Source organism: Amblyomma americanum, chromosome 1 (assembly GCF_052857255.1).
Source record: "Amblyomma americanum isolate KBUSLIRL-KWMA chromosome 1, ASM5285725v1, whole genome shotgun sequence".
Taxonomy (NCBI): Eukaryota; Metazoa; Arthropoda; class Arachnida; order Ixodida; family Ixodidae; genus Amblyomma; species Amblyomma americanum.
Genome location: NC_135497.1, coordinates 101,790,940 through 101,863,028, shown reverse-complemented (window position 1 = coordinate 101,863,028; position 72,089 = coordinate 101,790,940). Strand labels below are relative to the sequence as shown.

Here is a 72,089-nt window from a genome sequence, read left to right as displayed (position 1 = left end):
CAGACCCTACCCACAAGCCTGCCAAAAGAAGCTTCTCTCTCCGGTGCTTGTAAGGCAGTTCATTCACCATTACCAGCAGTGGCCACATACTCAGATTTGAACTCTCAAAGAGAGGCACACCATCAGTGTTGAAGGTGAGTGTGACATCATCGGCAGACAAAGGCAATTTATTATAATGAATGCTTTGTGTAATGTCTGCCACTTCGTATTGAACCGAGGTTCCCTCTCTTTTAGCCACTGTAGACTCTAGCACCTCTCGGAGCTGGCTTTTGAGGTCTATGACAAGAAAAAAGGAAGAAGATTTGATAAGACTCTCATGTGTGTGCTCTAAATTACATTTAGGACATGAAATATCTTCTCCTTCTATCGCCTCACCTATGTACTCAGTGCAAGCAGTACAGTAAAAGTGTTTTTTGTATTGCTTTTCACAGGCAATAAAATGCCTAAATAAGGCATATTTCGATCCTGGGTATGTCACCCCTGAGGGCAAGTGGGCACCAATAAGTCTTACTAGGCTCTCTGTCGCCTCCTTGGAGCAGCCATGTCGCAAACTGTGAGCCATCACCATGAGCAAGCTTTCTGCTTGCGTTATATTTGCTCCTGGAAACAGCAAGTCATCCTAAAAAAAGAAAAAAAAACAGTAACCAACATTTGAAGTGCAATGCGAGCGTGTTCTGAGCAAACGAGCAAGGTTTCATGAAAAACGCTGTGCGTGGAAGATGCTCTTATAACTGTACATTACTGCATTACCAATCGTCTTCATGACATTACAATGCATCTCGTTGCTAGACTGTATGCGTCTTAGCGAACAAAAGATAAAATTGCACTCAGAATGACTAGAAATTAAATGACATCACTTTCAAGCATTTCAACTACTAGTTTGCATAAAAAAAAGTGGTACACATTTGTGGCAATGACTATGTGAAGAGACCTCAAGTGTGCTCGTCAAGTGTGCTGTGCGGCCATACCGCAGTCCTCTCGACATAAAAAACACCTGCATTAGGACTGCAAATTATGTCAGAAAGTATTGTAAGGCAGTTTACTGATGGAAGAGGCTCAAAAGCTTTTGAATTTTTTCTCCGTCTTAATGGGATATGATGAACGGTGCACCTGCACTTGTAAATGCAGATAACGAAGGGTGCCTATTAGTGACAGATAGAAACATGCTAAGTGATGTTTTGTTGTTTGGTAGCTTTCAGCATGCAAAAATGTACTATCGAGACGCAACTTTATGTGCAACAAGCAATCTAGTCACACAGGAGCCTCTTATGACTGCCACATCATTTAAATACTGCATATAAGAGCATGTAAGCCAGACTTCAACATCTAGAAGTGCGGCCTCAAGCAACCGGACAATAATAATTTTTCCATTTCTGTTGTCACTCGCTGGTCCTGCAGACTTTTCTTCCCGACAGTACATAGGTGCACAGTTGTCCATTTGCTGACACTTGAAGCAAGTGCAACACATGTTAAGCTCTCTTACAAAGGGATAAGAACTCTGTGGGCTCTTCATCTCTTAAACAAGGAACAGCATTTAAATTGAAAAATACTATATTCTCCTGTCAACATTGCATGGCGGCTCTTAAAAAGAAGCAGCACTTAAACTGAAAATAACCTAACTATAAGGTTCTGCTATAAGCTCCTGTCAAACAACATATAATCCATTATCCCTTTTCATACTGCAGTACAGTACGGCTTACTGATAAATGATCTGGTCTATAGTCTATGGGGGTATAACATCCCAAAATGACTCTGGCTATGAGGGACGCCATAGTGAAGGGCTCCGGAAATTTCGACCACCTGCGGTTCTTTAACGTGCACTTGCATCGCGCAGTACACGGGCCTCTAGAACTTCGCCTCCATCGAAATTCGACCGCCGCGGCAGGGATCTAACTCGCGTATTTCGGGTTAGGAGCCGAGCGTCACAACCATTGAGCCACCACGGCGGCTAAAGAATACACACGACTGCGTGGCCTCCACGCTTCGTGAAACTCTACAACCGACTGACGGCGAAAGCAGCACCAGGCGCATGCCCGGAAAAAGCAACCAAGCGTACTAACGGCGCATGCTTCTTATCATGAAGTCTTTTCTCGCCAGCTTTCGCGGCAGCGCTTCGCGAAACTCGGAGGCCACACGATCGCGTGTTCCCTTAATTCAGCAGTTCACCGCACATGCAGAAACAAATGGCAAGGGCTGTTACCAATTCACCAGTCCGCTCATCCGGTGAGGCCTCGTGACTTTCGGGTTCATGCGGTTCAGGCTCGCTTTCTTCGGACGAGACGTCGTCAACTTCGTCCGATGAGACATCTTCGGGAAAAGCGCCTTCAGAAGATTCACAAGAACGTGAGCGGCTGTGCGCAGTCTCCCCAGCACAGGCACCAGAGCTGGAATCTGTAACGCCGGCTGTGTTCTGTTCTTCATTACTTGCATAGGAGCTTTCATCACCCGATTCATCCGAGTCACTATCAGCTCGAGAAGCTGATGGCGCGCCAAGTAACTCCCGCTGCTTGAACCTACACTTTGAACGATGCGGAACCTCGGCCGACGAGTCCCATAAGTATTTACTGTACTGCCTTTTCGGAGGCATGGTGGCAGCAGGCACAGTACCAGGTTAACTGGAGATTATATGGGACAGGAAGCTATATATATCTTCCGTGTTATGGTCACCCGTGCTTTCCAAGAAACTTTCAAAGGATCGTCGGTCGCTTCTACCAGTAACAAAGGAAGGGCGCTCGCATGGGCGCTCGGATGTTGTTGTCATCGTCTGCTATTTATGACGGCGCTACTGGCATTCGCGTATGCAATTTTCGAACGCGGTGTTAAGTGCATGTGCTAGGATAAATGATTACTCTCCTCTCACTGCCTACCGGTGAATTTTTCCTGTCTTATTATTTTGAAATCGAGTAATGAAGCGTGCTTGAAGTAAAGTAATGGCAAATGCAATCTTGCCCAACAGGTTGACTGTAGCGCCACACCAACCGTAGGTGCCCTTCCCTAGCGGCAAAAGGCATGAGTGCAGCCAAATACCGCACCTGTAATTCCAACCATCCAAGCCAAGCCACCAAGCCCTGTTTGCGGTCCAGTCGGTTCAGCAGGTGCTACAGGAAGGCCTCGTGTTTCTACCCACTCCGTGACAATGAGCCACATTTTGATAAAATGGGTGGAGGAAGCTAAGTGGGATGTTTATCCTGTTAAATCCCTCGCGGACCCTGCCATCGGCATCCGACTTTTAACCGAAGAAGGCGCCATAAAACAATTGAAAGGCTCAGTTGTGAGCGTTTTTTGGAAGGAGGGCGAGCAGCCGGCGAAAGCTGAATTGCTGTACCTAGGTGAGTACTTGTATTTCTTTTGCGTGTTTAGTCAAGTTTACGCCTTTTCAGGTAGTGGAGTTCATTTGCATTGTTTCTGACAGGTAAACAAGCCTCACTAGAAAAAAAAAGGGCGAAACTTGCCGCGGAAGCGCCAGAATGCGTGGACAGGCGGAGGGAGGACAGCCAACCGTCAGCCGGGATGTCCACGTGCAATGTGCGTATCAATGATGCTGTTACGTGTGTTCTTTGCACTGTCGTTCATTTCAAAGCGATTTCAGTTCAAGGGGGGCCGTTTGAATATTTGTGCGTGCGCGGTGGCGAACGCAATATCAAGGATAACTGTGGGCATTTCACCACAGATGCTGTTATTGTAACATGCTTTTAATGCGGGGCAATTTACTGTATCAGGTTTACTAATAACTTTGTTCCTGTGCCTCTTGACGAGCAAGGGAACAAAAATTTGTTCCACGTGCATTCGCAACCTGCACGCAGAAGTTGCATATGTAAACGCTTTACTGCCTAGGCCATCGCTTATTTTCTCTGTGTGGTATTTAAATAGTGTCTTATAAATTTTTGCCGCAAAAGACGGAAAGGCGGGAAACCAAATACTTTAGAGGACATCCAGGCCTGGGCTGTTTGTACACGCCTGAGAAAAAGTAGAGACCACAAGAACGGTCACACAACTGCATGCAAGGGCTATAAAGTAACGAACTGCTCAGGACTTTGTTAAGGTCTGTTGCCAATTATTGCATTGGTGCAGATGGTAGTTCGTTGCATGTGCTTAGCAGCCCAAACCTAGCTGATGCATAGGTGCCCCTGCGCTTGCTGCTACGACGATGAGTTGCTAATCATTTGTAATAGCATGATCTACAATGCTGCATATTGCTGCTGATGGTAGGGGTTTTTGTGTGTGGGGGTGTGCATTGATCAAATTATCATCAGACTAACTATGCTACGTCCACTGCAAAACAAAGGCCTCTCCTGCTTCGCTTAAACTGACCCTGTCGGGTTCCAGGCATAGTTAACAATGTCTCCTTAGAATCTTTCAAACATCTCCTCATAATGTCTGGGTATAGCTGTGTAAACCTGCGCAGTCATGAAATTTATGAGCATGAGCACTGAAGTGCGTGCCGAGCAGCCTCGAACTCTACTTGTGGTGATGCACGGCGATTGCTTTAAAAAACAGTAGAAAGGGAGGTGTGTTTCTCCGTTTGCCAGAAGCAGGCAAGGCAGCAGAACCCTTTTTGCCACATTGTGAAAAGTAGCCACCGCGCATTGCCACAACTAGAGTTTGTAGCTATCTGCCATAGGTTTCTGTGTTCACGACCATAAGTTCATTGCCTGCACTGCTGTCGGCACACTTAACACGAATGCTTGACAGCATGGCTTGGACTGACGCCAGTTCCATTGAGCGTTGGCCACTGTTGCTGAGATAATATCTCAGTATGTTTACGGCAGCTAACCACAGCTGGAGTGCAGCTCGATTTGACTGGTCGACTTGTCTTACTCCTGTGTCTGACCGGCGGGGGAAGAGCACCCACTTGACAGGCTTGTTTTGCCACTTTTTGGTCGTGGCTGCAGTCTCATGTGCACCCGGAAAATGTTGCGGTTTGCTTATCTCAGCAAAGCAACATGGTGTGCGATGTCTTGCATGCCTTTCGAGCTTGGCCTCAAAGTGTGCATCGAAGGGTTCTTTGCAGGGCGGCTTCCTGCATAGTCCATGCTGCTCTGGAGATCTAGTGTCGGGGCATAAGAACTGCACGTACATGTCTTGAGCTAGACTCGTTGATGCGATTCAAACTAAGCTTTTAATAAAGTGGAGTTTTAGGCCAGTTGGTGATTCATGATATCCAGGTTGCCTTAGCATGAGACAAACGAGGACAAGAGAGGGACACAGGACGAGCGCTCATCCTGTGTCCCTTTCAACACAGACTGCTGTACAGGGCAACACTCATCAATGACGTCTCGTCTGGAGTCTCCAAATCTGCAGTGTCGTTTCCGCGATGTTCTAGGTTATCCGCAGTTTCCTTTTCGCACTCAGCACGGTTCCTTAATATTTGGGTACCATTCTTTCCATTCAGCATGTAGAAAGTGCAAAATATGATGGACCTCAACCCTAGCATTACCACTTGTATAAGTATCATATTATTGAACAAAAACCGGCAATGGACTAAAAGCTCCACTACGGTACCTGTTTCTTCCTTTCTTCTTTTAGTCCCTCCTTTATCCCTTCCCTTATGGCAGGGTTCAGGTGTCCTGTTCAGGTGTCTGCTGATATGTGAGACAGACACTGGGCCATTTCCTTTCCCCAAGAAATCAATTTTCAATTTTCTGTAAAGGGTGTGATTCCCCTAGCCTAGCAAACATTGTGCAAAGCCTGCCATTTTCTAGCCTGCAATACAGCAGGAAAATAAATAATTTCAGGGCATATGGCAATAAAATTTGTAGGGTTTTCAAGGGACTGCAATAAATTAATTGAGATTACATAAAGCAGACGAGAGATAGGCATTTCATCACTCGTCACCCCAATGCAAGAATTTTTAAGCTAGCATCAATAACACCGAAGATATAGACGATTTAAAATTACGCTCCTCCTCTCCCCCCTCAACTCGTACACGCGGGGCACCAGACAAAAATAAAGAAAACAGCTCTGGGACTGGGCCCCGCCCATGAATACGTCATCCGCTGACGTTCCTTTTGCAACTTCCGGTTGTCGCTCCTAGCACCCCAGCAGCAGCGTCGGCGGCGTGATTGCGGCGCGCGTCGGGTTTCTTTGCTTGTCGTCTGTTGTAGTTAGCAGTAATAGACCAGAACCTCAAGGTGCGACTGCTCGCTCTTACGGCCGCGATGGGCATCGAGCCCTATGCGTTCACGCCATACCGACTGAACGCCAGTGACGACAGTAGCGACTCGACGAGCCACTGCGAGTGGCTCCGGAACTCCATACAGAAGGAGGCGGCAGAGGAAAATTGAAACCATATGCGCGAAGGCAATGCCCTGGCTCGCGCTTGCCCGAGAGAGTCGTGCGGTGGCACGAGGAGACGATTTTCACGGCTACCGGAAGTGTGCCTGTGACTTCGTGGCTGCCGTGGCTCCAGCGAATGAGAGCGTGTGGTGGCCTGGCGACGTCATGGGTACAGTGACGTCTTTTTTCACGATATAAGTTTAAAAATCGGTCACTACGAGGACACCAATCAGCCCGCAAATTTAAAAAAACACGGTTTTTAAAAATTCATAATAAATTGCCGGTTCAGTTTCGAAGACTCGTACTTGGTGTGAATGCTTCTTAGCATCATTTCTAAGCATTGAAAACATTTACAAGTGACTTATTATTCATTGCATAGTCCCATAGTCTCTTTAACGCAGTAAAACTGAGTAGAGGTCATGATTTTGCTTTGCTGGGCCGTCGACACATCTGGGGACAATATTACACTCCTGTTAAGCTTGTCTGATCTGTTTGCACTGCAACAGCCGCCGCGGTGGCTTAGTGGTTATGGCGCTCGGCTGCCGGCCTGAAAGACACGGGTTCGATCTCGACCGCGGCGGTCAAATTTCGGTTTAGACAAAATGCTAGAGGCCCGTGTACTGTGCGATGTCAGTGCACGTTAAAGAACCCCAGGTGGTCGAAATTTCCGGAGCCCTTCACTACGGCGTCTCTCATAGCCTGAGTTGCTTTGGGACGTTAAACCCCTATAAGCCTATTTGCACTGCAGATGTGCAATTCACGGCATAACTGTGTTCTGCAGTTTAACACGAGGTGTGTTTGGCTGCGGTGATAGCCTAGTGCTCTCGCGCAGTGGCCTGCAAATCTGATCAGTTCACCTCGCCGCGGGTTCGACTCCCAGTGGTGGATGTTATCTTGATTTCTTTTTAACTTACCTGATGTATCATCGCTATTGCTAGGAAACTGCACAAGATCCAATGATCACAAAATTCCTGGTTGATGTTAGTGAGCAAAACTGCTTTTGCACTAAAAGCTTATGGGTCGTATGTGTACTCGCAGGTGGTATCGAAAATCACAGATAGCAAGTGAAATGGGTGATGTCATCAAGCGTCCTTATAGTACAGCAAGTCGAGCACTGCCACTTCAGACAAGCGTATACATGTCGCTCCTCTATACAAACCTACCACTGGCCGACCTCCATGTGGCGTCATTCATGACCTGACAGTCGTACCAAAATTGTGACGCGTCGCAGCGCTGACATCAGTCCAAGCCAGCCCAAGCCATGCTGCCGAGCGTTCATGTTAAGCATGCTGATGGCGGTACAACCTTCTCGTTAAGCTCAATTACAATAGTTGCCAACATCTCATTAAGGCTGCAGAATTCCTTTTTGTTTCCAGGGATGTCACATCTAGCTCTCTCCTTGACATTAATCAGCAACATAGTACGGTGTCACCCGTTAACATTTTATATGCTTCATCTGCCCTCCTAACATCACTAAACCCTAGACATCCAATACCTGGAAATTTTTCTAACACTGCCAGGCTAGCCTCACTCTTAAGGTTTTTGCGTTACATGTTGCCAGGTTTAGTTTCCAATGGCAGCCTGTCTGGATCGAGCGATTGTTAGGACTCTCCACTGCATTGTTGTTTAGAGTGTCGCCTTGGTTAGTTGCTCTGCGGCTGCTGGGGATTGAGAGCTAGAGGTTGATTGACTGCAATTAGCCATGGATTAACCATAATGGCATAAAGATCGGTTGATGCCAATGAAAGAAGGTCCTCCTTTGGGGCATTTTGCCACTTCTTTCTTGAGCTGTATCTGACTGTAGTAGGTGCATAGTTTATAGCCAGAAACTCAACTGTGAGAGCTTTAAAAATTTCAAAACCGCCTTCACTGCTTTCCTCTTATATTAATGTTAGGTGCAGTGCACTACAAACCTTGCTTATGGGGGTGGAGGACAAGGGCCCAAGTGGTTGGGAGGGTGCACTCACACTCAAACCGTTGGCAGTCGCTAAGTAGGTGCCCGATCCGCTCATCAAACCCGTAGTTCTCACGTGCAGGAGAGTCTGCCATTGTGATGAGGTCCGAATAGGCATTTGTAAATGCCACTCTGAGCCACTGGTGACAAACAGCGTAGAATCGCAGTGGGAGAGGTCATACGGTATATCTAGTCTTTAGGGTTAGAAGCCGAGCACCATAACTACCGAGCCACCCTGGCAGAGTAGATGGCAGTTGTATTGTATAATGGCATAAAACCACTAGCAGGTTTTCGCTTCATCCTTAAACTCCCATTTGATGGAAAAATAAGGGCTGGGTACGCAGTACCTCCAAAGTAAACCAAATCAATTTGTTCTTTTTTAGTTTCACATTACATATGACTGAATTGCTTAATAATCAACAAGAAAACTGTCACTAAGCATGGACTCGCAAGTTATTTGCTGCCATTCTATTAACTGGTAATGGGTGCTGCCAGGGGTCACAACCTCTAAGAGTGCCAGTCAAATGGCTGAAATAGTCCTTACATTTTGGTTGGTATATTTGCCCTTTGTTTTGGTGGAGTCAAGGGGTGGTTCCATATGTGTGCACAAACATGGCTGAACTTTAGGATTCCCACTGCCAAAGCATGCCTTTGTCTACAAATTGCACAGTGTGTGCTCCTCTTTTCTTCTCAAACCAAATCAGGGGCAAACCTGAAGCGCTAATTACTTGTGGGTGTTCATATTATGAACTAACGGATGGTGCATTATGTTAATCCATTGGTGTCTTGGTTGAAGTTAGTGTTTTTCATTTAATGCATGTGGTACTTGATGAGAATATGCAACAGCAGTAAAGTGGCTTCTAAACTATAAAGGTAGTTTTTTTGCACATGGTGCTTGTTTATTTGTGACAAGTGCACACGTAAGCAGATTGTTCATATTCGCCTGTGTCCTTGATAGTGGTTTTTTTTTTGTGGATTCAGTTTTTCTACCTCAGTAATGAAATGCAATCTGAAATACTCATACTTTTCAGTGCTGGATGTTTCATTATGTTAGAAATGTGTAGCCCTTGCTAGTAGCGCATATCATGTGGACATTAGAACAGCTGAAGTGCATGCTATTCAGTTTTAAGTGGTCATGCAGTAAACTACTGCAATCATTACAAAAACCAAACCTTTTTTTTTAATACTGAAGACATCTGGCATGTATACTACAGCCAGAAGTGGTTGAAACTGCACAAGGATATGCTTCAATTTTTAAAATATTTTACATTTCAATAATTGTCATGCCACTTCTTCAGGAACACCCATGCTGTAGATCAGCTGCACAGCAGCTTAAGGAGCAGCAGGAGGAGATTTCCTGCCTGAGAAATGAAAATGAAAGCTTGAAGAGGCAGCTGGAAGCAGCCGAGAAAATAGCTGGTGAGAATTCTGGGATGGCTTCACATTCCTTGCACTTGAAATTTTAGTTTTGGCATGAAACCTGTTCTTGCAATAAATCATTAAGTGCGTGCATTTTGTACTTGGAGGCATTGCGTCATACATGTCTGAATACTTAGCATAACTGTGTGCAGTCTGCTGGTTCTTGATCACCACTTCACAGATACAACTGTTCTATGCCCGAAGCATACATTTGTACTGTGTTCGTGCTCAGCGGGTGTAATGTTTCCTCTTCTACAGCACTGTTTATTCTTTGCCTTTAACTGTCAACACTTTCAGATCAAGATGGTCTCTTTATAAGCACGCACCGTTGGGCATTGTTAGTATTGCCATATCTATTGCTTAACGAAAATATTTGCCTGCCTGAGTTTTCAAACTTATGTCTGTGCTGACATTGTTTACTGATTTCATTTTCCTCTTGCTTCTTTTTCTGCTTCACCATTGCCCCGACACTCCTTTCTCACAGTGCAGCACAGCAAAATGGTTTGTTCTGATTAACCTTCCATGTCTTTCCTTTTCCTTCTCCTTGCTGGTAAGCACAAGTCATAACAATCTCTTTCTTGGTGTTCATTTCAGATATGAGTGTTTTAATCAGGCTGGTTAACAATGCAATATTCATTTTTAATGTAAGACGTCTGTGTTTGTTTTTAAGCAGAGCGACATCTCGGACATATCTTGCAATTTGAGATTTTATTTATGCGCAATATACTCTAGGGCATCTCATGGACTCAAGCAAGGCCCATCATATGAACTGTGTGAAAATGTTTGCAAAAAGTTCTTCAGTTGATAGCTTGTGGATAGGCTTTGCACTTGGAGATGTTTCTTCATTTTTAAAAAATGTGTTTGTCAGCCAGTTGTATAGATGACAGATAGTGTTCAACCTAACACCCAGTTTCTGGAGAATCTTTGAGAGAGCCTTGATACAGTACACTCCACTGAAATGGCTCATCATTTTGTACATGAACTAGGTTGAATTCCAGCTTTATTCTAAGTAGCTATAAACCTTTGGTTCCACACATTGGCGAGCAATATTCACTACTAATGATAATAAACTTTCCTAGAATCTATGCGGCTGCTACAGCTTAGATGCTAGGCCCCTTGCGCTTTTTGGAGGAAACGAAACCTTGTGGCAGTATTTTTATTCATGTAAATTTAAAATATAGGCCAGCGATAGGAATGCCTCTTGAATATTTGTGTATTTTGGAAAGGAAAATGTACAAACCCTGCTCTGCGAAACAGGCATTGGCTACCCTTAACATGCCCAGAAACCGGTGTTTTTGTTTTAAAGGGCCCCTGATATCATTTTGATGGGCTCATTCTAGTGGACCAGATTTGTAGAGGTGGTCTTTGTGGGCATTCGAGTCATATTTGGAAGCTCTGCATGGACCCTATCATTTGGAAATAATTTTTTAAAAATCTGCTCGCAGTAGCTTGCAACCGGTTACGGAGACACGCCTCACCGCCTCTGCCCACTGATGTCATTGGGGTGGGGGACGCACGATGAGGTGTGTCTCCTTAATCGATTGCGAGGTACTGCGAGCAGAGATTTAAAAATTATTTCAAATTATAGTGTTCATGCACAGCTTTCAAATATGAATTGAATGCTTATAAAGACCACCTCTGCAGATATGTTGCACTAGAATAAGCTCATCGAATTCATTTCAGGGCCCTTTTAACTGATTCCATACTTTTTTATAATGGTAGATGTTTATAGGTGTGTTTTGTTTACAACTGGAAAATAGACTACTTACTTGCGGGTTGCTGCCTGGGCTTTGAGTGGTGTGCTCACATTCTTCCTGTTTTAATAGAATGCTAACAATTTTCTTTCCCTGTCCATTGCAGTGCCAGCCAAAATGGTGAAACGGCTGGAGAGGATGCTGGAGTCCAAAAAGGAGCCAGATCAGCCTGTTGTGCCATGTGCAAAGGTTTGTGAGCTAAAATATGATCGTTGCACATACTCTTGAATATACAAGTGAGGTACTCTTCTGCGTTTGAAATTTTCTCTGGCATTCGATAGAGAAGTTATCACGGCTTCTTGAATTCATGCATGAGCCCATTAGAGGCATGTCCTAAAATGTATATCTGCATGTCTGCAGACCGTCGCCCCACCGGACAGTGAAAGGGAGAATCGCCAGAAAGAGGGCACTGCGGGTGATCGGCAGCACATGCATGTTTTTCGCTTAGCCAGCCACGTGCAATCATCCTTGTTGCTTCCTCAAGGCATGGAGACGAAATGCTAAATCAGACACGCATTGGTGCCTTAGTATACCAACTGAGCCGTCTACAACCATAAATTCCTCAAATCTTTTCCGCGAAGTGCTGAGCACGAACAGGTTATGAAACACGTATCGAAGAAATGACCAAATTAAGTTATGACTGGCTGTGCACTAATCAGTTGCAGTGTGATCAGTCCTAAAAAAATTGGCAATTGAAAAGGTTATTGTAGAGGCATGCATGTAAATAGATGCTCAGGAAACCCCAAAAAGCCCTCCATCATACCTCGGTGTACCATAGATCCAATTTGAGGACCCCTGAAGTAGATGGTCATACAGTGCAATATGCTCAGGTAACGTGAAAGAGCCCATGCTTTCCTTGCAGGCACTTCATCTAGTCGCTAGGCTATTACAGCACTACAATTCGCATTGAACCCATTAATGCAGGATCTCTTTCGAAAAATTTTTGCAGTTGCAGTACAGTTAAGTAATTTCCTCGCATTAAACAACTGCTGACATCCCAACTGCACAGAGGATAACGGGCAATCTAGCATTTCCATTGAAACAGCTGAATTCGCTTGCTTGCCTTTATCTTTGATTGCTGTGCTGTTTGCAGGTTGACATTGGGAATGGCGTACTGGTTGACCGCACCATTCTGCAAATGTTGGAGCGGCAGTGTCAAAGCAGCCCTGGGAAATTCGCCAGGGCGCTCCTTCGGAATGTGTTCACGGAGGAGGAGTTGAGGGGAAAGTCCCTCTATGGGATGAAGAATAACGTGCAAAAGGGCCTTCCTGTGAAGGAGGCCCTAGACCCTGTTCGGCTGTCTGCTGTGATAGGTGAGTGTTCCATCTCTTCTCTGCTTGCTTGCTTAAAAATTAAGGGCCAAACTATAGCAAAGCATTGAAGGAAAAGTATAGGCCATGTAGTTAAGTTCGAGTTTTAAGTTATGAGAGAGACCCGGCTGCTTGCAAGACTTTAGAGCAGTCCCTTCCAACACTCCACTGCCTCGCTGCTCAGAAATTTGGTGCACTTCTTTTATGGGCTGTACTGTCATGGCTTCAGCCTAGAAGGCTAATTTTTCTAGCGCCAGATTAACATAACATTCCACAGCACAACAGCACTTGCAAGTGTGTGTGTATTGGTTGCGCCCATGGCGACAGCACTGCTTTTGTGCCATATTATGGTACTTGGCACCCCCCTTTTCTATGTCTACATAAACTTTTCCATAGGTGAAGACTACAAGGTCCACAGACCGCAAACTGCCTTGTGCTAACATTTCTCATGGTTGTTTATTATATTACTCCTACCAGAAATGTGTGCTGGCAGATATCTTAGCCCACATGGTATGCTGAAAACACCAAACCTGGCATGTGCAGTCATGTGCGAAGGTGGAGGGACCACATGAGTGGGGATGTTTGCGTGGCTGGCAGAAGTGTGTGGGCAAATAGGCTGACATATTTTATCAGTCACCCAATGCATACCTTAAAAACAGACGCTGCACCATGAGAAAGTGCTGGCACGTGCCGCATTTGCTCGCGTATAACCTGCACCGAAATTTAAAAAAAACGCCTTTAATAAGTGAGGGTGCGAGTTACCTGCTAATTTTTTCTTTTGGGGGGTCAGCTTCACAGCAGTGCGCGATGGCGGCCTTCCACGTGTAGTCTGCCATTCTCATTGTCGTCAACGCTTGTCAAGTCGACGAGGGGCCAGCGAAACGTGTAGCGGAATCCACATTCATAGTCTGTTTATTCTTCCCCCGCCATTGGCCACGTTTTCTTCAGACAGTGTTGTTGAGCCTAGTGTCGGGCACTCTTTCATGTACTGCACCCCAGTTTGCACTATTTCCCTGCTTTGTTTTGGCGTCATGAGTGCGACTCGGTGGCAGTGTTTCGCAGCGAAAGAGAAGTTAAGCGGAAAATTTCTCTTGCTGCCGACGATATGTGCCAAAGTTGTGCTTTCACTGTCTACGCTAGACAGCAAGGTCACGGCGTTTAGCTTAATACTTCCCGCGCTTCCTTCATGGACCTGGCGGGGCCATGTTATCCACAACCCAAGTGTGCACTACACCGCTTGTCAAACACACTCAAAGACAAGGCACTTTTCGTTCAAAGCAATCACAAAATGGCGAATGGATGTAACTTCATGAAGACGGAGCGTCACTCTGTCGACACGGTCGGAGAAATCCAAGTGACGAAACGGCGAATGACTGTATGAGACCCGCTGTGGTGGCTCAGTGGTTAGGGAGCTCGGCTACTAATCCGGATTCCCCGGGTTCGTACCCGACCGCAGCGGCCGCATTTCAATGGAGGCGAAATGCACAGGCGCCCCTGAGTTGTGCGATGTCAGTGCACGTTTAAAGATCCCCAGGTAGTCGAAATTACTCCGGAGCCCTCCACTATGGCACCTCATTGTTCTCTTAGTCCCTTCTTTATCCCTTCTCTTAATGCACGGTTCAGGTGTCCACCGAGGTGTGAGACAGATATTGCGCCACTTCCTTCCCCCAACAACCAGTTTTTAATTTTCAACGTATGAGACAAGCGATAACTGCCCCCGAGAATTTTGGCAACAAAAGCAAGTTGACGGCGATGACTATCCGACTGCCACCTCGAAGTGTCAGAGATCGCAGGGACCTCTACTGGCAAAAATGAGGTACCAAAAGTATTTCAAGCCAATCCAACTGCAGAGTAAATCCACCTCAATCCAAGATGGCGCCTTTTGCGCCAGCAAAAAGCCAATAAGATGGCCGATTTTGGCCCGCAGGCGACTGAAATTAGTCTGAAAAATCAAACTTTCGAACTTTGAAAGTCCAAAATATCCGTCGTGAATACGTATGCGCTTCTATGGGGTAACTGACAGTGCCTCATCGAACTCCGAATTACTCGTCGGTTACTGCACTTTATTACTTGCTAAGGAGGCACAAGATAAACTGTGCGTTCATGAAATTTAGCGTTCTGTAAGCTCGGTCCTCATGACTCATTTCTGGTGCAAATAGCTGAAGCAAGCATGGGCACATTCAGTTGGGTGAGGTATGCGAGATCTGCCTTACCACTATGAAGGTTACCATAGGCCATAACAGGCTACTGTATGAATAATAGGACTCTTTAGCAGACTGTTTTGTTTGAAGCAGAGTAAAAAATCTGTGCTGACATGCTTTCTTTGTGGAGTGCCATGGAAATCAGAGCTATAAAATTGAATGTTCTATACACAACTGTAATTAATGCACAAGTAGCATGGCAGTGGTTCTTTAGGAAGGTAGTTTTATCTGCTTGTGCAGTTTAATTGCTTTTGCTGCTTTTGTGTACTTAGCATTTATCTTAGTATAACCCAGCCTGCCCAACATTGTAGTTTATTTTTTTGCAGTTACTGTTTCTCAGTGGTTGTGGATGTCGAATTTTCTTTTACTTTTCCTGAACAATTAATATTGCTGAAACTGTTCAAGACGGACAGTATTGAAGTGCACATTCTGTGTGTAACCCGATGCTTTAGTGTACTCTCTTCAGTTTCATGTACAAGGAGAAAGTAAGCATAGTATGGTAATGTTCACAGAGTGTAGGCAGCTAGTTGTGGCAATAGTTTCAGTTGATATCATGCAAGCAGTGACAGGCATATTGACTCATTCTTGACGGCACATGTAATTTCATGCATGCCCCAGTGCAGTGGCTCAGTGGTTATGCACTCGGCGGCCATATTTCAGTGCACAGAACGCCATGTGGTTCAAATCAGGAGCCTTCCACTGCGGCGCCCCTTATAGCCTTGTGTTGTTCTGGGATGGTAAACCCTATATACCATACCAGTATGATGAGGTGATCAAGGGCAGTGCTCACAAATAATATTGACTTTGTGTTTCAGTTGATATGTAGCACACTGTAATTGTGATTTGTTTTATATCTTTGCAGGGTACACGTGTGACCATTTTCCTGGAGTCAATGTGGCGTATTTAAAAAACAGCCTGGCAGCACTCCTTGCACGGGAACTAAAATAAACTGAAATGAGTTCAACTATTATTTCCTGCCTTCTGTTAAAAAATGAATATCCAACTATATTTGTTGTTGGTCAGTAACAACGCGCAGAATATGCTCATAATCTACAGCTGACAGAACTACTTGTCTCTAAGCTAAGCAGATATCTGAAATATCACTTCTTGAAAGATTTGCGAGTTGAATGAGTGTGATGCAGTAAAATGGTTGCTTCATCCAAAATAGTTCAAACCAGCTGTGCACGAAAAAATTACTAATGCATGCCCACTTTATCCAAGGTACACACTGGCTTCATCACCTAGAAAGTGCACTAGCCTGTCTGGAGGTGAATTGTGATATGACGCAGCTAAATTAACATGACGTACATACTACAGCTTTAAGCTGTACAAAACTCATGGAAATGGGGATGAGTCAGGCAAGCTTGTGCTTATCTGACAGGTGGTAGTAAATTTAGAAGGACAAGGTGATTTCTATGGTGCATAGTAGGAGATGAGGCATTGCATTGGGGAGGTGTACCTGCCTGCCACCAGCTCTGACTTTAGGTCCTGGCTGGTAGGTAGGTAAACTCTTTTATTGCGCCCAAAAACAGGGGACCAGTCAAAGGACCGGTTGCGCTGACTTAGAGGAGGTCGGCGGGGATCCTTTGGGATGCCGCGGCCTCCACCGCGCGCTGGATAAGCCAGCGTTGGTCTGCTGGCTTGGAAGTACACATGAGAGACTCCCACGTCTCTGGGGTGTTTGCGTTGTCTGTGTTGTAATGTGTACAAGTCCACACCATGTGTATAAGTGTGGCCGGAGTTGAGCAGTGTTTACACATGGGGGCTATCTGTTCCGGAAAGATCCTGCTGTATAAGAGGGGGTGTGGGAAGCTGCCAGTTTGTAGTTTGCGCCATTGGACGGCCTCGCGTCTTGTTAGATCGCGGTGTGCGGGAGGATATGTGCACCTTTGGAGTCGGTAGTGCTGGAGTATGTCCGTGTAAGTGGTGAGTAGAGAAGCGCGTGGGATATTAGTGTCAGCGGAAGCAGGGTGGCTGATCATACTCTCGGCTCGGCAGCTGAGATCTCGAGCGAGAGTGTGTGCCTGGGCGTTTCCGCTGAGCGACTCGTGGGCTGGAGCCCAAAGAAGTAAGCGAGATGTGGAAGAGGGTGCTGTAGAACGTAGAATGTGTAACGCCTGGCAAGAGATACGGCCAGCATCGTAATTGCGAATAGCCTGTTGAGAGTCACTGATGACGACTTTGGTATTAGGGTCAGCTAGTGCGAGCGCAATGGCAACCTCCTCAGCTGCGGTGACTGTTTCTGCATTGCGAATGCTGCAGGCTGTGTACCAGCTGCGGTGAGGGGCGAGAGCTACCGCCACCATCGCTGGCCTCGATGGATGGTAAGAGGCGTCCGTATACGTGACGTCCGGACGTCCGCTGAAGCGTTTCTCGAACTGACGAGCCCGGTCGGCCCGTCTCTCGGCGTGGTGTTCCGGGTGCATCCGTTTGGGAATGGGAGGAATGCGGAGATTTAGGCGATATTCCGATGTAAGTTCAGCGTAACTTGGGGCCGATCTCGGCGGGGAGATCCCAACTTGCTGCAGTACCGCTCGGCCAGCGTGTGTGAGTGAGCCGCTCATACTGGGCGGTGAGGGTTGCTTCGATCAGTTCGCTCACGGTATTGGAGATTCCGAGAGCCATGAGCTTATGGGTAGCTGTGGACATGGGAAGACCTAGTCCTGGCTGCCGATAGCTAGAAAGGCACGAGGTAGTAGTGATCGCTGTACAGTATGCACTGTACTGCGGCCTGGAAGTTTTCTGGACCAGGAATCATTCGCCCAGCTTATTCATTGTGGCACTACTTTCACCCCTCAAGCTCATCACCATTTTGTACTCTTCAATGATCCGGAACAATCGCTCATGGCCCCAGATAGTGTTACAAAGACGACGAGGCTGGCAGTGGCATGGTGCTCGTGCCTAACTGCCATTAAATCATATCTCTGCCGTTGCTCATCGCGCCTCATTCTTTGGCTGGCCGCCACGTGCCAAGTTAGCTGCTGGCTAACTTATGATCGTACACATTTTTTGTTGTTTATTGGTCGAAATTCAACAGATAATCAACTTTTAGCTTTTCAACATCACTTCAACAGAAAATCAACAGCAGTTAGTGTTGAATTAATTCAACACATGCACAACAGAAACTCATGTGCCAATTTTCAACATGGGCTCAACATGCTGTCAACACTGAATCACCCAAAACTCGCCACCTTTTCAACACAATTTCAACAGTGTGTGTTGACATGGGTTGCTGGAATTTCAACACAAAGTCAACATTGATTTTTGTAAGGGTTGTGAACAAGGCTTCCGTGTGGAATCCGAAACGTCAAGAACAAACCTTTTTTCACTGGTCGGCGTCTCTTATTTTTTCAAATTTACATCTGTGACAATGGCTGAGCGGGGGCTTTTAAGCTCGCGCTAAGCTCGAATCCGAGGAAGTCCACATGCGGGGACAAGCTGCGAGCAGGGTACTTTTCTCGTCTTCCCCGCTAAAACGCCGGTGCTTGCCCGGAAGCGGCTCTTGCGTGCTTCCGACCTTGTGGTTGCTCCTCCCCCGTGTATTGTGGAAAAGCATTCCTTCGCCTCGCCAGGAGCGTCTGCTCTGTCATCGCCGTTAGCCACTTTGTGGGAGTAACTGTAGGCCTGAAGAATTTGACATACTATTGCTTTTACCAAGGCTGTGAGGCAGATTCTTAAAATTTTAAAGACGGGCATTCTATTTGCCGATAAAGAAGAGCTGGAATGTGATATTTTTACATATTACTTTCGGGCGCTCTGCAGTGTAAGATGCGTGTAATAAATGCTCACATAATCGTGAGAATTTATTACCGCAGATTCGTCGTGCATGTTAGTGGTTTTCTGCGGGATATATGGTACACGCCTTAGGTTGCAGCTTGCGAACTGCAAAAATACTCTTGACCATTTCTATGCAAAACATATGAGGCCCATGCGATTTTCTGCCTTGTGCCTGAGTTCGCTTCATAAATGTTGAAGCTTTTCTTGTGGCGAGCCGCGCTCCACAGTCGAAGTTGAGCGTGCGCGCCGAATTTCTACTTGTACGTTACGACGGCTGAGCAGGGTTCGTTCGGCTCGCGCTAACTTCCCACCGGCGGGGGTTTAAACTACACGTACGCGAACTTTCGCTATAAGACAAAGACAAAGCTGCGGGCTGGGCATTCGTTTAGTCTTTCCCCAAACTATCCAAACAACCTCCGTCGCATTTTACGTGGAAGCGGATCGGTCAATCTTCTCGCTTTTCGGTAATTCCTGCTGCATTGCGGTGGAGCACGTCTTCGCCTTAGCAGGCTCTCCGGCTTGCTCGCCGCCGCTGTACTAGCGCAGGCGTAAAATAAATTAGACATGCGTTTTCCTATAGCTGTGTGATAGGATCTGAAATTTTAAATTATGGATGTCATATCTCCTCTGTTTGCCGGTAATTAAGTACTAGCGTAACATTTATTTATTACGTATTGTTCTGCATAGTGAGACGCGTGTTGTGCCGGTACAAGCACTAGGTCCGCACTATATATACCCGCCCTTCAGAGGTCGGTGCCGAATCGCAGCCGGCGGAAATGCTACATAGTGATAGTCGGTTGCTTAACTTACGAGCGGATGGAGGTGTCAGATTACGGGGCTGTCTACTAAGAGTGAAGTGAAGCCACCGAGCGAATACGTATATCTCTGCTGTGTCAAGTCGCGTGCCGCCGTTGCTTGCATGCAACCCGGTGCGAGTGACAGCGGTGGTCGCTGTGCGCAGCCGGGCGTAAAAACGCTCATCTTTGCCATTTGTGGGAGTCACTCAGGAGATTAACTGCAAAGTATGGTTAATGTATTAGACAGGCAGAGCAGAACAGTGGGGCTAAAAATTGATGTGCAGAAAACCAAGGTAGTGTTCAATAGTCTCGGAAGGGAACAGCAGTTTAGAATTTGTAGCGAAGTGCTGGAAGTGGTAAGGGAATACGTCTACGTAGGTCACATAGTGACCGCGGATCCGAATCACGAGAGCGAAATAACTAGAAGAATAAGAATGGGGTGTGGCGCATTTGGCAAGTTCCCTCACATCATGAGTGGCAGTTTACCAATATTCCCCAAGAAAAAAGTGTATAGCAGCTGTATCTTACCGGTACTGACCTACGGGGCAGAAACGTGGAGGCTAACGAAAAGGGTTCAGCTAAGGTTAAGGGCAGCGCAGCGAGCTACGGAAATAAAAATTATAGGCGTAACGTTTAGAGACAGAAAGAGGTAGTGGATCAGGTATCAAACACGAGTTAATGATACCCTAATCAAAACCAAGAGGATGAAATGGGCTTGAGCAGGGCACGTAATGCTAAGGCAAGATAACCAATGGGCCTTAATGGTAACATACTCGATTCTAAGGGATGAGAAGCGTAGCAGGGGGAAGCAGAAAGTATGGTGAGCGGATGAGATTAAGAAGGGATAATCTGAGAGATATGAGAGAAGAATTTTTCCTGCCGTGGGCGGAGTCGGGCTGATGATGATGATGATGGCGATGTGAGACTGGAGGAACTTTGCAGGTCCTCGAAAGTCGCGAAGGTTGAGATCCGTGTACGCGTAGCAAGCAGCATGACGGGCATACGTTGGACGTGACTTCAGCCACAGGCCTACAGCGACGTTCGTTGCACCTTTAACCAGAATCGACTGGGAACGTCGAATGTATCTTTAGGCACTTCGTTATCTAAAAAAACAGCGTAAGCTCATTCACGCCATGGCGGCATCAGTCGCCAACGACCGGCAGACTATATTTTTGCTCCTGTTGGAAAGAGAGGATCAATGCATATCGTAGAGACGATACGCACCATGTGCGTCGCACTAAGCAGCAAGACTAGAAATTCGCGCTCTTTACACAAAACAGCTAAATCACGTGCTCTTTGGACTGTCGCGATTGCGCGTAGCACGCTATAATTATCACTTCCTTCGTGTTTGCCAAACGTGCGCTGAGCAGTAGCGCATATGACGACGCGCAGACAGCCCTTTGCGCAAAAGTCTACAAGTCTCTATCGAAGAACCACCACTGTTGTGTGCTCACTGCGTCCCGCGCACTGAAGTGGGCGTTCGCGGGCCAATGGACTTGAAGCAAAAAGAATGGCTCGTGAACGAATCGGTGTTCGGGGGTGGTGCTACTCGAAGCCATCATGCAGCTTCGAAAGACAACCAACGTTCCCGGGAGTCATATGGCGCTCAAAATACTGATTCTGCTCTATTCTGTGGCCTCCGTACCTTAAACCTCTGTGCACAAAATTCATTGCAAAGTTTCGCACAATTGTGAATCGTAACGCATGCGAGCGTGGTTGTGATTCCCACGAAGACACCTTGCGACAGGCCCTGCTTCTGTCGGCCTGGTGGCGGCATCTGCTGGGCTCGCCAAGAGACATGCTCGAGCTGTGGTTGCGAGCACGCGGTAAATATTCCGCTCTCAACAATGAGCGCGCGAGGCTGCGAACATTTGCCAACTAAAGGTATTAGCAAACCGCTGCATCCAGAAACGGATCATCCACAATACCATAAAGAGACTAACCTGGCATCGGTGCTTTATTGAAAAATACTCCGGACGAACATTCAGTCAAGTTGGGCAAGGAATGTTGAACGTTTAGATTAAAATTCCGTGAATATTTGGCACGCAGCCTCATTTTGAATCACCTTAAGACGTCCCGTAGACCACAAAGAGTAGAAGTGGAATACGTAAAGAATAGTGACAAATTAGTAAATATTGGCTAAAGAAAAGTTATCGCTAAAATGTCGCGCATGCTCATGTTCCTTCTAAGCGCGCCGTGGAAAGTTCTTATAACTAACTAACAAATAATTACTTGTTATCGCAGCCAAAATAATATTGTTTGTCTCCATGGTTGTCACAAATTAGGTCAGGTAAAGCCCCTCTCCGCTCTTCGCATGCATGAAATCAGAGCTAACCAGAGATAACATTGTGTGTGCACGCGGGTGCGTGCGTTAGAACCACTTAATTTTTAAGACTATCATCAGCAAAATGGCATGACGAACACCCGCAGCCGTTATCTATGCCACTTCAATATTCAGTACGGTTAGCGGAACAAGATACCGGGATCAGTGCCGGGGCCATAAATCTGCATCGTTTACTTTGCAGCATTAATCAGAAATAATGGTCAAGTGGCGTTCACAGAACATAAACCTTGCATCAGGCACTAAATATGGAAAGAGCTTATATTGCAACATGCAAGTCGGGGATCACATAGTTTGCAGCTTTGTCTCCTGCTTCGTCGACAACCTCCCTCTTATGCATATATGAATAATGGTTTCCCCAAATGTCGCGCATGCTCATGTTCCTTCTAAGTGTGCCGTGGAAAGTTCTTATAACTAACTAGTCATCCTACCTTGTGTTCTTAAGACTTTTTCTTTGTTTCGCACCCAGATAGTCCTTCTCTGCGTTCTTCTAATATTGCAGCAGCTACACCGAAGATATTTTCAAAAGCAACGGGATCGTTTTCATTCGTCAGCTTAATCTGTTATTTGCTTAACCAAAAGCCGGGATCTTTTTTAATAGGGAATTTTATTTCAAAAAGAGCAGAGACGGGCGCCTCGACGCAATAGCAACCAATTACAAAGTCGGGGGTGAATATTCTCGTTCGATACGACCAGCGCAGATGCAGACACAGAAAAGCAATATTCGTTTTACATACAAAGTGAACGTACCACATCGTAAATCTCACTCAAAACAACGTTTGAACAGGGTTGAACAGGTGTTGTAGTGCTACACCGCGGATGATTCTTAAAACGATAATAAATGTCTATGGCGCGTAAAGTTTAACGCGACAGAGCTGCATATGAGACTGCGAGAGACGCCGTAGGGGAGGGCTCTAGGATTAATTTCAGCCACCTGGGGTTCTTTAACGTCCACTGACATCGCACAGCCCACGGGCGTCTTTTACCTTTTGTCTCCATCCAAACACGGCCGCTGTGCGGGGCTCCAACCCCGCATCCTCGTGGTCAGCACCCGAATTTTGTGACCTCTGAGCCACCGCGGCGGGTGCATGCGTTCTACTAATACGGCTTGGTTCCGATCCCCACCGTGAGTGAGGAAGCTACGGCGACTCTTCCTGACATCCACGCTACCACCACTTTTCTGCCTAGGTGAGTCAACCGAGGTATATACTTCCAATTTGCAGCAGTCCCTCGGTCTTTTTCCTGTCTATAAAGCAATCAACACATTTCTCATTGCCAAAACTGGTACAATTGAATACAGTAGTGCGCATAACGTCTACTGCCCCGGCCCGGGACGCCCGTCCAGTCCGCGGTTTTCCATCCCACCACAAAACTTGCTAGGTCCAGGGGGCTGTGTTTGCGCAAATACTACCTGAGCCTTCAAATGTGGAAATGTATAACATCTTTTCATCGCTAAGCAGTGGATCCTCTATCCGCACTGTTCTCGGCGACATTTTCCCCCAAAATGCAAAACGTTTACCACCCAATATTTTCTGTGGTCTCTATTAGAATGTCATTTAAGGACCCTACCTATAAACATTCCAATATAGCAACCGTTGCCTCGCAATGCAACGAAAAGGCAGATGTGGGAATATTCTGTCCGGGTTTAGACTGTTCGTTTCCACTGCGCCTTCAGGATTTCACCCCTATTTTCCAAGCAGAGTTTCTGGCAGTAGTGCTTGCTGTATACGCAGGATGGGCCCCTCTCTTATCGCAGTAGCAGTCATTATTGATTCTTTATCTTTGTGTTCGTCCATCGCTTTGCCTGTTGACTCTCCCGCTTTAAGAACATTCTTATCCTTGCTGCCTTCGCATTTGAGCCTTGTTCATTTAGTATAGATACCCCGTCACAGCAGTGTGACAGTAAATGAGTTTGCTGATAGCCTCGCAAAGGCGTCCTTTAGCGGCCCAGCGTTGCCTATCTTCCCGGCTACAGCGTTTATCACAGCATCTAGGTTTCAGAGACGTGCGTTATGAAGTGAGCAAAACATAGCAATTTTATTATCGGCGGATTATCAGATCTGAGATATTTATTTATTTATTTTGTACATACTATCCGTCCAACCTGTACCAAGATAGGAGTGGACACAACATCAAACTTCTGGCATACGCAGACCAGCAGGAACAAGATGGAATCAATACAGTAGAATCAATAAGACAATCTTGACAAAGTACAGTTATAAAATACAGGTGAAAAATTGCAGGTAATAAAAGATTCCCTTTATATACTTGATACATTTATTTGTTTAGCAAGACGGATGGAAAATTCTTGCTGAGATTGTGCATTTACAACTTCGTTTGGCAGCCCATTCCGTTCGGACGCTGGTACAGGAAAAAAGGAATATTTGAAACAGTCCTTGCGAAATCTCTCTATTTGGACATGTCTACTATGTTTATTAAGGCATATGCGTGTTCTTGTTTCTTTTATGTATCGCTCTTTCCTCACATGCACTTAGCTATTAATAACACAATAAAAAGATTTAGTCTTTTTCCTTTTCGTCTCTGAGAAAGGAAAGGCAAATCAGCTTTCGCATAAAGGAAGTTCACGGAATCCAGCCTTCGGTATTGAGAGAAAATGAAGCGTAAGGCCTGTCTATGTACCTGCTAAGTTTAGATATTGGCTTTTTGTCGTATGGATCCCATATTTCACATGCATACTCAAGTAAGGGCCATACAAGCATCTTGTATGCTATCAGTTTTTTGTCTGTGGAAGCCTGCTTTATGACGCGTCTGAGGTAGCCTAGTCTTTTGTTGCCTTTCCCGACAACGTTATCGATATGTTTTGTCCAGCTGAGATTTGAAGTTATGGTCATGCCGAGGTATTTGTATTCATTCACCCGTGAAAGGAGACTACCTTGTAAAGTATATGCAAAGTGAAGCGGATCAGCCTTGCGAGTAATCGTCATGCAGACTGTCTTGCGGGTTTAAGGTCATTTGCCATTCTTTACACCAGTTCTCGAAAAAACAAATTGGTTAGCTTGACTTTGTCACTAGCGGATTGAATTTCACTTTAAATTATGCAGTCGTCTGCGAATAGCCTTACTTTTAGTGGCGAATCTTGAATCAGGTCATTTATATATATCATAAATAAAAGGGGGCCAAGAACTGACTCCTGTGGCACCCCAGACTTAACTTCGAATAAGCCTGACTTCTTGTCTAAAATGGCAACATTCTACTTGCGATTGCTGGAAAAGTCCTCCACCCACAGAACTACGCAATTATTTCCAAGAATAGCTTTTAACGTATTTAGAAGTTTAGTGTGATTAACCTTATCGAAGGCTTTTATGAAGTCTAAAATTAAAACATCCATCTCACCCCTGTCATCAATAACTTTACAAAAATCATGCACACATTCCATTAGTTGCATCACCGTTGATAAACCCACCCGGAACCCGTGTTGATACTCACTAAGATAACTATTGCGATTTAAATACTGACGAATATTTTGGATATAATATGTTCTAAAAGTCTGCAGCACACTGCTGTTAATGCAATTGGTCTAAAATTAGAAACATAGTAGTCTCTGCATCCTTAAAAACTGGTGTGACTTTACTGATCCCCGAGCCACCCGGAAGCGCACCCGTGTTCAAAGATTCCTGGAGCAGGAAATTTTTTTTGGTCTCGGCAGTTTGGAGCCTCTCTGACGAGGTTGTGCTGCCGTATCCCTCCTCTAAATTTCTATCTACATAGGTCTGGTTTGGCGCTATTTCCCATTAGAGCAATTGGCCGTGCAGCTGAATCTATCGAACATTTTGGCTCTATTGTCGCCGCTTCATCTCTTTGAGAAGAAGGTTGCTGGAGAAGTTCTTGCTCCATATTGGCCTTAGTTTGAGTATCCGTGTCTTGCTATCATTTGGCGCCACCACACTAGGGTTCAGCCACAGATCTGTTTGTACTGCCGTCCAAAATTTCTTGCTGGAATCTCATCGACTGATTTGCAAAATCTTTCAATATTTTCTTTCATAGCGCATTATTATATTTTGACTCCATCAGTTAATCTTTTTTTTCATCAAAACTCTTATTTATTTTCATTCCGTGCCCTACTTGAGGTAGAATCCACCGGTGTTGCTCTCCCACGTGCTTTTCTTTTGCCTTTGTTATGTACAGGCGTATAGCAAACTATGCCTCCCGATTCTTGGCCGATCCCCCAGTGTGGGTATGTGCCATCTTTTGTAAGGCTAACAACAACAACAACGAGGCAGCAGCATGGACTTCCGGGAGATGTCCCGCAAGAAGAACGGCAGTACGCGTGTGTTCTCCTGCTGAGCAGCTAAACGCCGTGGAGCCACCGCGACATGCCATGATGGAAGCAAGACTAGGACGAGGTTACGAGGAGAGGAGATGCGCATGCACTGCTGCAGCAGGCTTAACTAGCATTTTCGGACTTGTGTTTCTGCAGCAGAGCTGTGATCCCGAGAAAAAGCCGCAACCCCTTCACTACAAAAATAAAAAAGGTGCTCCATGTATGCCCCTTTAGACAATCCGTTTGCTCTGAAGGCATTCCGGGTTTCACGGCTGCCTGATCATAATTGTGAAGATCACGTTTCAAACAAATCGCTTTCGGACATTCTCACTTCCTCTGCGCTTCCCGCTACGAAAGCGGCTTCGTTAACTCATTTAAATGGAAGAGAAGTCGCAAAGAAGACTGATGAGGATGCGCCGAAAGTACTTGCTTTCGGTCGAACACAAGTAGCTCCCGGGTTCGCAGTGTAAAAGAAAAGGAGAATATGAGGAGGAACAGGAGGAGGACGAGGAGGAGGAGGAGGAAGAAAAGAAGGAGGAAGAAAAGGAGAAGGAAAAACTATAGTATACTCCACCAGAGGCCACTCATCGTTATATTTACTCCATAATCAAAACATCCTACTGCACGTTTACCCCCGATCCCATTTTAAGTCACCAATCTCACAGTATCTGGATTGTTCTCAATTTCAATGATCGAACCTGCAGTCCTTTTTTTTTACTTATTTACAAAACGTTTCTGAGCATCTGCCAGTGACTGGCTGTGTCTTAGCCAATCCCCCACAGTGGGTACATGCCATTAACTTATTGTGACGAACAACGAAAAGAGACCACCAGCGGCAGCACTGATGCCCAGTTAAAAAGAACGAAGCCAAGCATTCCAGGAAGAGGGGGAGGTTAAGGAAAATAGGATATTTAATGGCACTGTTACGTGAGTATAGAATGTGATTTGAATCTGCCCCTTTGAATCTGCCCGTGCTGGACACTATCCTAACACACCCCCTCGCTTTTCCCTTTTGCTCTTCACCTCTCTCCTCCTCGCTCTGGTCCTTTACACATAGGGGTTGGACATACTCTTTTTCGAAATTTATTTTTCGGCATTTATTTCAGAACTCAGTTTTCAAGTTCCTTGAGTGCGAATATCATTTCCTGCGGGTCGATTACCGGTTTTTACCTCTTATACAATGTGCTATTCCTGTGCGGTCAAAGGTCCCGTGGAGTTTATCTAGGATTTTTGCCAGCTTGATCATTTGATTTATCAACAGTTGATGCCACTAATTGAATTTAATTGTCGGTAAAAAACTTAGAGCATTGTTTAATTGTAAACAAAAATGTTATCGAAATGTTGAAAAAAACTGACGGAAGTAAGACAGAACCGTTCTACCGAATCTGTAGTGGAAGCTGATTTCTAAAATGTGGTTTCCCATTTTGTCATTGGTCAGCTGAACAAAAGCGTGGGGAATAGGTTGATGTGGGTGTTGATGACAATGATGTGACTGCTGCTGAATCGTCTTGATAGACAGAACATGACACCTTTCTGCGGCTCTTATGCATAAGATCAAGCGTCCTTGAATGCAGTGAAGAAACCTGCTTGAACAAGTGATAGCACAAAGCGGGTAATGACAATGAGCAGCGCTACTCTTGCCGAGGACGTTTGGCACCAAGGCAGAACCTCCCAGTCTGCAGAGACGCGCAATATGCCGGAGCGATACCTATAAATGCAGAGATTAATTTCAAACGGTACCCCGTGTATCCACGCTCCTGGCTTAGGAATGTTATTTATCGCCTTTGACTGAGCGTAAGTACCGCTCTATATCCAGTTAGCTGCGGCGCGCATATGTCCATAGCGACCTTTTCCGGTAAAAACCGAAAAATGTAGCCTGTAGTTACAGCATAGAGGCCCCAGTCCCGTTCTTTTCCTCGTAGCACTGCTTCGCGGTTATGCCAACGCTGAGCTACGCCGAGATCTCGGGGTGCGAGGTATTAACAGCTGCCGCTGTAAAATAAGGACTCCTTCAACTAATGAAGTGCACATATAACTATTATTGCGATAGTATTAAAATTCCAGATCACGAGAAAAGCCAGCGTCTGTCCGTCCGTGTCAGTTTCCGGGGCCCACCTGCCACGCTGGGAAGCGGATAACCTGCCCACCATAGCACGTTACAATGAAATTGATACAAATGAATTCAGCGCAGTTGCCAACTGCCCACCGTGGCACTGGGCGTTAGCTCATTGGTCGAGGGATATATAGGCAGTCTCCCGAAGAACTGTCTGTGCAAATGTGAGTCTTACGGGAGCTCTGCAAAAGCATCCGCAAGTAAATAACGATCTAGTGCAGGTGGTGCAAGAAGGCCCTATACCGAGTGCCGTGCTCTGAACCCTACCACACCGCTGTTAGTTTCCAATAGTTTGGGTGAAATCAGTGGACGTAAAGTGCATTCAGTGTTTTGCTATTCAAAACCAACCCTTTATTTCTGGATTCAAAGAGCGGACAGAAGATATGGCTAATACAAAAATTCTTTCTGCTATCAGATGTGAAATTTTAAACATGTTAGTAAAAAATTTAAACTGATAAAAAAATGAGCCGTTTTGGCACCTTTTTGTAATGACCCCTTAAGGAGTTCAGCTGCTACCTGGTTAGGTGACGTATTCCGAAGCGTATTGTCAGGTTAATAAAATGCTTGTCAGCAGGTACCGAGGCCAGAGGGAATGTTCCTCTGGAACGTTCAGTGAAGGTACGAGGCGAACAGAGTGGCTTGCTTGAAAGGCAAAATGACACAAAAAGTACAAGACTTTACTGAAAAACCTACTTGCGAAAAAAAAAGGGTCTGCCTACTGTCTCCACGGGTAAAAAAAAGTTAAAAGAAAGCTAAGCCTCTACATTCTATTCGCCTTGGAACTCTCACTCTTCCTCCTCAACTGTAGCTTCCTGGTACTGCTGGTATTCTGAAATCAGATCGTTCATGTAGTCCTCTGCCTCGGTGAACTCCGCTTCCTCCATGCCTTCCCCGGTGTACCAATGCAAGAAGGCCTTGCGGCGGAACATGGCTGCGAAAAACATAAGTACGCTTGGTCACCAGACGTGGTTCACAGGTACTACAACTTGTACGCTGTTACAATAAATAGGTATGAATTGGCGGTATAATGCAGGCATGCGGCCAAAAAGAGAAGTTCAAGAACGAGCGCCGCTTACACGTCAACTGCTCGGAGATTCGCTTGAAGAGCTCCTGGATGGCCGTGGTGTGGCCAATGAAAGTATCAGACAGCTTGATACCACGAGGTGGGATGTCGCAGACTGCGGTCTTAACGTTGTTCGGGACCCACTCAACGAAGAAGGAAGAGTTCTTGTTCTGGATTTCCAGCATTTGTTCTTCGACTTCTTTCATGCTCATTCATCCTCTGAAAATCGCCGCCACTATCATGTAACGACCATGGCGGGGGTCACAAGCAACCATCATGTTTCTGGCGTCGAACATCTGCTGTGTCAACTCCTGCACAGACAGTGGCCAGTGCTGTTCGCTGTGTCGGGACGTGAGTGGAGCAAAGCCAGGCATGAAGAAGTGCTGGCGTGGGAACGGTACCATGTTTACGGCCAGTTTGCGAAGGTCAGCGTTCAGCTGCCCAGGAAACCTGAGAGGAAAGCGAATAGGCTTGATAAGCGTCGAATCAGACTTTCCAACGATGTCGCTTTGGTTAGGATGGTTGGAACAAGATATTGGCAGATCCTCTCAGTCTTGATTTTTCCACCCTCACCTTCAAAACCCTTCCCGATTGTTGCCCTCATGCCCATTTGCTGACCATCCTTGGCCCTCACCCTCACTTCTTTGCTTCCTTTGACACTCCATTATCTCCTCTTATAAAAACGCGCCAACCCTTCCTGCCGCGTCCTCACTCATTCGAGCACCTTTAACATCAGAGGTATTTTCGTTCTAATACTTCCTGCGTATTTGGGACATTGAATGCAGGTTCTCAGTGCTCTATTCTGGAGAAGTTGATCATTACAAGCTTCTATCCTTTAATAAAAGCAAGTCCCCAAAAAGTAGCGGCGATTCTGAACATATCACTTGGTTCAGACGCGTCTTAAAACGACCTCACGTCGCACTCCACATACGAAGCAGTTAGTGCTTTTGGAAAACCTGAATGCTGGGCAGCATGCATGCTTTCTTGTTCATGCATCGGAAATAAGTCCCCTTTTGATGCCACACAAGTCGAGAGGAATAAAGAGCGCTGTGGTCTTCGGAGCTTCCTTCAGGCAGAATACTAGGAACACAACAACGAATAATAAAAACAAGCCGCAACGACGGAAATGTTCGTGGACATACCGGCTCGGAAGCATTAAGGACATTGGGTTGAAATGCTTTGGGCACTTTACTAGTGCACTTTACAACGCAAAACTGCTCCCCAGCTCGATATTTAGAGAAGTGCCGTATACACCGAGATACAGTCTTAAATCCTTTTCAGAACTCGCGCTGGTCATTCCTGAGCACAGAAACTTTAATCAGAGTTTCTTTTCAACTCCACAAATGATTGTATTAGAAAAGTGTAACTGTCCCCTGAAATTCAGTTCGGAGAATATTATATCCGAAGAGATACGTAGCACGCTGCCCTCTCGCATTACAGGATGACAAACGTCTGCTTCGTGTCAATAAAAAAAAAATTTAAGGACTGGAGCTCGTATTAGCGAATGTACCCAGCTCTCAACAGCATGGCATAGCAAACGCTGAACGCCGTAACTGCCCGGATTCATGGAGCGTTTTTACGGCGGCAGGTCGACGATTGATAAAAATTCGAGCGGAAGACACGGGCAATGTATGTGCTTCGCATCTAAGGTTTTATTTTCTTCTACAGACTGCGTTCTGTGGTAGCCTAGTCACATCCCCCAAGGTTCCGAATGCAAAGGTACGAATATCGCTATTATATGTGTCATGTGCTGTCGGACAACACTCCGCTCTGAACTATGCTGTATATATCACGCTTCGTTTGCATTCTTTCCTTTTTGGCCACACACGACAACCCATCTGGCGTCAGGGTATTTGACGCTACCAGGTAAGCGAAGCACCGCATTCCCATGTATTAGATTCTGCGTCATTCCTGACTTTCACTACAGTGTGCGCCTACTTTGCGGAAAAGTTCAAATCACGTGTCAACAGAGCGCGGTTGACATACTTGTGGCGTAATTCAATGGCCATCCAGAGCTCGTTTTCTTGCTCCCCGAAACCGGAATGCGTGTTTCAATGGAAGATGTGGATTCAGGTCCTTAGTTCTATTAGACAGTGACGGCATGTTTCCTAGATTCCCTCGATATCTTGCTCCTTCACGGATTTGGAGATGGGCTCCGTATCCCAGACTGGAATTCGCCATTAGCCATTCCAATCCAGACAGCTTCCAAGCGCAAGCCACCCACCGTCAGCACCGCCGATCTTCTTCTTTCCAGGACACAAGCTTGTACTAAAATAAATTCTTGGCTTTTCAGCATGTCTGCGTGAGTTGCTGCCTGCTTGGAACAAGTGAATCACTGTCTCCTTTCGTGATATCCGAAGCAGAAATCTGGTAAAACACTCTGACCATGTCTCAGCTACCCAACGCTCAGCAAGCGTGCTCAGGTTGCTTGCTTGTTCCCGTCATAGGACCGCAACGGTTTGCGTTGCTACGCAAGCTGCAACCGGAGTTTTGTGCGAGAAATCGCGGCAGACTGAATTCAACAAGACGGAAACACTCGCAAATAAGAGCTCAGACAATAGAAGGGCTTTCTTTCGCGCATATTTCCATCCTTTAGTAACGAGACTACCGCGGCTCCGTGCACAGTAAGCAACCAACCAGACCGAGTTCTTACCTTGCTATAGCGTTTTGGGGTTCCGATGCGTGCTTATTTAGTGTACATATATAGATAAAGTTAAGCACCCACCTTAGACATGTGGTAACACCCGACATTGTTGCAGAAACCAAGTGGTTGAGATCTCCGTAGGTGGGAGTCGTGATCTTGAGGGCCCGGAAGCAGATGTCATAGAGAGCCTCATTATCAATACAAAATGTACCGTGTGGGTACTCCAGCAACTTGTGCACAGCCAGGGTGGCATTGTAGGGCTCTACGACGGTGTCCGACACCTGGAGGTGGAACGCAGCCTCTTATAAATGTGGCATATCTGATGCACCACGGGTACAAGGAATTCGCATCCAAAGGGTGTTGTCACTAACCTTAGGACTGGGGACCACGCTGAATCTTGGTGAAAAAACAGCGCACAAGCAGACACAGACAGAAAGAAGGGGACAAGCGCTTGTCCCCTTCTTTCTGTCTGTGTCTGCTTGTGCGCTGTTTTTTCACCAAGATGCAAAACCAACTAGCCCATTCAGCTGCTTTACTGACCACGCTGAACGTGTTCATGAGGCGATCGGGGTACTCTTCAAGGATCTTAACCAGGAGCAGTGTCCCCATGCCGGAACCAGTGCCGCCGCCGAGGGAGTGCGTCATCTGGAAGCCCTGGAGGCAGTCGCATGCCTCCGCTTCTTTGCGGACCACGTCCAGCACGGAGTCCACCAGTTCGCTTCCTTCCGTGTAGTGCCCCTTGGCCCAGTTATTGCCCGCTCCACACTGTCCTGAATAGGCAGACAGTTAAAGGCGTATGTTTTTAACAAAAAAAAAACACCTGAGAAAAAATTGTTTCGAGAAATCGCACAAAGGAAATGTCACGTATTGAACACACTGCTCCAACAATTCCCGAGAGGAGGTCATTCTGTATGAATGGAGCAACGACTACAGCGATTAAAAGCAGGCAACAGATGGAGTTCCCGGATAGGACATGTTGTGCTGCCAGCGCATTAACACTCCAGAAAGCGCCTCATGCGGAATTTTATGTTAAACGCTTCGGCAGCAGTATACGGACGTGCGATTAATAGAAATTTTTGAGCAGTGTATCAAATATCTTTCTATTCGATTGTTTGGCTGAGCGAATCAAATTGCATTCGTTCAAAATTATTCCAAACGAATCGAAATTAACCGAATATTTTTCGAATAAGAACGTCGACTAAGGCATGCCGTAGTTTTCTTCCATGGCCATTAAAGAAAACGGTCCATTCAGACGGCGCACAGCACACTGATGCTATCGATCTGCGAGGTTTGTAAGGTTCCACGCCGCCACTATTCATTTCCATTCTTGTGGCAGCGTTCATAATGATCGAATATGAGCTCTAAGACTGGGCTACACGAGAAGGGCTGGGGTAGGTTTAGCAGACCCTGCGGTTATGTGCCCTCACAAAAACCATGATTCCTACGCAGCTCTCGCTCCTCAGCTATTGAAATATGCCGCTAGATTTACGGTATCGTCATAAGTATAAAAGACAACTGTCCTGTCAGTAGTTTGACATGATGGTCGTAAAGCTAATATTCTGACTTCATGTACCCCCTTGGAAGATAAGTGTTGCCTCATTTGACAGCTCTCTCTACAGCTCCATAAGGCCTACCTCCTTACCACAGTGCCGCCGTTAGCGCTTCTCTGTGTGGTACTATCATTTGTTTTGTGGGAATATTCTAACAAGCAGCGAATAATCATAAAAATGTTTGATTCACAATCGAGTTGGTTTTAATAACTGATCGATGCGTATTTTTTTATTTTTAGCGGTACTATTCTAATTCTATTTCATGGCGAACCTGCGCTATTCGTATTTGTTTCGGTTCTCAGAAAGTACTATTCGCACACCCCTAGGCCGCAAAAGACGTTACCCACACTACAGCAAGATGTGTAGTAGCGTGAGCCCATGTGAGTGTGCAAGAGTTGCGAAGATCGCAAGGCTGCTAACCAGCCTGTCAGGTTCCTGACTCGCTTTAAGGACCACTGAAAGTAAATGTCAAACCAAGCAAGATGAATAGATTATTCCTCGAGAACAGTAACGACATTTTTCTGCGCAGGTGTTGCGATTTCTACGTCAGCGAATTGCCTCCTATGGGCTGTAAGAGAAAACGAATCAGGGTAGCTTTAGCTGCACAAAATGAACTAAATACCCATTTTTGTTAATTGCGGCAAACTGATTTCTTTATTTAACGGTGATAGCAAAGTTATGAGTACCATAGTTTCTTAATATTTAGTGGTACCATTGTAATTCGATTTCATAGCGAACCTGCGCTATTCGTATTTGTTTCGGTTTTTTAGAAAGTACTATTCGCACACCCCTAGGCCGCAAAAGACGTTACCCACACTGCAGCAAGATGTGTAGTAGCGTAATACATGTGTAGGCGCAGTAATACATGAAATATGAGGTTTCGTATTTTGCTTGGCTATTGTTTGGCATGAAATGTTAATTCAGCCGTAGAAATGAGGCTTCTCGAGATAAACCACGAAGAAATGGTCTTAAAGTTTGCATACCAGCCTCACACGTGCGCTAAATTCATTAAAAAATGAATAGTTAAAATAAGTGAAGTGCAACTTTTTCTCACGTGCTTGTTGTCATGATTTTTGCTTTACTGACTCCTCCCTATGTAATACCCGAAAGGGCCCTTAGAGTATATAAATAGCTAAGTAGATAAATAAATACATTATCAAATAAGCTCAACGTGTGCGCAGAGGGGAGCATGGTGACGCGGCGACTGATTCAGAGGTGAAATCCACGTTTACGGACCAACTATGCCAAGCCAAAAATGAAACCCCATCTTCCTGGCATTCCCGTGGTGGAAGAAGCGCTCTCTAAAAGACTCGCATAGACGATGCACCACTTCTCTCTCTAGGGAATATTGACTGTGGTAACTACAAAATGGAGGTGGCGAGTTTTTCGATCATTTCTTGATTATTTTGAAACTAAAAATAAAAAAAACAATGCTACTGACTATCCTTTACTGAGCACCGTTACACATACCCAGAATAGAAGAACGGGAGCGTTGAAGCCGTAAGTGGGCTTGTGTGATGACAACCGGCAGCCGCAATCATTTTCGCGAATCATCAGCTACGCTTTGACTAAAAGAACAGGAAGGCTGGTTGCTGTCCTGCCAACATGTGTACCTGTCACGTACGGAGGATGGAAAGCGATTTGTAACCTCAAATTTGAGGAGATTTGCGCAATTGTCATCATCATAATCGGCCTGTGTGCACGGAGGGACAAATGCCTCTGAATATATTATTCCAATTAACTCCGTCCTGTCCCAGCTGCGGTCACCATACCCCCGCAAACTTCCTAATCTAGTCGGCCCACCTGACTTTCTTCCGGCCCCTACTGCGCTTGCCTTCTCTCGGAGCCCTTCCAGTATTGGCGGCCCATCGGCTATCTTGATTTCGCATTACATGTCCTGCCCATGATTTCAACTATATCGTTTGCTGCTCTGTTCTCTTGTTAATTTTCTCTTCCATTGCTTGCTACGCTGTCTTCAACTTAATTTTGAGCCTTTTCGTTCAGCTTCAAGACTCCGTTACACAGGTGGCTACTGTCAAGATGCAACTTTGTACACTTTCTTCTTGATGTATAATTGTACACTGCTATTCATGACCCCAGAGTGCCTGCAAAATGCGCACAACTCCATTATTATTCTGCTATATTTTCGCTCTTGTGGTCCGTGCCAGGCACTGCTTTAGCCTTGTTGAACGAAAAACGTTTTCCTTGACACCGATCCTGACAGGGATAAAAAAATTCACAGGCAAACATTGCGATTGCTGCGGTGGAGTTTGCGCTGGTAGTGCCTTCCCCCTCCACTTGTCACCTTCCCACGTTGCTCCTCTCCAGTTTCATCCTCACCAGTATTTCCTAATCCTCACTATCCTCCTCTCCAGTTTCTCTAAAGCTTCAAATTGGAAAAACGGCGGCATTTTTCAACGTATTACTAAAGGCCGACACACTCGGAGCGATTTTCCCGCGAAAAACTGGCCAACAGCCGCACGGCGGCGTCCACCGGGCGGCCGGCGGCAGTTCGCCATCGATCATGTCGAGCTGGATAGGTTCGACGAGCGCTCAGCTGCTCGCCGGAAGTGGCCAATGCTTGTCTGCCTGATCCGACCAATCAGGGCGTGACCGCGTCTGACCTCTGCCCACCGCATTTCACTCGGCTAGCCAGCTAGGGTGAATGTGGCTACGCAAGCTCCGCGCGTCGTGTAATACCATAAATTGATCGAAGCCGTTCAGACGGGACCAATACTTTTCTGGCAGACAAAAACGCTATCGCACCCCACACAGCTACACGCCGCGGCTAGACCCGATCACAGTCACCACTGCAAAGTGTGCGCAGCCCGTCCTGCTAGAATCTTTACTGAGGCTAGAATCACGCCGTTTCTAGCAACACTGAAATCATGGCAACAGCGGCCGCCGGTTTTTCGCCGCAAGTGCGCAGCATGACGACGGCACTTTCGTCGGGAAAGTTCGCTCTGTGTGGGGCGGCCTCCACTCTGCTTGCGGAGTAAAATGTGTCAGGTCGTGGTGGCAGGAGCTCAGCGTCACGTGTCAGTGTGAGGAGACTCAGCAAAAAGGTTGGATTATGGGCGGGTCTCGTTATGCTTGAAAAGCTGGTTGGTTTGACACCCACTTTGTCAAGGTTAAAATGGCACCATGTCTTGTTGCTACCGGACGTCACTGCCACCCTGTGGCTGCGCCGCCACGCTGTCATGTGGTTGGTCACATGGTGCATAGCAACTGCCGGCGGCGTGGCGCCATGGCTGATGGCGTGGTTCGTCACGTGATTGGCCACGTGACCAAGTTCCACTCGGCCAGCTGTAGCTATCGCGTCACTCCAGGTTTAATGAAAGCCAAACCACCGCCAATTTTTTCCACAAAGAAAACAATATATTTCTTCGGGAAACCGGTTCACTGCACGAAAACGATTATTTAATGGGCAGCGTAGTGGTGCAACCCTCGTAACACCGACGGTGGCAAAATGAAACCACTGTGCAATGCCTTCCGTGTTTATAACGCAGACTTGTGAAATAGGTGCGCAAGTTTAATAAAACAAAAACAAAAAAGGCTGCTTATAGTAAGGGACGCCCTACTGAAGCATGCCATACGAACCGCTCATCTGGAATTACGACATTATAGAGTCCCTATATGGTATCAAAAAATAAAAGAAAATATGTATGCCTTCGATACGTCCGCAGTAAGGGGTCCCTTAACTTTCCATATCAATTTCACGTCATTTTAATGTGGTGTGCATGGCGTCATACGAAGTCCGCATGTTCGCGTATGCACTGTCGATGAGCCCATATCTGAACCGTATGCTTCATATCGACTTCATATGCAATATTTAGAATGTATGTGAAATCATAGCAGGCGTAATATTCAACGTCTCAGTAGAGAAATTTATGGACGGTTCATGCTGGGAGCACTCTTTTTTGGGCAATGCATGCTCTTGGACTTTCGGCGGAAAAAAAAAGAATTGATGATTTTCTAGGGAATTTTTATCGCTGTGGAAATGCCATCCCCCTCCTATTTTCTCGCCTAAACATTCGCTAAGTCACGTCAACATAGTTGTATCAACTATATGCCTAAAATTCCTGTTTCACGACAAAAGTCTGTGTACTATAATGGTACGGCTGGCTTAAAATTAAGATCACACACTATTCGGAAAATTTCTCCCTAAAAGCGCTCAGGTTAAACACTCTAGATTTAGGACTAGTAGGACAGGAAAGAAGTAGTGTGTGAGCGGGTGTATTTGCATATGTAGCTTTTTCTTTTCATTTAAGGTGTAATTGATGCTCACCGCTCGTTTAGGCATGGGATTCAGTCCTGTTGTTTAAGCCCCTCTTAAAATCTAAGTCGGCAGGAGCCCAGACAGTGAAGAGCAACCGCTCACCAAACACGAAGTTGTCTGGACGAAACAGCGCCCCCAGTCGACTCGAGCGGACGGCGTCCATGGTTCCTGGCTCCAGGTCAACCAGGATCGAACGAGAAACGTACCTCCCACCTGAAGCAAAAATGAAATCTCATTCAGAACGCGGCAGAAAAGATGATATGTGTCAATTACGAATGAATGCATCACCTCGCTTGAATGGTTCCAGGGAGCGGTACAGACGAAAACGCGACAGAAATGAGAAAATAAGCGAGCGAAAGCAACAAGGATGAGAAAACGTGCAGCTAAACAAGTCAAAGCAAGTCAGAGCCGAGATAAAAGCCTTTAATAAGAGTTTTAAAAACATTTATTACACTGGGTGTGGAGTAAAAAATAAGTATTTAGAAGGGCCATTCGTAAAGATTGTTAAAAGAAACTAAATTGAAGTGACAGCGGCAGCCAGAAATTTATCGCTGTGATCCGGTCATTCCGATAAGAAGTCATGTTATACCTAAAGTATTGATTGGACCACTTGAAATCAAATAAATAAATAAATGAAACTCGTACGGCACACAGGGCAACGAGAGAGAACTTTGCCTGCTGAGGTGAAAAATAGCGTATTTTGGCGCCACAACGATGCGGTACAAGACGCACACGTCAAGGGCACTCAAAGAGAGATTTGTGGGACTGCAGACAATCAAGCTGGAAAAGCTCCAATAATGCAAAATGTCTCAAATGCGAAAGGCTGCTAGACGCTACACTGTCAATGCCACAAAATCATGCACGAATAGAACGCAAAGCTCAAACAACACGGGCATGTCGCCGACTGCTCCACTGTGAAATCAGGCGTCATTTTAATTGCGTGAAAAAGCAGCACGGCGCACTCAACGAGACGCGACAGCTGTACAGTGAAAGTAACGAACTAGAGAAAGGCACGCACCACCGGCATCAGCATAGAATATGTTGATTCTTTCAAGCCTCTGATTAGAAGATCCGGAGTATTCGCCGTTGGCATCAACCGAATGTTCAGCGCTAATGTCCTCCCAGAACTACAAGCGGGCAAAGAAATCACAAACCAGCACACCGTCACATCAAGTGCGCACGACCATCAAAGGACGATCAGCGCATGAAAATTGCGCGAAACATGAAATCATGTTAAACGCCTCAGGCAACAAATCTACAGCTACCAGTTCCTTTTTGTCGGAGCTGTAGGGTTCGCTGTCCCAGGTCCCGCAGCAAACCGGCCGCGGGATTTCGGCAGAGACTCACAGTTACTTCAATCCTTTCAGTCGCGTTACGAGTGATAGTCACACCAAGAGCAAAACATTTGTTAACTATTTCCCTTTCCCCATCCTTGGCAGATAATGGACAATTGGCTGCAGCCATCGCAATCTGCCACCCACCAGCAATACAAAATAACTCAGCAAAGTTAAAACAAATCTCAGACGACGGCTAAGGTCGCGCTCATGATGTGCTAGTGGTCGTTAAAGCATAAACGTGAAGGCATCCCTCTTAAAACACGCAATTCGTTGCGAGCCGGATCCGAACAATGTGACACAGAAGCCGCGACTAGGTATAGAGCAACTGCGGCTACAAGCAGCCGCGACTTGTTCACAACTCGGTGCTTACGCCCACAGCCTGAAATGAGGTTTTTGAACACGGTGCTACCGATCCGACGTGAATTTGCGAATAAAACTCACTGCAACATACTCTAAAACAAAAACAAACCAGCATGGGCTTGAGCGGCGAAATTACAGACGCTTGAAGAGGTGACTTACCTTCGCACCGATCTGGTTTCCACATTGGCCTACCTGGATTTGGACAATTTCACGCATCGTGAAATATGCCCTCTGGTTTCTCTCAGAAGGGCTTCCACCCGACTGTCCCGGTATTTGTATTACCCTTCGCTGGAACACGTCTCTCTCGACCGTGCTCCTATTCGTACGAGGGACAGCTCAGCAGCGGCTAAGAAAATGTCCCGGCTTATTGTTGTCAAGTTAGACTCGGCTGCGAGTTCAGATGGAAAGACGTAAGCTCACGCGACTGATCCGACGTCAAGGTTATGCCTTGTGGAATAGGAACTATTTCTTTTTCCGAAATCGCGAGGTCCTCACATGTGGCCGCACGGGCGAACGCGGTAGACGTCACCTGCATGCTTCATGCCTTTCCTTGTCTTCCTTTTCTTCGTGCTTAAAATTACTCGCTCCAGAAAGAGCCGATTGTGGCGCTGATTCTCCAGATTCTTTTTTTTTTCTAGTGTTGCTTCAGTTCACCGATGCACCGCGTTCAATTTTAGAACTAGGACTTCTTATTTGCCTGGTGCACCTGTCTTCAAGCTTCGACTTCTTGTTTTTTTTTTCTGGAGCAGAAAATACTTTGGTCGAGTATATAGAGCTTACCAAGTTTGTTTTAATTAACATGTTACAACCTTGGAGCGCTAATTCTACCACCCTTAAGTGTTTTTCAGTTTTCACTGAGCAGATATGACTCAGGCTACAAAAACTGTGCTTCCACCGATCCCCAATTCAGCTTCCCTGCAAGCGCTCCCTTGTAGAAGCGCACATTGCTCTCGTCTTCACGCCCCACATGTTATTTAAGTTCAAGTACTGCGTGGTCCTTTAAAAGGGCAGATGTGTAATACCCTTTCTGCGCTCTTTAGTGTGGGACGTCTGTTAATACGATAACTGGTACAGCACTCTCTCCTCAATGACCCTTTTGCCGTGAACCAGAATCAGCAGAGCGTTCTTGGCTGTTTTGCTGCCTCTTATCCTTCTTGAGAATTAGGGCGTTAAAAGAGCAGGTGCTTCCTCTTGTGGCACATTCCAGCGGGCGAACAGGAGCAGACGTGCCGAGCAGGGAAGCACTAAAGCAGTAGCACGCCGGGGGAAGGAGTGCTTGGGGCACTGGAACGGTCACTGCGCTGCTAGAGCTGTATGCCACTTCACGACGCTCGCTTTCAAACTATTCTCTCCATGCGTGCTAGCTAACATGACTGGCAATCATTGTTTCAAGATTATTCATTGCTGCAGTGGCAATCATCCTCGTGCGTTTCGACAACTCCATCGTTTTCTCGATATTTGCCAGAAGGGATGCTGAACTGAAGTCCGAATTCAGAATGAAATTAAAGCTATATTCACGCTTTCTTAACAAACGTGGCGGCCTTTCGGGAATGTGCAATGCAAGCAAAATAATGCCCGCGAACGCCGGATGCGCGATAAAGTCCGCTTCCACCTGGCGCCAACTGCGCGTCCGAAGTGGCAGATGTGGGCTTTCAGCTGCTACTGGCACCTGTGGTCAATCCGCTCTGCCCATGCTTCGTATGACATGGCGGTTTGTTTTCAACTAGTGGATCCGGGGAGAAGGAACAGAAAGGCGCGCATGCGCAGAACGAAGGAACAGAAATAAAAGCACGGAGCAGCACGGATTGCTCACGGCGTGGATCGGCGCAGCGGAACTGCGCATGCCCTACCCCCGCATGAAAGTGCTCCCACTTCCGTTCGCCCACTGTCATGCTCCATTGGCCTCAGTTAGAGCATTCTAGTTCTTCTACCATCTGGCACCGCCATTCTCAGGCACAGCTCCATCTTACAAATTTTTCTCATCGCGATCACATCGGTTCTCTTGCTAAAGCCTGCGATAATCCCGCATCTCGGTTCAATACATTTAACACAATACCTTGCTTGTATTACGTCAACCTGGCTATGCTCAACTGCTCGTTTTTGTATCTTCCTTCTAATTCTTGTTGACTAATTCGTGTCCTGCTAATTAACCAACTAGCACTTTCCATTTTTGGCCGATTATGGAGAACACCAGTGAGCGGTCCATACAGGCAGAGCATCTTAGCAGTTATTTTACCAGACGTGTATAAGGTGTTCCATATGTCACTCCCGGTTAGCGCTGCTTAACAATGGATCATGGAACGCTCCAGTAACGCTATTGAATCCTCGGACGTCAAAAAGTTGGAGCTCGAGTGGATAACCAGCGATACACAGCACGTCCAAAAACAAGCGCGGTGTGCATGCGTTTGTATGTTGCCAAGTTTACAGGCCAAAGATGGGACTTCAAAATAGTTTGCTGTAATTTACAGATCCCCAATATCCAGGTGCATAGGAGAGAACCACTTAAGAGCGTTCGTAGCATCGACAATCTGAGCGCGAATTGAAATGGTAGGAAGGGTTTTTGCCGGTAATGTCACAAGAGTCAACGGTCACAAAGGCAAGCTCAAATTAAGGCGATGAGGATACGTCGGAAAAACTCGCCTACTGCCAGTTACCTCGCAGGATTTTGCAAATACACTTGCAAGGAAGCCTCCGCGATTGCGTAAGTGTATATCCAGGCGAAGGATTCACAGATGCGCGCAAGGTGAAGCCTAGTGAGACGTTCCGCTTACTCAATCAGGATCAACGTTACTTGCGCTGTACGAACGACCGAGGGTCGACGTAAAGAAAAGACACGACTATACAGTATGGACCGCTAGCACTTCGCCATCGTGTGCCGTCCATCGGTATTCGATATTGTGCGAGTATCGTTACAGAAGGACCAATGAGTCCAAACAATATATTTTCCGAACCAGGAACTGATTTATTATCAGTAATCGAAGACTGCTGCTGGCTTCGCAAGGTTAATCGCTTGCACCCATTAGGAGCGATCTACCAAAATTCTGGCGATGGCGAAATAACTCAGTAAAAGAACACGTCATAATCGTGAACACATATTTAAATTTTGTGCGAAGAACGAGTCGCCGAAAACCCCCAACCTTCGTCTACCACTTCTTTAGGCTGAATCGTCTGGTTGCCCTTGGAGCAGAAACACTGCCAGGTTCATTCATTAACTTCGTAATAACAATAATAATCATTCATTCATACATTGCCGGTCCCAACTAAACTTGAGGCTGTTCATATGCTAGAAGTGGCTAATGCTCTCATTGGCTGGGCAGCGGGAACTGCTTCTGACTAGGACAATGATTGCAGGGGCGCTCTATGTTCTAGTAATATCTGTAGCTCTTTTTCTGGTTATGAGAGACGCTGTCATTTATTGTGTACTGGCTACTGGGACAATACTTTTATATATTTATATATTTATTTATTTAATTATTTTACCCTCTAGGCAAGGGGTGTTATGGAGAAAGGGAATGAAATGTAGCATATCGAACCACAAGAAAGCAGAAAGCACTTTTCCAACCCAGTTGAACGCCAACTGTTGCAGAGTTTCGAGTAACACTTCTGTAACCGTGATGCCATTTCTTCGTGGAGCTCCTAAATGCAAAGCGCGGCCTGCGAAACTCCGCCGGCGTTGTCGGCGGGCTGTAGCGCACTGCTCCCCCGCGCCTCGGTTTCGCCCGTGGTTTCGCAGTATGGCAGGCGGCGTTGGTGGCAATGATTTTACTTGTAAAAGGAAAACGAAGAGGGAGTTGCAGAAAGTGCCTTATTCATCGGGCACCTGCTGTTGTAGTTGTTAGCCTTTCAAAAGATGGCACATACACACACTGGGGGATCGGCCAAGAATCGGGAGGCAGAGGTGTCTATTCACCTGTACTCACTAAAAACAAAAGAAAAGCGAGGGAAAGCAACAGCGATGCATTCTACGTCATGAACAGATAAGGGATAAGAATTTTTATTTCTAAATAAATAAATAAATACATAACCAAATAATAATTATATATTAATAATAATCATAATAATAAGAATAAAAAAGAAGAGGGGATTAGAAAAACAATTTTTAAGTAAAAATGTAATAACTGATCGAAAAGAAAATTTTGTGAAACTTAGCAAGGCAGTCGATGAGATTCCAGGAGGAAGTTTTGAACAGCAGTACAAACAGATCTGTGGCTGAACCCAAATGTGATGGTGGCACCTTAACGATGGCAGGTGGAAATAAAAGAAGGTGACTAGAGTGACAGCCAGGAGGGCAAAAATGTAGGCAGTAGGAGGAGAGAAGACGGAAGACAGCAACGGAGGCCAATAGCATGTTCTGCACAGGAACGGGAAAACACACGCCCTGCTTGTTGTCGGGCCTCGTCAACTTTCCAGCGTCTTAGTTCTTTTCGACCACGCCGCCTCGTAGGTGGCGTTCCCCATTTTCAGTCACCAATCTCACAGTTTTCTGAATTGTCCTCAATTTCAATCATCGAACCTCAATTTATTTTTTTTGCTTATTTCAAAAACATTTTTCAGCATCTTTCAGTAACCACCGGTGTCTTGACCAATCCCCCGCAGTGGGTACGTGCCATTAACTTTTTGAGCAGAACAAAAGCCAGAGAGCAACAACAGCAGCAGCACTGATGCTCGGTTAAAAAGAACGAAGCCAAGCGTTACAGGAAGGAGGGGGTGGGCAAGGAAAATAAGGAGACGTAATCGCAATCTTACGTGAATGTAGAAGGTGGATAGACTCTGCCCTGATCTGCAGACAGTTTGGACAGTGAGCTGTGTCGCCCCATCTGAGGTTGCAGAGCATTTGTGAGGTTGCTTGTTCCGTGTTCCATCTTCTCGTGTGCTTGTTCCGTGTTGAGTGACGGGGTAAAATGGTGCGGTTTTTCCCGATATTCTGCTAATGTTCAGCGATTTGCTCTTTGTATGTTGCGTCGTCTTCCGCTGACGTCGGTGGTGCATGAACGCGGGTATGAGAACGGGGCTGTCCCTGCTGGCTACAGCGTGCGACGCGCTGCTACAACCGGCGACCGTGCAAAACTTACCCGTGTTACCCTTCGTTGCATGCGGCGTGGGCTTCAATTCTCTGCGTAAGGTTGGCAGCAAACTTTTACGTGATGCGGGTGTGCAGATAAATTATTTCGGTGCATTCAAGCAAGCCTATCGCGCGAAAAGCCTGAACGTATGACAGCGTAGATAATGCATGAGCTCCAGTGCCAACGCTATAGACTTCTCATTCTCCAATGTCCCTCTGCGGGGATCACTACTCAGAGCCAGGGGTATGGGCATGGGTGAAAGGAGGGGGTTCCGAGAAAGGCAACAACGCGCAGGTTGAAGCCGCCACTTTGCAAAACGCTGCAGCCAGGACGACCGGCCGCTCTTTCTTTGCATATGACTGGTGCCGCCCATTTTTGCCGGCTCTCGGCGGCAACACTTCGCGAAGCGCTGCGTCCGCACCCCCCCCCCCCTCCAGCTTCTCCCGTTTTGCCGTGTTTCTGCTAAGTATGTTCTAAGTATGACACTTACTGTACAACGCAGCAAAGTCGTGCATTATAGAACAAATTGCTTTTAGCAAGAACCGAGGGAGCGTGCTTGAATACGGACTATATTTATGCTACAAGACATGCCACTAGTTGCGGAGAGCTAATAGCCTGTAGCGACACATTGAAGTGCATTCTTGAACATAGCCGCCCAGCTCGGGGACCAAGGATGCAGCCCAGCGCTGATATATGCCCTCTCTTCTTTCCGGCCATGGCTGCATGGAGCGTCTCAAGGAGTAACTGCAGTGGTTCTCAAGTTGCCTTTTATCCCCTCCCCCTCCCCCGCCCCGCTCGCTCTCTATGGCGAATTCCTCCTCCTTTCTGCGGTAACGTCACCACAGACATCGACGCGTTCCCTAGTGGCGAAGAGGAAAACGGAAAGGCGAAGTGTGCGTAATTTGCTTAATATTGACAGGTAGAATAGTACGCTTTGTAATGAGCAAATGTTAATAGATACCATCGCAGTGAAGCTTCATTTAAAACTACAGTGAACAAATAATTGCTGCGGGCCGTAAAAGACGACGACCCCCGACTTCAGGTGCGGACGGCCACGTGGATGGTCGAGGAAGAGACGCCTTCTGCTTGACCCTCAACTCCGCCGGCACCACCGGCACCAGGAACGGCGCAGTCCTTCAACAGACGCAGCGGGTGAGCACTGCCTCTCCAGCGTCGCAGCGCCACATCCAAAACACCGATGCTTCCTCGCGCCTTCAGCCCCGCCGTCTTCCCACTGGTGGTGGCGTGGAAGCGAAATTTTGCAATTGTCCAGGAGGAGCTTAGACGCCTGCACCTGGCTCAACTGCTCGCTCGTTCAGGACACTATGGGGCGGCAGACGTCGAAGTCATCTTTCCTCGGGGTCGGCGGAAGACGCTTTCGGGCAGGCTTAGGGGTACCTGTGCGGCTGAGGTCAGTATCTTTGGCCGATGAGTTGGGGCTGGCGTTGAACTCTTTGCCGATGTCGCCCTCATCATGTCTCTGGACTTCGTTGCGCCTACTGCTCGCATGAGTCGAGACGAGTGCATTTAGCAGGAGAGAGAAACAGCATGAAGCTATGAAAAGAAAAGAAATATAAAGTAATAAATTGGTTTTTCCATTAAGTAACGGGCAGCAAGTGTCTCACTTTTCTCAGCCGCAGCTGCGCCTTGACTACAGTCCTGATAAAAGACAGGTCGAAAGAAACGAGAGAAAGAGGCGCCGTAGGTGAGGGCTTCGGATTAATTTAACCAACCGGAATTATTTAACAAGCATCGATGTCGCATAGCGCACGGGCGGCTTTTGTATTTCGCCTCCTTCGAAACGTGGCTTCTGCCGCCGGGGTTTGATACCGCGACGTATACAGCTGCTCAGCAGCCGAATCGGCAGCCACCGCTCCAGGTTCGAGCCAAACGGGCAGGAAAAAAAAATTCACCGTTCCAAAGGTACAAAATGAATGCCCATCTATGTAAAATATTAAGAGAATGTGTCCTAGTCGTAAAGCGAATCCCAGTGCGCGTAATGGAAAACGAAACTGTTTTGCCTTCTGCTAGTTTCGTTGCCCGCTTTCGGCTATTCGTCGCCGTACTCTCTATCGCGCCGTCCGTATCGCGTCTCGTCCCTTGCGCTGCGTCTGTCGCTGTCGGATGGGGGCACTTGACAGCCTCGTGCGCGCAGTCCGTGCGCCACGCCTCGTGGTGCGTTAATTCACACTCAGCAAGCAGGGGAGCGGGAGACGTTTCCAACAAGACGGACCGCCTGGAACCTCCGAGGAGAGCGGTCGCGTTTTTCCGAGCTCCCGCTGATCCGGCTCCCTGTCTCGGCGGCAATCGCTTCCCAGCATCCGGCCTGAGCGTTCGCGCGCGCGCGCTGTGCCTACTTCGCCGCCTGCTGTGTCCGCGCTCGCTCACGGTCGCTCCCCCGTACCATGGAGGTGCAGGAGCAGGGAGAGACCCCCCACCCCCGGGACTACGACCCAAGGGACTGGCCCCACGTCCTTAGTGTGTCTGCCCGATCCCAGGACTTCTGCACGTCAACAAGACCTGCTGCATGCCAGTCGCACCTGCAAGCCACGCGCGCAGCTGCGCAGCGTTCGCGGCAGCAGCCGCCGCTCCCGGCTGCTGACTACAAAATAATATTCCGGTCTCGAGGCGGGCTACAGCTGGACCTCCTTCCGCCCCGACTACTACGGGAAACGATCCTTCAAGCGGCGTCACAGCTTCAGGAGCGGACGCGTACCCGAATCAGGGTTCATCCTACAAACAACACGTGCACCATAAGTATACGCCCCTAAAAGCTGACGCACTCGCGCTAGTTCGCATAACGCACATAAACTACCAAGCTAAGGACTTCGAAGTCGCACTCTATATAGCACCACCGGACGGAGCGGTACGCGGAGTCATCACAAATGCATACTGGGAGGAGACCCCGACAGCTCTCCTCCAGGACCTCGTCACCGGCAACGCGGAAGTCCCCATCGTGGACGTCCGTCGAATGGGGGCCACGCGTTCCATCCTAGTCACCGTCCGAGCTGGACCTGTGCCACGCGCCATTCTTTATGGAGGAGCCCTCCACAGGTGTACACCGTACCGAGGGCATATAGAAGCCTGCACGAACTGCCGCGTCCCAGGCCACCGAGCGGATGTGTGTGTCCACCCAAGATCGCATAAATGTCCCCGCTGCGGGAAATCCCATCCCAAAGAAGATGTGCCCTCATGTACCCCCAGCTGTATTCTCTGTGGAGGCGCACATTAGACCGGAACTGGGAACTGCAAAGCACGGGGCCGTAAACTGGCGTCCCCGAGGAACGCTCACTCTCCTACATCTAAATCGCGGCTGTCTCGCCGTCATCAGCAAAGCGCAGCAAACGGACGCAGCTCGACGGCTTCCCGGTCAAGTTCCAGAAACCGACAGAAGAGCAGCAAAAACTCCTCGCGTCTCACTTGGGCAGACCGCGTTTCCGGCAACTCCGCCCGTCATCCCCCCGCCACCCCAGTCCTCCCAAGAAGATTCGAGAGACCAGGAACTCCGGGCCTTGCGCGACGAGGTAAGCAGTCTCTCCTCCCTTTTAAGCACCCCCACCCCTTCTCTGCCTACTCAACCCGCACCCCCTCTCGTTAACCTGACCTCCCCATCCGCAGACACTTCCAGCACCCCTCCTGCAAAGAAGCATCGAACCTCAGATGCCTCACCGCCTCCCATACCCCTAGAAATAGACGCTAAATTCGCTTCACTGGATGCCAAATTTGACCACAAACTAAAAGTGCTAGACACCCGCCTTGAGGCCAGATTCAATCACCTTGCCGCCACCCTCACCGAAAAACTTGAGCAGCGCATGCACGCTATGCTTACCAAGATGATGGAGTTCATGGAACATAGCCTAACCCATCGCTTCACCCAAATTCAGACCACCTACACTCCTCCCCCCCTACTTCCGCCAGCACAAACACTCTTTGCTGAACCACACACACCAATTGACACCCGTCTCACTCCCCTCCTCAACCCCCCTACTCTCCAATATGGTGGGGCGGAGCACTAATTCTCTCCCCATTTTAACCTGGAACTGCCGTGGTTTCCGGGCCAAGCGCGCACCTCTGCAACTTCTCATTCCCACCCTCACGCCTACTCCCCATATACTTCTTCTCCAGAAGACTGCACACCGGGCAACCCTCCCCAGCTACACAACTACACACTCAGACACCACTAGCGCACCCAGGGCGTCCACACTCATCCACCGCAGCCTCACCTATAAAACTCATCACATCACGTCTGAGACGCCCTGCGTGATCACTGAACTTATACATAACACACATACACTTGCTTCAATCTTTATAGCAATTATATACCACCCCCCGTACCAGCCGATGGCCTCGCTAGAAACACTTCTGCGAGAGCTACACCTCTTAGCGGGGAAACATCCTCTACTAATCGGTGGGGACTTGAACAGTCAGCATACTGACTGGGGATACAGAACCACGACACATCGAGGTCGCAGGTTGTGGCTGCTCCTGCAGAACCTCCAACTCACTGTTCACAACACGTTTCAGAGGCCCACACGGATCGGCAACAGTGTCAGCATGGACACCAGTCCGGACCTGACGCTGAGCCACTACATCCGCGGTGTTACCTGGAACAGAACTCAACATACAATGGGCAGTGATCATTACATTATACAAATCACTGTACTGTACAAGCCACCCCGTCACTCCTATACAACACATAAACTGGTTAACTGGGATGCAGTTCGCGCTGAACGCGCCACCCACTCAGACACTCCCATCACAGACATCTACGAATGGGTGCAATCACTCAAGCATGACGTTCACCACAACACGCAACACATTGAAACGACCACCGAAACCCCTACCCTGGACACACGCCTAGCCCACCTCTGGGAGGCTTATCAGAGCCTCCTGGAACGCTGGAAAGGCAATAAATACAACAAGACAGTTAAAAGGCGGCTGGCCGCGCTGCAGACACAAATTCAACAACACTCGGGGGAGCTCTGCCGGTCCAACTGGGGACAGATATGTGACGGCATCGCCGGAAACCTGTCCAGCAAACGCGCATGGCAACTCCTCCGACACCTCATCGACCCCACAAACACCAAATCATCAACACAACACTACGTTACACGCCTCATACACCAACATATTGACGATCCCGAGGCCCTCATAAACACACTTCAGAATACATACACCTCTCCTGGTGCCCCCCCCCCCCAACTTCTACCCACCTACACAGGACCAGCCAATCCAACACTCGACACAGACATCACTGAGACGGAAGTAAGAGCGGCCCTCCTGACTCTCCGAACTAACTCCGCACCTGGTGCAGACCAGATCACAAACTCCATGCTGCGTAATCTGGACGACCAATCGATCACCCAGATTACGCAATACTTCAACCAGTGCTGGAGGGAGGGTATCCTCCCGCAGCCCTGGTGCCATGCGAAGGTAATATTCATACCCAAACCAAACAAAACACTTACACTTCAAAACCTTCGCCCCATTTCGCTAACCTCATGCCTCGGAAAGCTCTTCGAGCATGTTGTGTTAGCAAGACTCACAACGCACATGGCGGACAACAATCTATACCCGCATGGCATGGTGGGATTCCGCCCCCTCTATTCGCACAGGACGCCATGCTGCAACTCACACATGACATTTTCGACCCGCTTCTGCCTGGTCACACAAAGGCAGTCTTAGCTTTGGATCTCTCCAAAGCTTTTGATCGCATCGAACATCAGGCGATCATGACTGCCCTATCTCCATTGAATGTGGGTGCGCGCACGTACACCTACATTCAAGCATTCCTCACTGACCGCAAGGCTGAGATACATTTTGGCCCTCTCTCTTCCCCCTCCTACACGCTTCAGAGTATCGGAACCCCTCAAGGGTCCGTCCTCTCCCCCTTCCTTTTCAACATCACCCTCATCCCCCTCGCCCGAAAATTGGCAACTATTCCCCACCTTAAGCACACTCTTTATGCCGACGACATCACACTGTGGACCACCCACGGCAGTGACGGCGACATAGAGAACACCTTACAGGAAGCAGCCACCCTCACCCAAAATTATGTACAGAACATCGGACTGTCTTGTTCCCCAGAGAAGTCCGAACTGCTCCTCATCCGGCCTAAGAACCACCGCTCCCCCCGCTCCCCCATTGCCATCGAATTGAATGGGGACCCTGTACCGGAGGTTGAAACCCTCTGCGTATTGGGCCTGCATATCCAGAACGACGGCAAAAACACCACCACCCTCAAAAACTCAAGCATGTTGCAGGCGCGATATCGCATTTCATCCGCAGAGTTTCGGGCCATCATAGAGGCATGAAGGAGCGCGACCTTTTTCGCCTCATTCATGCCTTTGTCCTCAGCCGTGTGCTCTACACTACCCCATACCTAGAACTATCCAAACACGACATAAATGCTTTGGATGCCTTGATCCGCAAGGCATTCAAAGTCGCACTTCATCTTCCCCTCAACACCCCCACAGACAGATTACTAGGCCTGGGCCTCCACAACACGATCGGGGAACTCGTGGAGACCCATCGACAGGCCCAATACATAAGGCTTACACAAATCTCCACAGGCCTGTATATCCTGCACTCCCTCGGAATCAGAATACCGGCCAGCGACCCAACCCTCCTCCCCATTCCTCGATCCCTTCACCGAGAGCTGGTCATCAAGCCATTGCCAAAAAATATGCACCCTTCCCACCATGAGCAACGCCGCAGAGCCCGTGCGAAGGCACTCCACCGAGTATACGGCTCCGAGGCGGACGCCGTATGGGTGGACGCCGCCTGCACGGGTGACGAAGCAACCGCAGCCGTGGTAGACTCCTCTTCATCCGCCCTCCTCACACTACCTCTCCCCTGAGACACCGCCCCAGAGGCTGCAGAGGAAGCCGCCATCGCAATTGCCATCACCCGCACGGAAGCCCGGTACATTTTAACAGACTCAAAAACTGCAATTCTAAATTTTGCGCGAGGCCGAGTCCACGTCCCTGCTTTTCGCATACTGGACTCGCCCGATGCACCCCCACCCCGCCATGTAGAGCTTATATGGGTGCCTGCGCACTCCGGGAATCCCGGAAACGAGGCCGCCAACCTTTTAGCCCGCAGTTCTTTAAACCGGGCTCAGGTGGCCTCGGATCGGGGATTCGCGAGGGAGTGAATGCACTCGTTCAGCGAGATGACGCAGGCCTATAGAGCCTCACGCCAGCTCTATCCCCCGCCCCACCCCTCCCTAGATAACAAACACGCAACACTCTGGCGCAAACTAGACACACACACTCTCCTCACCCCTGACCCTAGCCCACTATCATCCCTCCTTCCCCACTCCTGCTTGCACCTTGTGCCCAGAACCCGTTGCCTCCTCCCTCCACATCCTCTCCCTCTGCCCGGCGCACCCTCCCCCGCGCGGCCTAGAGGACCTCAAGACCTGGGAGGACTGGGAGACCCTGCTGCACTCAGAAGACCCGGCCGTGCAGACCATCGCCACAGGCCGGGCTGCCAGTGTTATGGACCTTAGGGACATAAACACTTGAGTGAAGTGGGGTCGTGCGGGGACCCAGGGGCATGCCCCGTTTTCCTCTGGACAATAAAGTTTTTCTCTCTCTCTCTCCAACAAGACGCCTCCAAACGCCTCTCAGGAAAACATCCCGGAACTGGAGAAGAGCATCCTGATTCATTTAGGGCCACCTCAAGGCTACATGGGAGTTTAAAAAAAACGAAAGTTACTGCCAATATGACCTAGTGCTTAGGGCCAAGTTTGCAAACTTGTCAGCGGGATATGCAAAGACAGTGCTAGTGAGGAGGCACTAGATGGGCTTCGTGACAGCACAAACAAAGCGAGCAAAGGAAGGGTGAGCCTGAGAGTGCTTAGCCAAGGTTTCGTCGAGAGGCATTGTCTTCCCCTGACAACTCTTCTCATGGAAACTTTGGCTAAGAACCATGAGACTAACCCCTCCCTTGTTCATTTTGTATTATGAGGGACAGGTACTTTTAATACGGTATAAAATAGGGACTCTCGTTTTCTGGAAAAACCGGATTTTAACTGTTTCTTGCACCCCGAGTAGATTTCTTAAGTATCAGATTAAACCTGATTTCTACCCGAAAATAAGCCTTCTACGGAACGCATAGTTGCCCTTTGGACAAAGCTGAATACACCGCAAGGGAACTTAGCGGACACGTTGTGCGAACATCCAGAGGAATGATTTCAGTACAGTAATCATTTCAACCTTTTTTTACGCTTTTTATTCATGGCGTTGCTTATCTGAGGCTATGCCCGAACAGTGCCTTTCATAAGCGAGAAGCAAAAGCACAGGCAATGACTGACCAGACGTCTACTTGGCATCACTGTATCGTGCGCTACAAACGTTAACGGCATCCTGTTACAAGGTTCTTCTGCGTTTAAACTGATCGCATATACGTTGAATGTACTACAGGGGACAAAATTCCGGTTGGCGAGTTATAGAAATACCATTTGTTGTAGCTCTACCTAGCTAAGAAGTCGCCTGATATTGTATGCAGCTGTTAAAGGCCTAAAGGCTCCTTCCTCTCTTCACAATATCAGGCGCCTGGGTAGCGAGGGGGAGCTAAAATAAACGTTTTTCCTAGACCTCGTGTCCTGTAAAATTTTGTCCCATTCTACAAACAATGGCAGGCCTGTGTTTCACGGACGCAGAACTGCCGTGCTACAGTTGATAACGTACGCAGCGAAATGTTTAAAACGAAGCAGGAAAAAAGAAATACCTGATTTAATAGGTGGTTGGAGTGCAACCCGCCATTACCTTATTATTTTTTTTCAAAACAATGTATAAAAATGGGGCATTTTATGTCCGGCACAAAGACAAGGGCTGAAACCAAATTGTCTGCTGCCTCAAAAAATGACCTGATAAAAACCGAACTGTGGAATCTTTTGCTGAACAATCCTTTCTGTACCCGAATCACAGCTCACAAAATATCGCCCGGTTATGCCCCCCCCCCCAATTTTGGAAAAAAATAAATCCAGAAAATAAATGACCCTAGACGCAACACAGCCTTCAAAGCATTTCCTTGCTCTTCAGTGTCATTACAAAAGTTAAATATTTGAATTATATAAAAAGACAAATGTGCAGTATATATATATGGTTCAGGATTACACAGCTATGAGACAGGAGAAAAAGCGGAAATAACGGTCAGCAGAGGTAGCAGTTGGGGTATGCAAGAAAAATGAGAACATGAAAACAACGAAAACCTCTTTTGTACACCAGAAGAGAAAAGAAGCAGGTAACGTATGTCATACTTTGAGCAGACGCGCAACCCGAGGCCGCCGCTTTTCAAAAAGCTGCCGCCGACAGGCGGCCAGAATCGGAGTCAAAGGCGCATGCGCAGTAAGCCCGACCGGCTCGCCGCTCTTTCCTTGCATATGACTGGTGCCGCCATTGTTGCCGGCTCTCGGAGCCCACGCTTTGCCATCGTCCTTCCAAGTATGACGCCTACTGTACAACGAGCAAAGTCTGCATTCTAATGCAAATTACTTTTTCGCAAAAACCTGGGAAGCGTGCTCGAATACGGACTAGATTTATGCTAAGAGACATACACTATAGTTGCGGAGGGGGCATAGCCTGTGGCCAAACATTTCTTTTGGCTAGAATAGCCTGGATGCGACACCTCGTTGCAGTCGCCGCAGTCGTTACGTGTATTCGCACTATGGCGTGTTGTGAAGGCTCCGCGACCTGTTTTGGCTACTATTGCGAGTGAAATTTGCTGGATTAAAGGCGCAGCGCTTTTTTGCATTCGGTCATTGGCGTGTGCACTCCCAAGCTGTCAGGACGAGCACATCGTGCGCCCTTCAGGCACCGATGCATACGACAACGATATGAGCGGAAATTGCTTGTGGCCACGCTCATCTCTAGTGCTGCTCTGGGGGCCCAGAAAGCCGAAAAAGCTTCAATGCATGCAGCAAAGGCGGAGCCTGCGGTAGTGTGTGTGCCTGTGTTTGCGCTCGCGGGAAGCAGCCGGCCACGCAAGCCGCTTCTTAGCGCAGCGGTGCGCCCACGACGGAAGCTGCTACCGAGAGGGATTTTGCTTCTTCTGACTCCAGTGACGCGTGTGTATCTCACCAATGTGAGATGCGTAACTTCAGTGTACAGAAGTGGCTAAGGGTACAAACGCGTCATCGAGCAACGCGGAGAGGACGTATAGCTTAATAAAAAAAAGAAAATATATTTGACTGTCAACACCGCAAAAATGTTCGCGGACATCGTCTCGATATCGGAACACGTAGCATGTACATGTTGGCTTGACACGTCGTCCATATTGTATGAGGAAGAAAACTCTGATTTCTTCCCATGCTTCACGTTTAATTTTTTCCAGTGTTCATGCAATACTAGAGCACTGCCTGCATTTAAGAACGGGAAATATTTGACGGCGCTCAATAAGCGCCTGCGCAGAAAATTGTACTGCGGAGACAAAAATTTTTGTGGGACCATAAAAAGAACGAAAAATAAGGTGTCCCTGCCCAAGCTACTGAGTATAACGGGCTGTACGAAGTAGGTTAACATGACGATTCTAGTCAAAAAAGAATACCAACAACGCCTGCAGCACAGGGCGCACGTGGGATCGTAGAAAGTGCATTCTTGAGCACGGCCGCCCAGATCGGGCACGTCGTTTCTTGAATTTTACGGCAAAACAAAAATCCGCATATAAACGGCACGTGCTGCGGTATCATTTCCCGCAACTTCTAGCAGCTCCGGCGGCACGCAATGCTGAATGTCCGCGAATCTGCCTTTTTGTCACGATGCCGGTGGCGCACACATTTAAATGTGCCAGCTGTGGTATGTTTTCGCGCTGCTGATTGGTGGTTCGCGTTCCGTGTGCCAGTCGCATGTATCACAGTTATGGCGTTTGGGGGCCTCCGGCTGATGTGCAGCGTCCCGTGCACAACGCTCTCTCTCGGCTGCATCCATGGTCGCCCAGCGCTGACATTTGCTCTCTCTTCTTCGCGGCCATGGCTGCATGAAACGTCTCAAGCAGTAACTGCAGTGCTCTTCAAGTGGCCTTTTATCCCCTCCCGCTGCCCAGCCCCGCTCGCTCTCTATGGCGCATTCCTCCTAATTTCTGCGGTAACGTCCCCAGAGGATGGTAAGACAGCATGTTACCCAGATGTTTTGGGGTAGTCCAGCAGTCTGACTGCTGGTGATACATCAGTGGAAGCAGAGTGAGCCGATTTGGCTAAGGTGTCGACAGCTTCGTTACCAAGAATTCCGGAGTGGGAAGACACCCATTGGAGAGAAATGTCAATGCCCCTATCCTCTACAGCCATGAGACGAGTCTTGAGGAAAGCTGCGGCTGAAGAGGTATGTTATGGGTGCTGTAGGCTCGAGAGAGCAGTCTTACAGTCTGTCAGGATGGAGACGCTGTATTTAGTGTGAAATTGTTCAATAAGGTCTTCAGCTGGATAGAGAGCTGCTATTTCTGAGGCAGTTGAACAGGCTGGAAAGCCAAGCCTACAGGTTTTGGATATGTTGAGAGAGGGAATGAAGCAGGCGGCAGCGGCCTGACAATTTTGAGTTAAGATAGACCTATCTGTGAATACGAGAAGCCTGTTCTGAAGCTCTTCGTGTAGAAGTATGGCTGCGGATTGTTAGCGATAGTCCGCTGAGGTACGAAGTTTATAAAGGAATTCCAAAGTGGTGCGCACGTCAAGAGGACGGTTGGTAGGAGGAGGATGAGTGGCTGTGCTTGGCTGACGACGGTCTTCATCGAAAAAATCTTCAAATTTCGCGTAGAGGATACCTGCCCTGGATGAGGAACGTGATAAAAGTTTTGAGAAGAGACTCAATCCATCAGGAAGATTGCAAATGCGATTGATGTGGGCCAGTCCTTTTTGCAGAAATAGGAGGGAGAAGGGGAGGATTCCAGCCTCAGTCATGGTGGGGGAAACTTGGGAGCTGTTGGGTACACCCAAAAACTTTCTGATGTAGTTGCGGCGAAGGACTTCGAGTGTACGAAGACGTGGGGGGACGACGAATGTGAGGGCATAGAAGATACAGGAAGATGCTGCGGCTTCGAAGAAAGTTATTCCCCATTTGGTGCTACAGCCAAGCCCACCGGCCAGCAATCTCATTATGGCCTTGCCAACTCTGTGGATATAAGGTGTGAGGGACCTTTCTGCAGGTATCCAGGAGAATTTTTTGCCAATTGTGAGGCCCACTTAAAGGACTTGATTCCGACAATCCAGGAAACGGCCGTTGACTTTGAGCTTCGGTACACTGGCAAGAAAAAGTTTTCGGTGGATGAGAGGTCCTTCAAACTTCTCTGGACAGTCAGCAAGGCCGATGCGGGAGATGTACTTCTCAAGAGCAGACAGAGCCTGCTGAAAGTGTTTTCGGGCAGTTGCGAGATGTCTTTTAGAACAGCGCATCCAAAGTGTAATGTCGTCAGCATATACTGATACATGTATTCAGTATGGAGGGTCTGTGTGGCGGACACTGGGTAGACCTGCAAGAGTTAGATTAAGAAGGAAGGGCTAATTACGAACCCTTGACGAACAACAGAAGAGATAGAGTGGGTGGAGCTCATGGTGCTTCGTAGACGAACTTAGACAAGTCTTTGGCTGAGAAAGAGTTGATCCAATTTTTGCAGGCGTCCCTCAATCTCTAAGGCATCGGGAGCCATCAGGATGGCTCAGCGGGGAAGGGAGTCAAGGTCTGAAGTGACATCCAGCAGGACAAGGATACTGGCATCCCCCTGAGCTCGAGCGTCCTGCAAAGTAGACACAACGTCGACAATAGAGTAGACGGTGCACCGGTGCCGTCGCAATCCTATTTGCTCATCAGGAAGAAAGTTCCTGGCATTTGAGATACATGTAAGTCTCTCGAGGGCAATAGCTTAAATAGTCTTGCAGACGACTGAAGTCAAGGAGACAGTCCTGTATAAGGAAATGTTGGAAAAGAGCTTATTATTCTTACGTATCGGCACGACAATGGCTAAATAATAAATTCAGTACAATTGCCAACTGCCCACCGTGATACCAAGCGTCAGCTCTTTGGACGAGGGATAGATTGGCAGTCTCCCGCAAAAGTGAGTCTGTGCAAAAGTGAGTCTTACGGGAGCTCTGGAAAAGCATCCGCAAGTAAATAAGAATGCGTTGTGGGTGGTGCAAGAAGGCCCTATACAGAGTGCCGTGCTCTGAACACTACCACACCGCTTTTAGTCTTCAGAAGTTTGGATGGAAACAGTGAACGAATACTGCATTGTGTGTGCTGCTAATCGGAGCCAACCCCTTTGTTCTGGATTCAAAGTGCGGACAAAAGATATCGCCAATATAACAATTCTTTCTGCTATCAGATGTTTTCACTGATGGTACTTTTATATTTTAAACAACTTATTAAGGAGTCTCAATTCATATAAAATAAGCCATTTTGGTACCTTTTTGTAATGACCCCTTAAGGAGTTCAGCTGCTACCTGGTTAGGTGACGTATTCCGGAGCGCATTGTCAGGTTAATAAAATGCTTGTCAGGAGGTACCGAGTCCCGAGGGAATGTTCCTCTGGCACATTGAGTGAAGGTATGAGGCGAAAAGAGCATATTGCTGGAAGGGCAAAATGTCACGAAGAATACAATTTACTGAAAAGCCAACTTGCAAGAAAGGCTCTTCCTGCTGTCTCCACCGGTAAAAAAGTAAAAAAAAATAGTTAAGCCTCTACATTCTATTCGCCTTGGAACTCTCCCTCTTCCTCCTCGACTGTAGCTTCCTGGTACTGCTGGTAGTCTGAAATCAGATCATTCATGTAGTACTCTGCCTCGGTGAACTCCGCTTTCTCCATGCCCTCCCCGGTGTACCAATGCAAGAAGGTCTTGCGGAGCAACATGGCTGCGAAAAACATAAGTACGCTTGGTCACCAGACGTGGTTCACAGGTACTACAACTTGTACGCTGTTACAATAGGTATGAGTAAGCGGTATAATGCAGGCATGTGGCCAAAAAGAGAAGTTCAAGAACGAGCGCCGCTTACACGTCAACTGCTCGGAGATTCGCGTGAAGAGCTCCTGGATGGCCGTGCTGTTGCCAATGAAAGTATCAGACAGCATGAGTCCACGAGGTGGGATGTCACAGACTGCGGTCTTAACGTTGTTCGCGAGCCACTCGACGAAGAAGGAAGAGTTCTTGTTCTGGATTTCCAGCATTTGTTCTTCGACTTCTTTCATGCTCATTCGTCCTCTGAAGATCGCCGCCACTGTCATGTAACGACCATGGCGGAGGTTGCAAGCAACCATCATGTTTTGGCATCGAACATCTGCTCTGTCAACTCCTGCAAAGTCAGTGCCCGGTACTGTTCGCTTTGTCGGGACGTGAGTGGAGCAAAGCCAGGCATGAAAAAGTGCAGGCGTGGGAATGGTACCATGTTTACGGCCAAGTGGCGAAGGTCAGCGTTCAACTGCCCAGGAAACCTGAGAGGAAAGCGAATAGGCTTGAAAAGCGTCGACTCAGACTTTCCAACGATGTTGCTTTGGTTAGGATGGTTGGAACAAGGTATTGGCAGATCATCTCAGTCTTGATTTTTGCACACTCACCTTAACCTTCAAAACTCTGCCCGATTGTCGAACTCATCCCCATTTTCTGACCCTCCTTGGCCCTCAACCTCACTTTATTGCTTCCTTTGACATTCCATTATCTCCTCTTAAAAACGCGCCAACCCTTCCTGCCACGTCCTCACCCATTCCAGCACCTTTAACATCAGAGTTATTGTTGTTCTAATACTTCCTGCTTATTTGGGACATTGAACTCAAGTTCTAAGTGCTCTATTCTGGAGAAGTTGATCATTCCAAGCTTGTATCCTTTAATAAAAGCCATCCCACAAAAAGTAGCGGCGATTGCGACATATAACTTGGTTCAGACGCGTCTTAAAACGAGCTCACGTGGGACTCCACATACGAAGCAGTTAGTGTCATTGCAAAACCTGAATGCTGGCCAGCATGCAGGCTTTCTTGTCTCTGCTATGGAAATAAGTCTCCTTTTGATGGCACACAAGTGCGAGAGGAATATAGAGCGCTGTTGTCATCGGCGCTTCCTTCAGGCAGAATACTAGGAACGCAAGAACTAATCACAAAAACAAGCCGCAACAAGGGGACTTTTCATGGACATAGCGGCTCGAAATCATTAAGGACAACAGGATGAAAGGCTCTGCGCACTTTACAAGTGCACTTTACAACGCAAAACTGCTCCCCAGCTCGATAATTAGACAAGTGCCGTATACACCGAGATACAGTCTTAAATCCTTTTCAGAACTCGCGCTGGTCATTCCTGAGCACAGAAACTTTAATCAGAGTTTTTTTTCAACTCCACAAATGATTGTATTAGAAAAGTGTGACTGTCCCCTGAAATTCAGTTCGGAGAATATTATATCCGAAGAGATACGTAGCACGCTGCCCTCTCGCATTACAGGATGACAAAGGTCTGCTTCGTGTAAATAAAAAAAATTTAAGGACTGGAGCTCGTATCAGCGAATGTACCCAGCTCTCAACAGCATGGCATAGCAAACGCTGAACGCCGTAACTGCCCGGATTCATGGAGCGTTTTTACGGCGGCAGGTCGACGATTGATAAAAATTTGAGCGGAAGACACGGGCAATGTATGTGCTTCGCATCTAAGGTTTTATTTTCTTCTACAGACTGCGTTCTGTGGTAGCCTAGTCACATCCCCCAAGGTTCCGAATGTAAAGGTACGAATATCGCTATTATATGTGTCAAGTGCTGTCGGCCAACACTCCGCTCTGAACTATGCTGTATATATCACGCTTCGTTTGCATTCTTTCCTTTTTGGCCACACACGACAACCCATCTGGCGTCAGGGTATTTGACGCTACCAGGTAACCGAAGCACCGCATTCACCTGTGCTAGATTCTGTGTCATTCCTGACTTTCACTAAATTGTACGCCGACATTTCTGAAAAGTTCAAATCACGTGTCAACAGAGCGCGGTTGACATACTTGTGGCGTAATTCAATGGGCCATCCAGAGCACGTTGTGTTGCTCCCCGAAACCGAAATGCGTGTTTCAATGGACGATGTGGATTCAGGTCCTTAGTTCAAATTAGACAGTGAGGGCATGTTTCCTAGATTCTCTCGATATCTTGCTCCTTCGCGGATTTGGAGATGTGCTCTGTATCGCACACTTCAATTCGCCATTAGCCATTCCAATCCAGACAGCTTCCAAGCGCTAGCCACCGTCAACACCACCGATCTTATTCTCTCCAGGGCATAAGCTTGTACTGAAATAAATTTTTGGCTTTTCAGCATGTCTGTGTCACTTGCTGTCTGCTTGGAACAAGTGGATCACTGTCTGCTTGCCTCATATCTGAAGCAGAAACCTGGTAGAGCACTCTGAGCATGTCTCAGGTACCATACGCTCAGTAAGCGCGCTCAGGATGCTTGATTGTTCCCGTCACAGGACCGCAACGGTTTGCGTTACTACGCATGCTGCAACCGGAGTTTTGTGCGAAGAACCGCGAGATACTGAATCCAACAAGACGGAAACACTCGCGAATAAGAGCTCAGACAGGAGAAGGGCGTTCTTTCGCGCATGTTTTCATCCTTTAGTAACGAGACTACCGCGGCTCCGTGCACAGTAAGCAACCAACCTGACAGCGTTCTCACGTTGCTATAGCATTTTGGGGTTCCGAGGCGTGATGATTTAGTGTACATATATAGATAAAGCTAAGCACCCACCCTAGACATGTGGTTACACCCGACATTGTTGCAGAAACCAAGTGGTTGAGATCTCAGCAGGTGGGAGTCGTGATATTGAGGGCGCAGAATCAGATGTCGTAGGGAGCCTCGTTTTCAATACAAAATGTACCGTCGGAGTACTCCAGCAACTTGTGCACAGCGAGGGTGGCATTGTATGGCTCCACGACGGTGTCCGACACCTGGAGGTGGAACGCAGCCCCTTATAAATGTGGCATGTCTGATGCACCACGGGTACAACGAATTCGCACCCAAAGGGTGTTGTCACTAACCTTAGCACTGGGGACCACGCTGAACGTGTTCATGAGGCGATCGGGGTACTCTTCCATGATCTTGACCAGGAGCAGTGTCCCCATGCCGGATACGGTGCCGCCGCCGAGGGAGTGCGTCATCTGGAATCCCTGGAGGCAGTCGCATGCTTCCGCTTCCTTGCGGAGCACGTCCGGCACGGAGTCAACCAGTTCGCTTCCTTCAGTGTAATGCCCCTTGGTCCAGTTATTGCCCGCTCCACACTGTCCTGAATAGGCAGACAGTTAAAGGCGTATGTTTTTAACAAAAAGAAACATAGAAAAAATTGTTACCAGAAATCGCACAAAGGAAATGTCACGTATTGAACACACTGCTCCAACAATGCCCGAGGGGAGGTCATTCTGTACGAATGGAGCAGCGACTACAGCGATTTACAGCAGGGAACAGATGAAGTTCCCGGATATGACATGCTGTGTTGCCAACGCATTTACATTCAAGAAAGCGCCTCATACGAAATTTCATGTTAAACGCTTCGGCAGCAGTATACGGGCGTGCGATTATTAGAAATTTTTGAGCAGTGTATCAAATATCTTTCTATTCGATTGATTGGCTGAGCGAATCAAATTGCATTCGTTCAAAATTATTCCAAACGAATCTAAATAACTGAATTTTTTTCGAATAAGAACGTCGACTAAGGCATGCCGTAGTTTTCTTCCATGGCGATTAAAGAAAACGGTCCCTTCAGACGGCGCACAGCACACTGATGCTATCGATCTGCGAGGTTTGTAAGGTTCCACGCTGCCACTATTCACTTCCATTCTTGTGGCAGCGTTCATAATGATCGAATATGAGCTCTAAGACTGGACTACACGAGAAGGGCTGGGGTAGGTTTAGCAGACCCTGCCGTTATGTGCCCTCACAAAAACCATGATTCCTACGCAGCTCTCGCTCCTCAGATACTGAAATATGCCGCTAGATTTGCAGTGTCGGCATAAGTATCAAAAGATAATTGCCCTGTCATTTTGACATGATGGTCGTACAGCTAATATTCTGACTTCACGTACCCCATGCCGAGATAAGTGTTGCCTCATTTGCCAGCTCACTCCATAGCTCTATAAGGCCTACCTCCGTACCGCAGTGCCGCCGTTAGCGCTTCTCTGTGTCTCACTATCATTTATTTTGTGAGAATACTCGCACAGGCAGCGAATAATCGTAAAAATATTTGATTCACAATCGAGTTGGTTTTAATCACTGCTCGATGCGTATTTATTTGGATTTTAGTGGTACTATTCTAATTCGATTTCACAGCGAACCTGCGCTATTCGTACATGTCTCGGTTCTCAGAAAGTACTATTCGCGCACCCATAGGAAGCAAAAGACGTTACCCACACTGCAGCAACATGTGTAGTAGCGTGAGCCCATGTGATTGTGCAAGAGGTGCGAAGATCGCAAGGCTGCTAACCAGCCTGTCAGGTTCCTAACTCGCTTTAAGGACCACTGAACGTAAATGTCAAACAAAGCAAGACGAATAGATTATTCCTCGAGAACAGTAACGAAGTTTTTCTGTGCAGTCGTTGCGATTCCTACGTCAGTGAATTGCCTCCTATGGATTGCAAGAGAAAACGAATCAGGATAGATTGTTAACTGATTTCTTAATTTAACGGCGATAGCAAAGGTGTTAGTATCAGAGTTTCTTAATATTTCCTAGAGGGTAAGATGGAGCTGTGGTAACTATCCCGCGATGAACAGGAGTACTAATACATGGTAGATGAGGTTTGGTATTTTGCTTGGCTTTTGTTCGGCATGAAATGTGATTTCAGTCGTAGGAATGACACTTCTCGAGATAAACCACGAAGAAATGCTCTTAAAGTTAGCAAAGCAGCCGCACACTTGCGTTATATTCATTAAAAATGGAATAGTTAAATTCAGGGAAGTGCAATGTTTACTCACGTGCTTGTTGTCATCATTTTTGCTTTACTGACTCCTCCCTATGTAACACCCGAAAATGCCCTTAGAGTATATAAATAACTAAGTAGATAAATAAATACATTATCAAATAAGCTCAACGTGTGCGCAGAGGGGAGCATGGCGACGCGGCTACTGATTCAGAGGTGAAATCCAAGTTTAAGGACCAACTATGCCAAACTAAAAATGAAACCCCATCTTCCTGGCATTCCCGTGGTGGAAGAAGCGCTCTCTAAAAGACTCGCATAGACGATGGCGCCACTCCTCCCTCTAGATAATATTGTGTAAGGTAACTACAAAATGAAGGCGACGATTTGTTTCGATCATTTCTTGATAATTTTGAAATTAAAAATCAAAAAAAGATACTATGCTATTGACTATCCTTTACTGAACACCTTTATACAAGCCCAGAATACAAGAACTGGAGCGTTGAAACCGTAAGTGGGCTTGTGTGACGACAACCAGCAGCCGCAATCACTTTCGCGACTCATCAGCTACGTTTAAACTAATAGAATAGGAAGGCTGGTTGCTATCCTGCCAACACGTGTTCCTGTCACGTACGGAGAATGGAAATTTTGAGGAAATTTGCGCAATTGTCATCATCATCATCGGCCTGTGTGCACGGAGGGACAAAGGCCGCTCCATATTCTTCCAATTAACTCCGTCCTGTTACAGCTGCCGTCACCATAGCCCCGCAAACTTCCTAAACTAGTCTGCCCACCTGACTTTCTGCCGCCCCCTACTGCGCTTGCCTTCTCTCGGAGACCATCCAGTATTGGCGGCCCATCGGCTATCTTGATGTCGCATTACATGTCCTGTCCATGATTTCAACTATATCGTTTGCTGATCTGTTCTCTTCATTTTATCTTGCATTGCTCGCTACGCTGTCCGCAACTTAATTTTGAGCCTTTTAGTTAAGCTTCAAGACTCCGTTCCACAGGTGACTGCTGTCAAGACGCAACTATGTGCACTTGCTTCTTGAGGTATAGTTGTACACTCCTATTCATGACCCCAGAGTGCCTGCAAAATGCGCACCAACCCATTCTTATTCTGCTAGCTTTTCACTGTTGTGGTCCGTGCCAGGCACTGCTTTGGCCTCGTTGAATGAAGAACGTTTTCTTTGACACCGATCCTGAGAGGGATCTGCTGAAACAGGAACTGATTTATGGTCAGTCATCGAAGACTGCTGCCGGCTTCGCAAGGTTAATGGCTTGCATTCCATAGGAGCGATCACCCAAGAGTCCGGCGATGGCCAAATAATACTGTAAGAGAGGACGTTATAACCGTGAACGCATTTTTAAATTTCGTGCGAACAACGAGTCGCAGAAACCCCCAACCTTCGTCTTCCCCTTATTTAGGCTGAACTGTCTGGTTGATTCATTAACTCGGTAATAAAAATAATAATTAAATAATAAATTTATTCACCCATATGTTGCGCGTCCGAACTTAAACTTCAGCCTGTTTATTAGCTCCAAGCTGTTGTAGGCAGTAGCCACATGCAGTAGCTAGGCCGGCTGGCTGGCTGCACTTGCTTGGCTTGGCTTGGCTGCGCTGCTGCTGGGTCTTGGTCATCCTGCCGCTTCCCAATGACAAAAGGGAGACGTCAGTCGCAACGGCTGAGGGCAGTGTGGTCCACCCAGGGGCTGCCACCCTGGGCGCCCCTTGAGGCTCGATTGGTGTCGAGAACTCAAGCAGCGAAAAGACAATTCAGCTTGACTTGGTGTGCACAGTGCTGAAGGTATCTCAGATGCTCGACTGTTCTGAAACGGACAGATTGCCGCTGCTTCGCAGGTGACAGAAAGACCCCCTCATAAGCATGGCCGCCGGCCTACTGTATGGTCATGTTGGCCACGCCCTGTTCAAAGTACAGAAACCACAGGAGCAGTGGCGGCACGTTGAGGAAGAAAAGGGTGACGACGAGGCGCTTCCCCTCCTGTGGCCACAACCTCAAGATAAGCCATGCATCGGCAACGATGTACATCGCTGTTGCAACGTACCACAGCTTCCAGAGGCCAACAAACAGTCCCCACATAGCACATATGAGCAGTGGCCTCTGGAGCTTTTCCACATAGCGTTCGTCCGCTTCTCCGGCCATGGCAGCCAGTAATGCCTGCCGCCGGTCTTCCCTCTCGTCTTGCTGGTGCTGCCGCTGGAGCTGCTGCCAGTGGAAGGGGGCACCCCGCAAGGAAGGCGACGCTCCATTGTCGAGGCCGCGGAGCACGTACACCGCTCGCTGCCGCCACCACTGACTGCCACGAATCTGCTGCTCAGGAACGACATCTTCATCTTCTGTGTCCGAGAACAGCTCTTGTCGCGGCATGTCTGTCATAACAGTTTCTGTTGTACCGGTGGCGGTGATGGTGGTCACGGTCACGGCCTTCGCTGAATCTTGACCTTTAGACAAGCCGTTGGGAATGCCCTGCTGCTGCTGCTGCTGCTGCTGCTGCTGCTGCCGCTGCCGCTGCCGCTGTTGCTGCTGCCGCTGCCGCTGCCGCTGCTGCCGCTGCCGCTGCCGCTGCCGCTGCTGCTGCTGCCGCTGCCGCTGCCGGTGCCTTGAAGACTTGTTCCACGTTTGCCAGATGCCACTAAACTTCGGAATTTTAAAACGCAATACCGCGAACAGCAGCGAAGAATTTACGATAGACGACATGGCGTACGGCAACTTCTCAACCTTCTGGAAAGTGATGAAGACTGGGTTACAGACTTAAATCGAAAAGGGAACGTCGTGGCTCCCGCAAGCGAGCCTTGGTCATACATAGTTGACACTAGAGACGGCACTATATGGTGAACTCGATCCCATCTTATCCCTTTTCTCAATCCTGTGGAAGAGAGAGACAACCAAGACGTTGTATACGAGGAATCTGTGTGGCGACGTACATGAAGACGACAAGGCACTAACACTCCTTGGGACTTCAGTCGCTCCGGAAGATTCACAAACCACCTGCCCTGACGCCCCCACCGGCACACCAGGTGTGGACGTTGTGTCGTTCCTCGCAAGAGTTTGCTTTTCTTTCAGGAGAGATGTTGTAAGCAATAGCCACATGCATTAGCCAGGCAGGCAGCTAGGAGGCACTTGCTTGGATTGGCTGCGCTGCTGCGCGCTCGGGTGAGGCTCGCGGCGCCTGGGACGCGTCTCGTGCATGTGCCGGTATTCGCCTGGCTGGAATGAACCTGCCCAGTTGGCGTCTCGACACAAGTGGCTAATGCTTGCCAGCGGCTGGACCGCGGAACTGCTTCTGATTAGGAGAATGAGAGCAGGGGCGCTGTAAATTCTAGTAATATCTATAGCTCTTTGTCTAGCTATGAGAGACGCTGTCATTTATTGTATCCTGTGAATACCTTTACTTATTTATTTATTTATTCATTTATTTATTTAACCCTTTAGGCCAGGCATGTTTTATTGATAGGGATTGAAATGTAGCATATCGAAACATAAGAAAGCAGAATGGACTTCGCGATCGAGTTGAACGCCAGCTGTTGCACAATTTCGCGTAACATTGCCGTAAATGTGAAGCCATTTCATCCTGGAACTCCTAACTACACTGCGCGGCCTTCGAAACTCTTTCCGCGTTGATGACGGGCTGTAGCTCACTGCTCCCCCGCGCTTCGCTTTCGCCCATTGTTTAGCAGTAGGGAATGTGGCGCTGGTAGCAGTGATTTTACTTATAAAAGGAGGAGGAAAAGGGAATTCTAGAAACTGCCTTCGATCGATCACGTAAACTGTGGCCGGTGAAAATAAAAGGTGACTATAGTGACAGTCCGGAGAGCAAAAATACAGGCAGTAGGAGAAGAGTAGACAGAGGACGGCCATGGAGGCTATTAGCATGTTCTAACGGGAAAACACACGCCCTGCATGTTGTCAGGCTTCGTGAAATTTACAGCACCGTGGTTCTTTTCGACCACACCACCTCGTAGGTTGCGTTCCCAGTTTCAGTCAACAATTGCACACTTTCTGAATTGTTCTCAATTTCAATCATCGAACCTGCAGTATTTTTTTTTGTTATTTCAAAAACATTTTTAAGTATCTGTCAGTGACCGCCTGTGTCCTGGTCAATTCCCCGCAGTGGGTGCGTGCCAATAACTTATTGAGAAGGACAACGAAAAGAGACCAACAGCAGCAGCACTGATGCCCAGTTAAAAAGAACGAAGCCAAATGTTCAAGGAAATAGAGGAAGGGTAAGGAAAATAAGGAGAGATAATGGCAGTGTTACATGAGTATAGACTGTGCTTTGAATCTACCCCAATCTCCAGACAGCACAGCTGTGTCACGCCAGCTGAGGTTGCAGAGCATTAGTGAGGTGAGGAGAGTGTCTAAACTTCGCGAAGGACGCGTACTTGTTCCGTGCTGAGTGACGGGGTAAAATGGCGCGGTTTTCCCCGATATTCTGCTAATGTTAAGCGATTTGCTCTTTGTATGCTGTGGCGCCTCCCGCTGACATCGGTGGCGCATGAACGCTGGTATGAGAAAGGGGCTATCCCTGCTGGCTACAGCGTGCGACGCGCTGCTACAACCGGCGACCGTGCAAAACTTACCCGTGTTACCCTTCGCGTCTTGCGGTGCGGGCCTCGTTTCTCTGCGTCAGGTTTCCAGGAAAAGGTTACGTGATTCGGGTGTGCAGATAAATTATATCGGTGCATTCAAGCAAGCCTATCGCGCGAAAAGCCTGCAAGTATGTCAGCGTAGATAATGCATGAGCTCCAGTGCCAACGCTATAGGCTTCTCAGTCTCCAATGTAGCATCAAGGTAGGTGGGGGGCGGCTCTATTTGCTCCTTCCCTCTGCGGGGATTACTGCTCAGAGCCGGCTGGAGGGGTATGGGTATGGAAGAAGGGAGGGGGTCCGAGAAAGGCTACAACGCTTAGGCCGAAGCCGCCGATTTGCAAAACGCTGCCGTCGACAGGCGGCGAGAATCACAGCCAAAATTGCATGCGCAGTCACTACGGCCGGCCGCTCTCTTCTTGCATACGTCTGGTGACTCACATTGTTGCCGGCTTTCGGCGGCACCGCTTCGCGAAGTGCGGCGGCCACGTTTTGCCATCTTACTTCGAAGTATATTCTAAGTATGACACATACTGTACAACACACATAAGTCGTGCATTATAGAACAAATTATTTTTTAGCAAGAACCGAGGAAGCGTGTTTGAATACGGACTGTATTGATGCTACAAGACATGCCCCTAGTTGCGGAGAGGTAATAGCCTCTAGCGACACATCTGAGTGCATCCTCATTCAAATAACGCTGCAAAAATATGTCCTAATCAAAGAGATTAGTAGCACAAATTTCAATATTTCTTTTTGATGAGGCACTTCGCTAACATTTTCTGCGCGCTGCAAATAAAGGATACTTCTAATCATAGTCATGTCATCACAATGCTACCACAAACGAATATTCACAGCCCTCATCATCAGCATATTCGGAATACCTTTCGAACACTGTGGAAAATACCTCCTTCAGATATATGTTCCTCAGCGCCTTTAAAGCACGGTACCTCACTGCAAAAAGAGTTATCTGACCAAACGCCCGCCCCCGAAGTCTTTGCGTGGGGTACGCTGCTCTCAATGTATAATTTCGTCATTCTCGCTCGCTCGGATATTTACAAGACGATCACGCCGTCCGCACACATTCTGTAAACGGTCGTGGATGTCTAAGGATTGTTTGAGCTTCCCCTAGTTTACTCCTGGAATAAGGCGTTCAAGTATCGCAATATCGCCATATCAACAAGCAGCGTTTGTTCGAACAAGCTATTTGCCCTTCTAAATGATGCCCTTTCGGGAAATGATTGCGCGCACACACACAAAAAAAGAAACAGGGCAATTACGAAGCGAAAACCGCAAATGAAAGCCCCGAAACCCTTCCACATTCAAAGCGCCTGAGAAAAATGGACAGCCGTGACGTCATTTTTATGACGTTTTGCAATCCGACCAAATCAGACGCGTCACATCTAAAGACCGGAAACGCGGTCGAAAACCGAAAGTGAACAGATCAGTGGTCACGGCGGCGAAGTAGAAATAGGCTTCATGAGTGTGAAAAAAAAAACTTACGGGAAGTTAGCAAATGTAGCCGCAGACAGCAGTGTATACAAACTGCTGATCGCGCTCACGCATATATGCATTGGCGACGATAACGCGAGCGTGGGGCCTTCGGTGCGTTGCGTGCTGTCGTGAAGTGTAGACGCAAGCTTCGAGGGATCCTCAAAGTCAAAAGCATGCGAACTCACGCTCTAATGTTTTTCATTCAACACCGCATGTGTGTGAAAAAAAATTTCAGGCGCATTTCTCATCAAAAGGACGCACTGCGTTGCCGATTATCGCTTATTTGTTGACTAACCATACGCAGTATGATCGTAGACAGCCCTTGTGACTGACCCTGCTGTGGTCACTGCCATTTCTACGTTCGTGAATCGCTTCCTGTGGTTTGTCAGCGGAAATGTTTCTGCCAAGTGTAATCTTCCGCCTGCTGCCTATAATAGTATAGCTTTCGGCAGGGTGTACAAGCACAATCTTGACGAACACCCGTGAGCCAGTTGAACGTTTTTTTTTTCTCGCGGAAAACCCCGCCTTGCGTGCCGGTGTCTCACGTACTGTGTGCATGATGACCCGCGCTGGGAAACTTGTGAGCCAAATGAGAGCTGACGGCGCATGCATGTGGTACTTGTCCATATAACCATTGGTGGTCAACGGAGCTAGCGCAGCGACATTTCATATTTCATCTTTGGATATCTCCTGGTCTGTCCGCCTTAATCGAGTCGTGTCCTCCATAGCGGCAGAAAGCGTGGCCATTGAGGCGGCTTCACGGAGGCCAGCGTCTTGTCGGGCTCGACCTGTTGTCATTCTGACAAATTCGAACTCTGCTGTTCAAAGTTTGCCCCGCCGCGGTGGCTCAGTGGTTAGGGCGCTCGACTATTGATCTGGAGTTCCCGGGTTCGAACCCGACCACGGCGGCTGCGTTTTTATGGAGGAAAAACGCTAAGGCGCCCGTGTGCTGTGCGATGTCAGTGCACGTTAAAGATCCCCAGGTGGTCGAAATTATTCCGGAGCCCTCCACTACGGCACCTCTTCTTCCTTTCTTCTTTCACTCCCTCCTTTATCCCTTACCTTACGGCGCGGTTCAGGTGTCCAACGATATATGAGACAGATACTGCGCCATTTCCTTTCACCCAAACCAATATTCAAAGTTTAGAGCGTGCGTTCTCCCCTGAAGGGTTTTCTCTTAGCTCTTCGCGCTTGGTGCGTAATATTTCTGCGAATATTTGTACTGTTTGTTTGTTCATTCTTCAAAGGTGCCGACACGAGGCTTTATCGCTTTGTTTGCGATGCAAGACGCGATCAGATTTATCTCGATTGATCGCATCCAGGCGCAGCCGATTCTTCGTTGTTCGAGACTGTTGTATTAACTTTGCGTGCCTTATCTCGAAAGTTCGCTATCAGCTTTAAATTGATCCCGGCCGAGAGCGGCGGGCATTCTTTTCGACGACCGCCAATCACGCTTGTCGCTACGCCGCCGCAGTCATTCAGTTCTTTGCGCGCGCAAATCAGCCCAAATAGATTTTTTTTTAACGGGGTTTAACGTCCCAAAGCGACTCAGGCTATGACAGACGCCGTAGTGAAGGGCTCCGGAAATTTCGACCACCTGGGGTTCTTTAACGTGCACTGACATCGCACAGTACACGGGCCTCTAGAATTTCGCTTCCACCGAAATTCAACCGCCGCGGCGGGGAAATAGAGAGTTTTTTTAAAGACATTTTCGCTGTCTTCCTGCTCTCAAAACTGCAGTCACCACTGCGTGCCAATAGGCACAGCAGAGGCTACTCTGTACATTTCCAATGGGTACCCTCGCATGTAGGCGTCTTGGCCAACGAGCTGCCGCACAACCTAGCCACGAGCGGATAACAAGACCCTCCACCTCATGTGGTACTTATGATAAATTTTTCAGCACATATAAAAGCATATATCTTTCCAATGCGCACAAAACATAGAAGACCACGCGCTCGCATAGCGCGATTCACATGGTTATGAAGTGCATGCATGCCCGTATCTGCATGAGCGCGCGCAAAAAACTAAGAAACAAACACTTTGCAATGCCATAACGCCCGCAGCCTGCACCAAGTGGCCGATTCGACGGCTGAATTGGGAACGAAACCGCTTCACCGGCCGCGTAGCAACCATATACAGCATGAATGCCATTGATTAGCTTGCGGTGTTGAACTTGCTGCGTGCAACGGCTACACGCGACCTGAGTGCAGAGAATGGGAGGAGAAAGATTCACCGTTCGTGCTTGCGACTGACTCTTTCGTCTGTTTTGAGCTGTTTTCTTTACGCTACCCTTCGCCTTGTCGCCTACGATCTCTCCGCTGCTTTCCACGTATTTCGGCGCTAACTGTCCATCGAGACGTTGAAATAGCGATCCTCTAGGAAGCCCACGAATACGTCACTCGTCGCCGCTGCACGAATCTTCAAGCGGCGGCGCCACGTGCACGTCGCTTTTACGCAGTTTTCTGGCTTATTAAAGCGTTGTTTCCGGTAAAAATTGCGTATTTGCTATGAGGTGATCCTAACCGGTCAGTCTAACCTTTCTTAGCATTCTCCTTTATTGTCCCTGACGCCTCCATGCACACGAAAAGATCTAGGAATCGTCATGCTTT

At 47.6% G+C, this 72,089-nt stretch overlaps 1 protein-coding gene and 1 pseudogene across 3 annotated transcripts; one reads left to right on the top strand and one right to left on the bottom strand.

The window, feature by feature from the left end:
- The first annotated feature begins 3,030 nt into the window (after nucleotides 1-3,030).
- LOC144113366 (uncharacterized) lies at nucleotides 3,031-15,884 on the top strand. 3 transcript variants are annotated; one of them, XM_077646422.1, is made up of 7 exons: nucleotides 3,054-3,329; nucleotides 3,413-3,525; nucleotides 9,529-9,649; nucleotides 10,139-10,199; nucleotides 11,510-11,592; nucleotides 12,497-12,716; nucleotides 15,777-15,884. In XM_077646422.1, exons 4-7 carry the CDS (start codon nucleotides 10,172-10,174, stop codon nucleotides 15,860-15,862), a joined length of 417 nt encoding a protein of 138 aa, XP_077502548.1. In that variant the 5' UTR covers nucleotides 3,054-3,329; nucleotides 3,413-3,525; nucleotides 9,529-9,649; nucleotides 10,139-10,171; the 3' UTR covers nucleotides 15,863-15,884. The 3 variants fall into 3 exon arrangements, with proteins under 3 accessions (XP_077502546.1, XP_077502548.1, XP_077502547.1); XM_077646421.1 differs by having other exon boundaries at nucleotides 3,055-3,329; nucleotides 10,134-10,199; XM_077646420.1 differs by lacking the exons at nucleotides 12,497-12,716; nucleotides 15,777-15,884 and having other exon boundaries at nucleotides 3,031-3,329; nucleotides 10,134-11,514.
- Nucleotides 15,885-29,009: 13,125 nt separating this feature from the next.
- LOC144112904 (tubulin beta-4B chain-like) lies at nucleotides 29,010-65,019 on the bottom strand (annotated as a pseudogene).
- Between the last annotated feature and the right edge of the window lie 7,070 nt (nucleotides 65,020-72,089).

Excerpts from the sequence above, each read along its gene's own strand:
- LOC144113366 (XM_077646420.1), top strand. The coding sequence starts at position 3,137 with ATGAGCCACATTTTGATAAAATGGGTGGAGGAAGCTAAGTGGGATGTT. Across the intron at positions 3,330-3,412 it reads AGCTGAATTGCTGTACCTAG|GTAAACAAGCCTCACTAGAA; the intron begins GTGAGTACTTGT and ends TGTTTCTGACAG. Across the intron at positions 3,526-9,528 it reads CCGGGATGTCCACGTGCAAT|GAACACCCATGCTGTAGATC; the intron begins GTGCGTATCAAT and ends CCACTTCTTCAG.